The sequence below is a fragment of the Oncorhynchus gorbuscha genome, unplaced genomic scaffold, assembly GCF_021184085.1.
Source record: "Oncorhynchus gorbuscha isolate QuinsamMale2020 ecotype Even-year unplaced genomic scaffold, OgorEven_v1.0 Un_scaffold_10:::fragment_2:::debris, whole genome shotgun sequence".
NCBI classification, from domain to species: Eukaryota; Metazoa; Chordata; class Actinopteri; order Salmoniformes; family Salmonidae; genus Oncorhynchus; species Oncorhynchus gorbuscha.
In genome coordinates this window covers 104,715-176,803 of record NW_025744371.1, presented here as the reverse complement: position 1 = coordinate 176,803, position 72,089 = coordinate 104,715, and positions in this window count along the sequence as shown.

Genomic DNA, 72,089 nt, shown 5'->3' with positions numbered 1-72,089 from the left:
AAATGAGGATGTGTTCAGGCTTTAACATCGAGAAAGTCCTGTGCCTTCTTTTAATCTTCGTCATATTTTTTCATCATCATATAAACGCTTGGCCAGAATAATTCAGGGATTAAGTAGTCAACAACAAAAATAATTTGGCTCTGGGATGTTTGGATTAGTCTTGTGTCTGTCCGAGCTTCAGACTGTCAGCTGTGAAACAAGATTTGTTTTTCCTATTCTTTGCCAGAGTTGATCTACAACCTACTAATCACAACTGAACTCTTAAATCCCCTTTTTCAATCACATCACTGGGAAAATAAAATATTAGATAATTTTTGGGGGCATATGCATTTTCCATTTAAATTGCTCACTCAAAGAATAACAAACTGCTTAATTTAGGCTGATGTGGATCATCGGTATTAAGATAAGAATCAATGCAGTAATTACAATATTACCTCATGTCCCCAGTGGGAGTGGTGTGTCATTGACTTTCGGTCCTCTTAGGATCGGATGGGTTGATGAGTGCATCCAGACAAATGAATGCTTGGCCTTGCATTTCAACGGTTAGTTGGTTTAGTAATGACAACACAAAATGACCATATGATGACCTGTAGTCCTCAGAAAGGCCAGAAGTATCCCTACCCTCTAGCTTATGTCCACACTCTCAAGTTCAGCTGCATGTTTCTGTTAAATTAATTTCAAAATGTCAATATTTAAAATCCTGTGAATCCTGTGAAAGTCCTGAATTCTTAGTCCCGATGCAATAGTCCTGCAGTAAATAGTTGACGTGCACACAAACCTTTCCTACATTAATGAAGTGTGGCAAATAGCAGTACGGTGCGAAATAATGAACAAAAAACACGTCACACACGCGAGCAGCACTTATGGCAGAGCAGTAGGGTACATTCGAGTCAGGTTCTGCTCTCAGAGGACAGAGAGGCTGTTATAAACTGATGAGGTGGAGGAGAGCTGTATGGAAATGATTCCTGGGTCTTTTTTAAAGCATTAATTAGTGGCTCTGTCACTGACGACCATTCTGTAGAGATGACTAATGCTCCCTCCCTCCCTCCCTCCCTCCCTCCCTCCCTCCCTCCCTCCCTCCCTCCCTCCCTCCCTCCCTCCCTCCCTCCCTCCCTCCCTCCCTCCCTCCCTCCCTCCCTCCCTCCCTTCCTTCCACGGGTCCTCATGACCAGTTGGCACAGGGATGTCAAAGTTACATTCACATAGAATGCTCTAAGTGCAAAGGAGTCTCATTGCACCAGAGGAGGCTGGTGGGAGGAGCAATAGGATGAGGGGTTCCTTGTAATTGTTGGAATGGAATCACTGGAAAGGAGTCAAACATGTGGTTTCCATATATTTAATGTGCTTGATAAACTTCCATTGATTCCATTTCAGCCATTACAATGAGTCAATCCTCCTATATGTCCTCCCACCAGCCTCCTCTGCACTGCACATACAGTAGAACATACCCTGGCAGGTATGCAATGTGTCAAGTGCTGTTACAGTACCACTATATGCCTTGTCACAAAGTCTTCCATTGTTGAAATCAAAGGACATACTATGGATATAATTGCTTTTTCTGGTCAGTTTTGGGTTGACTAGATAGGACACGTCTCATTCAATCTCAAAATAAAATAAAATCACATTTTATTGGTTGCATACACATATTTAGGAGATGTTAATGCATGTGTAGCTAAATGCTTGTGTTCATAGCCCCAACAGTGCAGTAATATCTTGCAATCTGCAGGCAGGAGAGCATCCTACATCCCAATCTAAAATAAGAGGCTCGAACATAGACCCAAAGTGGCACTCTATAGGGACTTAGAAATGACTAACATTCATCTTAACATGTTTCCATCTAACCATGTCTTTCTACAGAGTAAATCTAAAAGAACAGCAGAGCAGCTGGCAGGCTTCGTGAAGGGTCAGAGTTCAGAGAGGACATGCAGATTGTAGGACAGAAGCAGGTCAGCATGGTCAGCCAGGCCGCATCCCATTCCCTATGCCCTACTTTTGAACAGGGCCCATAGTGTGCTGGTAAAACGTAGTGCACTAAATAGGGAATTAGCCAGTCAGTCCACGCTCGACATCCAGTCCAGGCATGGGCTGTTTCTGCAGCATGCTGAGTACAGACCCACGTCTGCCCAGCCACAATCCACCAGCCCACCTCTAACCCCCAGTCGGTCAGGGGTTTGATCCAGCCGTCACCCTGCAGCTGCCCAGCTGTTGCCAGGAGACCCAGAACCTCCTCCGGACCCAATTATGCCCAGCCAGGTCTCTCTCCTCTGGGGCCTCTCCCCCAGCTGGCCCCCTCCACAGGGTGTATTCCTCCGAGGAGAGGGGAGAGGAGAGAGAGAGGGCGAGGATAAGGAGAAGAGGCAGAGCCAGGCATGACACTGATGTGGGCGTACAAATGCTGAAGGGGAGGGCAACGGGAAGTGCAACCTTTGAGGCGATGCCAATAAGTGTTTTCAAATGAATGCCACTCTTGTCAAACGCTCGCTTTTTTTTATAGCTACACTGCCATAGCCACAATGTCCAGGGTTAGTGCCCGAGGCTATTACACAATCACAGTCACTTTTGTTTTTGTAGTCTCTCATTGGCTGCGTTTAGACAAGGAGTCCAATTCTGATCTTTTTCCACTAATTCGTGTTTTGACCAATCACAGCAGAACTTTTCACATCAGATCTTTTTCAGAGCTGATCTGATTGGTCAAAAGACCAATTAGTTAAAAAAAAGATCAGAATTGGGCTCTGTCTAAATGCAGCCATTTTGTCTTTCTTTACCTCTCCATATTACTGTCTGTTTCCCTCGTGCTCTCTTTGTCTGCTCAAAATGTTTTCCTTTTGACATTGTTGGTTTTGTCCATTAAGAATATTTCTCTATTAAGAGTATGAGAATGGTTCCGTATGAAGACAGAACACATCTAACTTATGTTAATGAGGTCTCCCAGAGCGACTAGCTGGCCAACTGCCCTAGAATGTGAGACAGTGACAATCTATTCTGTCAATTAGCCTGTTCTACAACCAGAGTGTTGGGGACAGCTGGTCACTGTGATCCGACGCCAGCCAAAATATCACAGATTTAATATTCAGTCACTGCAGAGACCAGCACCTCCCTCTCTCCAGCTATTATTTTACATTTCTTTCCAGGACTTAAACAGATGACTATGTTCTATATTGTAGAATAATAGTGAAGATATCAAAACTATGAAATAACACATATGGAATCATGTACTTAACCAAAAAAGTGTTAAACAAATCAAATATATTTTAGATTTTAGATTCTTCAAAGTAGCCATCCTTTGTCTTGATGACAGCTTTGCACACTCTTGGCATTCTCTCAGTCTTGAAAGAGATACCACATAACACTGAGCACATGTTGGCTGCTTTTCCTTCACTCTGCTGTCCAACTCATCCCAAACCATCTCAATTGGGTTGAGGTCGGATGATTGTGGAGGCCAGGTATTCTGATGCAGCACTCCATCATTCTCCTTCTTGGTCAAATTGCCCTTACACAGCCTGGAGGTGTGTTGTGTCATTATCCTGTTGAAAAGCACATGATAGTCCCACTAAACGTAAACCAGATGAGATGGGGTATTGCTGCAGAATCCTGTGGTAGCCATGCTTAGTTAAGTGTGCCTTGAATTCTAAATAAATAACAGACAGTGTCACCAGCAAAGCACCCCCACACCATCACACCTCCTCCTCCATGCTTCACAGTGGGAACCACACGTGGAGATAATCCGTTCAATTACTCTGCGTCTCACAAAGATACGCTGGTTGGAACCAACAATCTCACATTTTGACTCATCAGACCAAAGCACAGATTTCCATCGGTCGAATGTCCATTGCTCGTATTTCTTGGCCCAAGCAAGTCTCTTCTTCTTATTGGTGTCCGATAGTAGTGGTTTCTTTGCATTAATTCGACCATGAAGGCCTGATTCACGCAATCTCCTCTAAACAGTTGATGTTGAGAGGTGTCTGTATCCTAAACTCTGTGAAGCATTTATTTATGCTGCAATTTCTGAGGCTGGTAACTCTAATGAACTTACCCTCTGCAGCAGAGGTCATTCTGGGTCTTCCTTTCCTGTGGCGGTCCTCATGAGAGCCAATTTCATCATAGATCTTCATGGTTTTTGTGACTGCACTTCCACTTTCAAAGTTATTGAATTTTCCATATTGACTGACCTTCATGTCTTAAAATAATGATGGACTGTCATTTCTCTTTGTTTATTTGAGCTGTTCTTGCCATAATATGGACTTGGTCTTTTATCAAAAAGGGCTATCTTCTATATACCACCCTACCTCGTCACAACAGAACTGATTGGCTAAAACGCATTAAGAAGGAAAGAAATTCCACAAATTAACAAGGCCCACCTGTTAATTGAAATGCATTCCAGGTGACTACCACATGAGCTGGTTGAGAGAATGCCAAGAGTGTGCAAAGCTGTCATCAAGGCAAAGGGTGGATACTTTGAAGAATCAAAAATATGACAAATATTTAGATTTGTTTAACACTTTTTTGCTTACTACACGATTCCTTATGTGTTATTTTATAGTTATATTGTCTTCACTATTATTCTACATTGTATAAAATAGTAAAAAATAAAGAAAAACCCTTGAATAAGTAGGTGAGTCCAAACTTTTGACTGGTACTGTACATAATGAACCATGTGACAGAATCAGACATTTTATTAGCTTAAATTTGCGAATTGAGACGTTCGCTATCCCAGAAGTTAATTGGGAGGATTTGGGTCTAGAAAAAAAATATGTATTGACTATTTCTGTACTATATTCTCTCACTTTATTTGCGTGAAGCACATGACTGGGACAATGGTTTCATTGGATTCAGCATATGGTCATGCTACTCTTATCAACCACCACCAGACCCACGACAGCTATTCAGCCAGGATACAGAACTCAGAACTACTCCCACAGGGTTCAACCAGCACCAGTATTCCCTATACTTTTGCTATTTTTGTTACATTTAATTGTATTTCAAAAAAAGTTCTGACATTAAAATGATTGCATATTTAGACAATCAAAATCGCCAGGATTTTGTGTGTGTGTGTGTGTGTGTGTGTGTGTGTGTGTGTGTGTGTGTGTGTGTGTGTGTGTGTGTGTGTGTGTGTGTGTGTGTGTGTGTGTGTGTGTGTGTGTGTGTGTGTGTGTGTGTGTGTGTGTGTGTGTGTGTGTGTGTAAAGAGCTCCACAACAGACAAATGAGATCCTCCTCAATGAGCTAAACACAGTGTGACACATGGGTCAACGCTGGTCTGATTGTAATAACACAAACTATTCCGTTTTTTAGAATATTGTGAGTAAGCATCTCATGGTTCGGTAGACACATTTTTTTGCAAACGTGCACAATTAAACTGCATTCCTTTCAGTGCACAGACCATCAATATCATCAAAGATCGGTTCAGCTTCAGAAAGAACACACACGATGGGTCGTATTTGACCGTAGAGACATGAGAAAAGGGAATCATTTTTACTACTTCTAGACATCAATTTAGTTTGTCTTCATGGGACAAATTGATTAGTTGAAGATGGCATCCTATTCCGTATATAGTGCAGTACTTTTTTTATGGGCCCTGGTCATAAGTAGTGCCTCTTTATAAGGAATAGGGCACCATTTGGGATGTAGTCCTGGTAGTGACCCTGCTAAAGTCCAGGCCAGGAAGGATTCTAGTCTGAGTGTTATAGTGAGGAGGGTTGGGGCAGGGAGGCTGGAAAGGGAGGTGGATTGGGGGATGGAGGCTGGAAAGGGAGGTGGATTGGGGGAGGGAGGCTGGAAAGGGAGTTGGATTGGGGGAGGGAGGCTGGAAAGGGAGGTGGATTGGGGGAGGGAGGCTGGAAAGGGAGGTGGATTGGGGGAGGGAGGCTGGAAAGGGAGGTGGATTGGGGGAGGGAGGCTGGAAAGGGAGGTGGATTGGGGGAGGGAGGCTGGAATGGGAGGTGGATTGGGGGAGGGAGGCTGGAATGGGAGGTGGATTGGGGGAGGGAGGCTGGAATGGGAGGTGGATTGGGGGAGGGAGGCTGGAATGGGAGGTGGATTGGGGGAGGGAGGCTGGAATGGGAGGTGGATTGGGGGAGGGAGGCTGGAAAGGGAGGTGGATTGGGGGAGGGAGGCTGGAAAGGGAGGTGGATTGGGGGAGGGAGGCTGGAAAGGGAGGTGGATTGGAGGAGGGAGGCTGGAATGGGAGGTGGATTGGGGGACGGAGGCTGGAATGGGAGGTGGATTGGGGGAGGGAGGCTGGAATGGGAGGTGGATTGGGGGAGGGAGGCTGGAATGGGAGGTGGATTGGGGGAGGGAGGCTGGAAAGGGAGGTGGATTGGGGGAGGGAGGCTGAAATGGGAGGTGGATTGGGGGAGGGAGGCTGGAAAGGGAGGTGGATTGGGGGAGGGAGGCTGGAAAGGGAGGTGGATTGGGGGAGGGAGGCTGGAATGGGAGGTGGATTGGGGGAGGGAGGCTGGAATGGGAGATGGATTGGGGGAGGGAGGCTGGAAAGGGAGGTGGATTGGGGGAGGGAGGCTGGAAAGGGAGGTGGATTGGGGGAGGGAGGCTGGAATGGGAGGTGGATTGGGGGAGGGAGGCTGGAAAGGGAGGTGGATTGGGGGAGGGAGGCTGGAAAGGGAGGTGGATTGGGGGAGGGAGGCTGGAATGGGAGGTGGATTGGGGGAGGGAGGCTGGAATGGGAGGTGGATTGGGGGAGGGAGGCTGGAAAGGGAGGTGGATTGGGGGAGGGAGGCTGGAATGGGAGGTGGATTGGGGAGGGAGGCTGGAAAGGGAGGTGGATTGGGGGAGGGAGGCTGGAAAGGGAGGTGGATTGGGGGAGGGAGGCTGGAATGGGAGGTGGATTGGGGGAGGGAGGCTGGAAAGGGAGGTGGATTGGGGGAGGGAGGCTGGAAAGGGAGGTGGATTGCCTTGTGACAAATGAACATATAAATGGCCCTGTGGTTCACACAAGCTCTATGAGAAACCTCTCCCTCTACTGATATATTAATCTGTGGTCTCACCCACCGTTAGAGAGAGCTGTGATCTGATACCTTTCCGCAGCCCTGGACCACTCTCATTCACATAAAACTGAAGCAATTTAATTCAAAACAAGGGCTCTGTCCCTAACGGCACCCTATTACCTATATAGAGCGCTACAGGGCTCTGGTTAAAAGTATAGGGAACAGGGTGTCATTTGGGACGCAGGCAAGAACTTTATCACCTCCTCCCTATTCACCCGTAATGTAAACCTGGGGAATATCACAGTGATTTTCTACTGCTGACGTGCAGGCTAGGTGGGATTTCATTGGCTCTAGGTGCATAAAGATGATCGTTAAGGTGAGGACGACAGAGAACAAGGTTTCTTTTAGTGCAATTAGTTTCATCCTATAAAATACTGTACCTTCTCTGTAATTACCAATCTAAATGTTATTCATCCACACTAGACTCTGAAGGTTTTATCTTCATTGTACAAAATATTTATTTTCATTTGACCTCCCCACCTTAAAAAAGCTCTCAACCTTAAAACGATGAATACATTGTCTGTAGGGCTTGTCACACCCTGATCTGGTTCACTTGTCCTTGTGATTGTCTCCACCCCCTCCAGGTATTGCTTATTATCCCCGAGGTATATATCCCTGTGTTTCCTGTCTCTCTGTGCCAGTCTGTCTTGCTTACCAAGTCAACCAGTGGTTTTTCCTTGCTCCTATTTTTCCCGACTCTGTTTGTTTCTAGTCCTCCTGGTTTCGACCCCTGCCTGTCCTGACTCCGAACCCGCCTGCCTGACCACTCTGCCTGTCCTGACTCCGAACCCACCTGCCTGACCACTCTGCCTGTCCTGACTCCGAACCCGCCTGCCTGACCACTCTGCCTGTCCTGACTCCGAACCCGCCTGCCTGACCACTCTGCCTGTCCTGACTCCGAACCCGCCTGCCTGACCACTCTGCTTGTTCTGACTACCAGCCTGCCTATCCCTTTGTACTGTTCTGGTTTCTGACCCCTGCCTGGCCTAACCTCGAGACTGCCTATCGTCTGTTACTGTTTGGACTCTGACCTAGTTTATGAGCTCTCGCCTGTCCCCGACCTGCCTTTGCCTACTCCCTTTGTTATAATTAAAATCGGAGCTTTACCGTTTGCCTCCTGTGTCTGCATTTGGGTCTCACCTTGTGCCCTTATAGAAAGTTAGTGTAGGTCTTTGGTAAGCCTTTGCAGGGATAAACCATATGAGGAAACTTAAATAATCAGCATGACTGTCACGCCCTGAACTGTTTCACCTGTCATGTGATTGTCTCCAACACCCACCAGGTCTCCCGTTACCTCGTGTATTTATACCTGCGTTTTCTTTTTGTCTGTTGCCAGTCTGTCTTGTCCCGTCAAGTCCTACCAGCATGTGCCCGTGTTTCCTGTGATTTTTCCTAGTCTTCCCAGTTGTGACCTTCCTGCCTGTCCTGACCCTGATCCTACCTGCCGTCCTGTACCTGCCTGACTCTGATTTGGATTACGACTTTTTGCCTGCCTTGGCCTACCAATTGCCTGCCCCTTGTATATTAAACCTCTTAGGGCTAGGGAGCAGTGATTGGAAGTTTCGGATGACTGACATGCCCAAGGTAAACAGCCTGTTGCTCAGGCCCAGAAGCTAGGATCTGCATATAATTGGTAGCATTGGATAGAACACACTCTGAAGTTTCTAAAACTGTTAACATAATGTCTGTGAGTATAACGGAACAGATATGGCAGGTGAAAATCCATCCGGAAATTTTATTTTTATTTTTGAGGTCACAGGCCATTTCATAGTCTACGGGATATACAAATAAAAAGGACCCAGATTGCAGTTCCTATCGCTTCCACTAGATGTCAACAGTTTTTTAGAAAGGGTTGTTTCAGGCTTGTTTTTTGAAAAATGAACAAGCAGTTGTAGTTTTTCCCAAGGCATCTCTCGTTAAGTAGTCTTGTGGCGCGCATGAATGAGGTGCCTGCTCTTCATTATATATCTTACCTATTGAACATACTATTCTCCGTCTTAAATTGTATTGTTTATTTAGATATTAGAGTAGCTGAGGATTAATTAGAAAAATCGTTTGACTTGTTTGGATGAACTTTACTTTAAACCTTTTGGGATTTCTTTGTATGCATTGTATCCCTCCCTTACCCACGTCACTGTCCATTTATTGTTTTTAAAGGATGATAGAAGTGCTACACCTGGTGGAGAGAGATTGTAAGACAGAAATAGTTGCTTTATGCATGCTGTACGTTACGACATGACAAGTCAAAATGAAACAGAGGGTCAGTTTTTTCTCCAATACTTTTCTCCAATTCTATAGAGCCATTACCATGTCGATCAACGCTTGAATAGAAACCTAGTTCACACCCCTGATATTGACGTAAACACAGTCGCTACAGTCCCATTAGTTTTCTTTGTAGCCTCGTTTGAATGTTGTGTTTGCACACATTTGTACGGAATGGGGTGAGTTTACGTTAACATTAAACCTTTAGTAATGTTTTCTCAGAATGCCATTTCACATTTTTAGTTATAGCCTAATGTTAGCTAGCTAATGAGCTAACATTGAACCTAATTGGTTACCTTTATTTAGCTGTGACAATCGTTTGTATTACTAGTACTCTGGATTGGGATTAGAGGTAATTGTTTAGCTGGCTAGCTACATGCCTAAACAATAGACAAGTTAAAGCTTGCTGTTAGCTTGCTAGCTAACATTACGTGTATGAATCAAATAAATCTTTATTTGTCACATGTGTTTGTGGGTACAAGTGTCAGTGTGTGTGGGTACAGGTTAATTGAGGTCATTTCTACATGTAGGTAGAGGTGAAGTGACTATGCATATATAATAAACATCGAATAGCAGCAGTGTACGAAACAAATGGAGGGGTGTCAATGTAAATAGGCCGGTGGCCATTTGATTAATTGTTCAGCAGTCTTATGACTTGGGGGGTAGAAGCTGTTTTGGTCCTAGACTTGTTGCTCCAGTACAGCTTGCCCTGTGATTGCAGAGAAAACAGTCTATGACTTGGGTGACTGGAGTCTCTGGCAATTTTATGGGCTTTCCTCTGACACCACCTCTGAACTGTGTGTAATGATGTTATCTCAGAATGAAAATACTTGTATCTGGAATTTTGTATCTGGAATCTTTCAGCATCAGTTGACCAGTCATAAAAAGAGAATGGTCTAATGCCTCCCATCAAAAAGAGAGCTAGCCCAAGCAAGCACAGTTTACACCTGAAGCATTAGGACTTGCAGTGAGTGGTAAACTTCATCAACTACGCAGATGATAATGCAATAGTATTACCGGGAAGCCACCCAGGGCACAAATACCTTGGTGGAAAGCTGCTGCCATCTCATGTGTCAAAAGCAGCAGTGTTGAGTCTATACAAGGAATCGATGACAACACTTGGTATGTAAAGCATCAACACGTTTTGATTATTTAATTGACCTCCAAATGATTTGCACTACTTTTTTGATCTCACATTATTTCTGTATTTTCCAGAAGCTGTTAAGTCAGCCAAGCTGAAGAAGCAATAGCAGCATCTAATGCTTGTTCAGAATGAATGGTCTGTCAACCAGAAGATGTATACTGACTGCAAGACCAACCGTCAAGACCTGCAGTTGTCTATGGGACCCTACTGAACCAGCAAGCAAGACATCAGGATGCATTACAGCTTTGATTTTGCTCAACAAGTAAGCAACATTTCCTCCTTTATACTGATTAAGCAGCGCTTGATGAGATTGCTGGTGTTGTGAAGGACAGCACAGTGACAGGGGTCAACATCCCACAGCTGGTTAGACTGGAGGATGATACGGTGCTGGTGGAAAGCTATGGCTGGCAACAGCACCTGACTCCATACATCAGCCCGCTGCCACAGATCAAGCAGTGAAAATCACTGCTTGATCACTTCAGGTGAAAATAATTTTCATTGCATTGTATGTGGTTATTCTTCTTACAGTGAGGGAAAAAAAGTATTTGATCCCCTGCTGATTTTCTATGTTTGCCCACTGACAAAGAAATGATCAGTCTACAATTTTAATGGTAGGTTTATTTGAACAGTGAGAGACAGAATAACAACAACAAAAAATCCAGAAAAACGCCTGTCGAAAATGGTATAAATTGATTTGCATTTTAATGAGGGAAATAAGTATTTGACCCCTCTGCAAAACATGACTTAGTACTTGGTGGCAAAACCCTTGTTGGCAATCACAGAGGTCAATCACAAGAGGAGAGGGATTTGTCCCACTCCTCTTTTTGCAGATCTTCTCTAAGTCATTAAGGTTTCGTGGCTGATGTTTGGCAACTCGAACCTTCAGCTCCCTCCACAGATTTTCTATGGGATTAAGGTCTGGAGACATGGTACGGGACCAGGTTTCAACTGCTGTGCAATGCTGACATCCTTCCTCCCGTCTTGCGACGAAAAGGCTATGGGCATCACATGCTCTGCACCAAAGTCTGCAGTGCCTCTATTCAAATGACTCTCTCCTAACGCTTCATTTTTTTGGTATCCTGCTGGTCAGCCACTTTACCCCTGATTGTATGCATATAACTACCTCTTATATCAATGATATTGTTAATGATATTGTTCTTGTACATACTGTAGATTATTTTATTTATATTGACACTATCTATTTCTGATATTGCTCCCCCTCCCTGGTGCTCGAAGGCACCAGGCTCCCCAGCATTACGCACTCCTGCCACCATCATTACGCACACCTGCCTTCCCTCCGTCATTCACATCAGTGTATTATTGGACTCACCTGGACTCTATCACCTCTGTAATTACCTCCCCTATATCTGTCTGGTTCCCCGTTCTGGTCCTGGCGTCAGCATTAATTGTTGTTTGTCGTTGTTTACCCGTGTGCTGACGCTGTTCCTGTTTTGTTACCTGTCTGTTCCTGAATAAATGTTGACTCCCCGTACCTGCTTCTCATCTCCAGCATCGGTCATTACAATAAAGCATGCTAATGTACTGGTGTGAAGGCATTTGAGGTCCTTCTGTAGCTCAGTTGGTAGAGCATGGTGCTTGTAACGCCAGGGTAGTGGGTTTGATCCCTGGGACCTCCCATAAGTAGAATGTATGCACACATGACTGTAAGTCGCTTTGGATAAAAGCGTCTGCTAAATGGCATATATATTATTATTACATATATTATTTGGGCAGTGGTGTAAAGTACTTCAGTAAAAATACTTTGAAGTATTTTGGGGGGATACCTGTAGATTACTATTTATATTTTTGGCAACTTTAACTTTTACTTCACCACATTCCGAGATAAAATAATGTACTTTTTTACTCCATACATTTTCCCTGACACCCAAAAGTATTTGTTACATTTTGACAGGAATATTGTACAATTCAAACACTTCAAGAGAACATCTCTGTTCATCCCTACTGCATCTGATCTGGCAGACTAACTAAACACAAATGCTTTGTTTGTATATTATGTCTGAGTGTTGGAGTGTGCCCCTGGCTATCCGTCAATAAAAAATAAAAAATAAATTGCCATTTGGTTTAACGTAAGGAATTTTAAATGATTTATACTTTTACTCAAGTATGACAATTGAGTACTTTTTCCACCACTAGATGTGGCTGGGGGTTATAGCATTTCTTTCACATGACCAATCAATTTAGAGAAGTGTGTCTTGGTAAGCATCATCTAATATTTATAAAATATTTTGACACTTTCTGTTTACCTGGAAATGTTTTGTTATTGTAGGTTACTACCACTTTTACTCTTAATCTGTACTACACTACTAACTGTTTATCACATGACCTCACATGTGAATCCTTAAAGAGATGAGTGGGGCTGGTTTAAGAGGGTGTGAACAATGTTGAATGGGTGTAGACAAGGGAGAGCTCTCCAGTAGGTACCAAAAATATTCAAAGTCACTTTTCTCAAAACTGAGCAGAATTAATTTCCCATTGTTCCTCAAAAATTTAGTTTATGGTATACCATTTTGTAGTTTCTCCAGTCTTTACTAATTACCAATGTAAAAAAAACAATTTCAATTTTTGCTACATAAGACCGAATACAGGTGTTGAGTAACATTTGTGGTTGCCTACCTCGACGACATCCTCATTTATTGCCTGTCAGCTCAAGAGCACGTCTTCCATGTCCGACAGGTCCTCCAGCTTTTCGTGAAGGCGGAGAAATGTGAGTTCCATCGCTCCACCATCTCCTTCCTAAGATAAGTCATCGCTGCAGGGAATATTCAGATGCACCCTGACAAGGTGAGAGCGGTGGTGGATTGGCTTCCACCCATATCCAGAGTGCAGCTGCAACTTTTCCTGGGGAGTGCTAATTCCTACCGTTGTTTTATCCGGGGTTACAGCACCCTTGCTTCCCCCTTCTCTGCACTCACATCTCCCAAGGTTCCGTTCATATGGTCTCCAACAGCTCCCATCTTAATCCGTGGTGGAGGTTGATGCCTCGGACTTCGGAGTGAGGGCTGTCCTGTCCCAGCGTTCTGCACCCTCATTGGGTCATCGGCCAGCCTATCCTAGGGTTTCATCCATCTGTCTAACAGCCCGTCGGAGCGAGCCAATCAGGACCTGGGGAAGACTCTTTGCTGCATCGTGTTCGCCAATCGCACCACCTGGAGCCAACAACTTGTGTGGGTGGAATATGCCCACAACAACCTTCCCTGTTCTGCTCCTGTTCTCACCTTTTGAGTTTTCCCTGGGATACCAGCCCCCACTTTTCCCAGAGCAAGAGGTCAGTATTATCTTCTGCCCAGATGTTCATTCGCTCTTCTCAAGTCCACCTCCAGCTATCGACGACAGGCGGACCTCCACCAGACCCTTGCTCCCCGCTACCATCTTGGGCAAAGGGTATGGCTTTCCACTTGGGATCTGCCCCTCCGGTGGAGACCTGAAAAATGTCCCTCCCCCATTTTATCGGTCCTTTCCCAATCTCTAAGGTCCTTAGCACCTCTGCTGTTAGCCTTCTGTTGCCCCACAACCTCCGTAATTATCCCACTTTCCTTATCTAGAAATAAACCCCTGTCTCACAGCCCTTTGTCTGCTGTTTCCAGAATGTGTTTTTTTTATACACTTTCTAATTATGGCATGGGGTTGTTCAATGACAAATATTCATGTTATATATTCGCCTCACTCTCAGAGAAATACAGTTGAAGTCGGAAGTTTACATACAATTAGGTTGAAGTCTTTAAAACTCGTTTTCAACCACTCCACAAATTTCTTGTTAACAAACTATAGTTTGGGAAGTCGGTTACTTTGTACATGACACAAGTACTTTTTCCAACAATTGTTTACAGACGGATTATTTCACTTATAATTCACTGTTTCACAATTCCAGTGGGTCAGAAGTTTACATACACTCAGCTGACTGTGCCTTTAAACAGCTTGGAAAATTCCAGAAAATGATGTCATGGCTTTAAAAGCTTCTGATTGGCTAATTTACATAATTTGAGTCGATTGGAGGTGTACCTGTGGATTTTTTTCAAGGCCTACCTTCAAACTCAGTGCCTCTTTGCTTAACATCATTTGGAAAATCAAAATAAATCAGCCAAACCCTCATAAAAATAATTGTAGCCTTCCACAAGTCTGAATCATCCTAGGGAGCAATTTCCAAGTGCCTGAAGGTACCATGTTCATCTGTACAAACAATAGTATGCAAGTATAAACACCATGGGATCACGCAGCCGTCATACCGCTCAGGAAGGAGGCGCGTTCTGTCTCCTAGAGATGAATGTACTTTGGTGCGAAAAGTGCAAATCAATCCCAGATCAACAGCAAAGGATCTTCTGAAGATGCTGGAGGAAATAGGTACAAAGTATTTATATCCACAGTAAAACGAGTCCTATATCCACAAAACCTGAAAGGCCGCTCAGCAAGGAAGAAGCCACTTATCCAAAACCTGCCAAAAAAATGCCAGACTACCGTTTTCAACTGCACATAGGGACAAAGATCGTACTTTTTGGCGAAATGTCCTCTGGTCTGATGAAACAGAAATAGAACTGTTTGGCCATAATGACCATCATTGTGTTTGGAGGGAAAAGGGGGAGGCTTGCAAGCCGAAAAACACGAGGATGGCAGCATCATGTTGTGGGGGTGCTTTGCTGCAGGAGAGACGGGTCCACTTTACAAAATAGATGGCATCATGAGGACGGACAATTATGTGGATATATTGAAGCAACATCTCAAGACATCAGTCAGTTAAAGCTTGGTCACAAATGGGTCTTCCAAATGGACAATGACTCCAAGCATACTTCCAAAGTTGTGGCAAATAGCATAAGGGCAACACAGTTAAGGTATTCGAGTGGCCATCACAAAGCCCTGACCTCAATCCTATAGAAAATGTGTTGGCAGAACTGGAAATTTAAAGGCAATGATACCAAATACTAATTGAGTATATGTAAACTTCTGACCCACTGGGAATGTGATGAAAGAAATCAAAGCTGAAATAAATCATTCTCTCTACTATTATTCTGACATTTCACATTCTTAAATTAAAGTGGTGATCCTAACTGACCTAAAACAGGGAATTTTTACAAGGATTAAATGTCAGGAATTGTGAAAAACTGAGTTTAAATGTATTTGGCTCAGGTGTATGTCAACTTCCGACTTCAACTGTATGTAGTAACACAGGCACATATAACAAATACGTCGCTACATTTTTATAAAGAACTGTGCAAATGCTATATTTGTGACATCACTATTAAAAATTATAAGAATAATTCAATAAAGTAATATGAGATATGTATGCAAAACATTTACATTCTACATTTTAGTAATTTAACATATGCTCTTATCAAGAGCAACTTACGGTAAGTGTATTTATCTTAAGATATTTAGATGAGACAACCACATATCACAGTCAAATATACAGGATTCAAACATTCCATTCTAGCTAAACAATGAATATTTAAAGTGTTGTAACAACAGCAACAAATCCTACACATCTAAAAATCTATAAATAAAATGTCCGAGCAACAGTAATATTTTACACAAACATATGAAAGTTCCCATAAGCAATCATTTCTGGATAGAAACTTTTCACATGATCATAGATCTGTAGTCGTTTCATTTCTGTCCTCTGAAAGTCATTGTGTAACCATCTCTCTCTCTGAGAGGCTTTTCATTACCTGGATCGCACTGTATTACAGCCTCTCCATGCTCAACCAGAACCTATCTGAACAGCACTTCTAACCCTCGATTGGATATTGATCCTGTTTTCTTTAAGCATATTGCTGGAAGCACAATTTCTCCCCCTCGACCCCCCCCCCCATGATAGCATCGGCTTGTTGCATGAAGACAAATGCTTAACATACTATGACTGTGTCCCATGGCATCTGCCGGACAGGTCCTTCAGAAAAACTAGAATGTTAGTCTTCCAACTGAGCATGCAGTATGATATTTTCAAAAGCATTTATGTTTTTCAATTCAATAGATCCTCGTATTTCATTACCTGAAGTAACACTAGACAGTCAAGTTCTGAAGCTGTTTCATACTGGCATTATATGCTATTAATAAATCTCGCGATTGATGTGTGTTCTCATAACCCCATTCAATCAACGCACCACGGTAACAACATCTGACATTGGCTGTTATTCGATTGAAGGCGAGTTGTCGGCAAGCACACACCGCTTGATATTAAAAAGTAATTTCCGTTTGAGACTACTTCTAGAGCATTTACCATGAATGCGATCTCCGCGAACATTGGGTAAATTGCCTTTAACCCATAAGATTCTAAGCCCTGTCTAACCCGGGGGAGGGGTTCTACTAAGCGATATGGAATTGTTTTAAGAAGATCATACCAGGATCATTTTGCTATTTGATTTAGAATTTTAAGACCGCATGAACAATCAAAAAATATATAAAAATATAATTTAATTAAACCTTTTATTTGACCCATACAAACGCATTGAATCACAGATTCACTACATGGAATGAGACAGTCCCCCCCCCAAAACATGGAAAGGAAGTTTGTTCTGAAGTGTCTATCCTCTATCTGAGAGATATAAGAAAGATTAGGAAGCAATATATTTTTTTTACATGTATTCAACCCCTTATGTATTTTATCACTAAACAGTCTCCATACACAGTATACTCCCCCCTCAAAAATGCAACTTCTGATAAAAGCTTATTCAGTTATGTATACATGCTGTGTGTTTATATGTGGAAGATCAGTTATGCTTATTATAAAATTGAACAGCGATAATCAGATGTCATTGTGATCTATAAGCAGTAATTGTCTCACACAGAGAGCTAAGAACTAAATGTTCAGGCTGCGTTTACACAGGCAGCCCTATTCTGATATATTTTCCACTAATCGCTCTTTTGACTAATCACATCAGATCTTCTCACATCAGATTTTTTTTTCAGAACTGATGTGATTGGTCAAAAGACTAATTAGTAAAAAAAATCTGATTTGGGTTTTCTGGCTGAATGCAGCATAAGATATGAAGTGAAGCTCTATGTGTGTGGGATGAATCCTTCATCTCAAAATCACTCTGCACCACTGTAGCCATGGCATTCATTAAGACATGCATGCAGGCACACACACACACACACAAACACACACACACACACACACACACACACACACACACACACACACACACACACACACACACACACACACACACACACACACACACACACACACACACACACACACACACACACACACACACACACACACACACACACACACACACACACACACACACACACACACACACACACACACACACAATCTCTCTCCCCCTCTCTCTCTCTGTAGCAATGGCAGTCATTACAGTGAATTACAAGAACATATTGGCCAGTCTTAACAAGGGAAGGGATTGGCATTAGATATTCTGTCACTGTTCTGAATACTGATATTTATCTCCCTTGGTATCTCACGTTGCATCCCAACTGGCATCCTATTCCCTTCATAGTGCACTACTTCTAGGCAATGCCCATGGGGATCTCGTCGTATATAGGAAATAGAGTGCCATTTGGGATGCAGACTCTGACTTGTTCTGAGACAGGTGGTTACCAACACTTGGTTAACTCAATGCCGTAACTAATGGTTCAGATTCTTAAAGAAGTATTGCAATAAGGAGGTCTACTTAATCAATATTTGCTGATGACATATGTGATGCCCTGTAGAGAGAAGAGTCTTCTTTGATCAAAGGAATACTTAGATCAATGGAAAAGTATGTTTTTAATCATACAAACCTTTGTCAGAGCATCATCCTGAGCACTGAACATGGAAATACAAAGTGGGTCTGTGTCTGACACTGTTAGGTCCCTCGCCGTAAATAGTATGCATGGATACCGAGAAGTATGCATGGATAACGAGTAGTATGCACTAATATTGAGCCCACCCATTTGTCCCAAATGGCACCATATTCCCTGTATAGTGCACAATGTTTAACCAGAGCTATTGCATTATATTGGGAATAGGTTGCCATTTGGGATATACCCTAAGATTTAAAAGATGTAAATGATGCAATGCTCAATTGGGATTGTTAGTCCAGTTGCCACTGTGTTGTGGCGGGCGGACTGGCACACACACACACGGTCTTGTATAGCTAAGCTTGTGAGGACACACAATTCAGTCCCATTAAAAATCCTATTTGCACACACACACACACACACACACACACACACACACACACACACACACACACACACACACACACACACACACACACACACACGCACGCACGCACACACGCACGCACGCACGCACGCACGCACGCACGCACGCACGCACGCACGCACGCACGCACGCACGCACACACACACACACACACACACACACACACACACACACACACACACACACACACACACACACACACACACACACACACACAACCTGGGTTCGACAATGTTCTGGAGAGTATTCAGTCCCCTTGAATTTATCCACACTTTGTTACGTTACAGGCTTATTCTAAAATCAAATCAAATGTATTTCTATAGCCCTTCTTACATCAGCTGATATCTCAAAGATATCTCAAAGAAACCCAGCCTAAAACCCCAAACAGCAAGCAATACAGGAGTAGAAGCACGGTGGCTAGGAAAAACTCCCTAGAAAGGCCAAAACCTAGGAAGAAACCTAGAGAAGAACCAGGCTATGAGGGGTGGCCAGTCCTCTTCTGGCTGTGCCGGCCAAGATGTTCAAATTTTCATAAATGACCAGCATGGTCAAATAATAGTAATAACAGTGGTTGTCGAGGGTGCAACGGCCAGGTGGAGTGGGGACAGCAAGGAGTCATCATGCCAGGTAGTCCTATGGCTCAGGTCCTCCGAGAGAGAGAAAGAAAGAGAGAATTAGAGAGAGCATACTTACCATGCATACCACCAACTTACCATCCTGAGACAAGGCCAAGTAAAGCCCACAGACAACCCAAGGGGGAGCTCCAACCCAGACAGGAAAACCGCATCAATGACTCAACCCACTCAAGTGACACACCCCTCCTAGGGATGGCATGGAGGAGCCAGTGACTCAGCCCCTGTAATAGGGTTAGAGGTAGAGAATCCCAGTGGAGAGAGGGGAACCGGCCAGGCAGAGACAGCAAGGGTGGTTTGTTGCTCCAGTGTGTTTCCGTTCACCTTCACACTCCTGGGCCAGACTACACTCAATCATAGGACCTACTGAAGAGTTGAGTCTTCAATAAAGGCTTAAAAGGTTGAGATCGAGTCTGCGTCTCTCACATCGGTAGACAGACCATACCATAAAAATGGAGCTCTATAGGAGAAAGCCCTGCCTCTAGCTGTTTGCTTAGAAATTCTAGGGACAATTAGGAGGCCTGCGTCTTGTGACCGTAGTGTACGTGTAGGTATGTACGGCAGCACCAAATCGGAAAGATAGGTAGGAGCAAGCCCATGTAATGCTTTGTATGCTAGCAGTAAAACCTTGAAATCAGCCCTTGCCATAACAGGAAGCCAGGAGGCTAGCACTGGAGTAATATGATATTTTTGGGGGGTTCTAGTCAGGATTCTAGCAGCTGTATTTAGCACTAACTGAAGTTTATTTAGTGCTTTATCCGGGTAGCTGGAAAGTAGAACATTGCAGTAGTCTAACCTAGAAGTGACAAAAGAATGGATACATTTTCTGCATCATTTTTTAACAGAAAATGTCAGATTTTTGCAATTTAACATAGATGGAAAACAGTCTTGATATGTTCGTCAAAAGAGAGATCATGGTCCAGAGTAACGCCGAGGTCCTTCACAGTTTTATTTGAGACTACCATACAACCATCAAGATTCATTGTCAACAGAAGATCTCTTTGTTTCTTGTGACCTAGAACAAGCATCTATGTTTTGTCCGAGTTTAAATGTAGAAAGCTTGCAGCCATCCACTTCCTTACGTCTGAAACACAGGTTTCTAGTGAGGGCAATTATGGGGCTTCACCATGTTTCATTGAAATGTACAGCAGTGTGTCATCCGCAAAGCAGTGAAAGTAACATTATGTTTCCGAATAACATCCCCAAGAGTTGTGAAAACTATAGTGGTCCAAAAACGGAACCTTGAGGAACACCGAAATTTACAGATGATTTGTCAGAGGACAAACTATCCACAGAGACAAACTGATATCTTTCCAACAAATAAGATCTAAACCAGGCCAGAAATTGTCCGTGTAGATCAATTTGGGTTTACAATCTCTCCAAAAGAATGTGGTGATCAATGGTATCAAAAGCAGCACTAAGGTCATTTACCACCTGCACTGATGCCATTATATGGTCATTTACCAGCTTCAAAAGTGCAGTCTCAGTGCTATGATGGGGTCTAAAACCAGACTGAAGCATTTCATATACATTGTTTGTCTTCAGAAAGGCAGTTGCTGCGCAACAGCTTTTTCCAACATTTTTTGAGAGGAATGGGAGATTCGATATAGGCCAATAGATTTTTATATTTTCTGGGTCAAGGTTTGGTTTTTTCAAGAGAGGCTTTATTACTGCCACTTTGAGTGAGTTTGGTACAGCAACAAAAACATGCGGACTCTCCTTCACTGCAGCCGAGGTGAGTAAGACATTTAAACGTGTTAACCCTCGCAAGGCTGCAGGCCCAGACGGCATCCCCAGCCGCGCCCCCAGAGCATGCGCAGACCAGCTGGCCGGTGTGTTTACGGACATATTCAATCAATCCCTATACCAGTCTGCTGTTCCCACATGCTTCAAGAGGGCCACCATTGTTCCTGTTCCCAAGAAAGCTCAGGTAACTGAGCTAAACGACTACCGCCCCGTAGCACTCACTTCCGTCATCATGAAGTGCTTTGAGAGACTAGTCAAGGACCATATCACCTCCACCCTACCTGACACCCTAGACCCACTCCAATTTGCTTACCGCCCAAATAGGTCCACAGACGATGCAATCTCAACCACACTGCACACTGCCCTAACACATCTGGACAAGAGGAATACCTATGTGAGAATGCTGTTCGACTACAGTACTGGACTTCCTGACGGGCCGCCCCCAGGTGTTGAGGGTAGGCAACAACATCTCCACCCCGCTGATCCTCAACACCGGGGCCCCACAAGGGTGCGTTCTGAGCCCTCTCCTGTACTCCCTGTTCACCCACGACTGTGTGGCCACGCACGCCTCCAACTCAATCATCAAGTTTGCGGACGACACAACAGTGGTAGGCTTGATTACCAACAACGAGACGAGACGGCCTACAGGGAGGAGGTGAGGGCCCTCGGAGTGTGGTGTCAGGAAAATAACCTCACACTCAACGTCAACAAAACTAAGGAGATGATTGTGGACTTCAGGAAACAGCAGAGGGAACACCCCCCTATCCACATTGATGGAACAGTAGTGGAGAGGGTAGTAAGTTTTAAGTTCCTCTGCATACACATCACAGACAAACTGAATTGGTCCACTCACACAGACAGCATCGTGAAGAAGGCGCAGCAGCGCCTCTTCAACCTCAGGAGGCTGAAGAAATTTGTCTTGTCACCAAAAGCACTCACAAACTTCTACAGATGCACAATCGAGAGCATCCTGGCGGGCTGTATCACCGCCTGGTACGGCAACTGCTCCGCCCACAACCGTAAGGCTCTCCAGAGGGTAGTGAGGTCTGCACAACGCATCACTGAGGGCAAACTACCTGCCCTCCAGGACACCTACACCACCCGATGTTACAGGAAGGCCATAAAGATCATCGAGGATAACAACCACCCGAGCCACTGCCTGTTCACCCCGCTATCATCCAGAAGGTGAGGTCTGTACAGGTGCATCAAAGCTGGGACCGAGAGACTGAAAAACAGTTTCTATCTCAAGGCCATCAGACTGTTAAACAGCCACCACTAACATTGAGTGGCTGCTGCCAACACACTGACACTGACTCAACTCCAGCCACTTTAATAATGGGAATTGATGGGAAATGATGTAAATATATCACTAGCCACTTTAAACAATGCTACCTAATATAATGTTACATACCCTACATTATTCATCTCATATGCATACGTATATACTGTACTCTATATCATCTACTGCATCCTTATGTAATACATGTATCACTAGCCACTTTAACTATGCCACTTTGTTTACATACTCAGCTCATATGTATATACTGTACTCGATACCATCTACTGTATCTTGCCAATGCTGCTCTGTACCATCACTCATTCATATATCTTTATGTACATATTCTTTATCCCCTTACACTGTGTATAAGACAGTAGTTTTGGAAATGTTAGTTAGATTACTTGTTGGTTATTACTGCATTGTCGGAACTAGAAGCGCAAGCATTTCGCTACACTCGCATTAACATCTGCTAACCATGTGTATGTGACAAATACAATTTGATTTCATTTGATTTTGATTTGATTTGGTACACATCCGGTGGATAGAGAGCCGTATATTATGTTCAACATAGGAGGGCCAAGCACAGGAAGCAGTTCTTTCAGTAGTTTAGTTGGAATAGGGTCCAGTATGCAGCTTGAAGGTTAAGAGGCCATGATTATTTTCATCATTGTGTCAAGAGATATAGTACTAAAACACTTGAGTGTCTCCCTTGATCCTAGGTCCTGGCAGAGTTGTTCAGACTCAGGACAACTGAGCTTTGGAGGAATACTCAAATCTAAAGAAGAGTCCGTAATTTGCTTTCTAATGATCATGATCTTTTCCTGAAAGAAGTTCATGAATTTATTACTGCTGAAGTGAAAGCCATCCTCTCTTGGGAATGCTGCTTTTTAGGTAGCTTTGCGACAGTATCAAAATTAAATGTTGGATTGTTCTTATTAAGTTGGAAAAACAGGATGATCGAGCAGCAGTGAGGGCTCTTCGATACTGCACGGTACTGTCTTTCGGAAGACTTCCAGTTTGGTGTGTCCCCGTTTCCGTTCCAATTTTCTGGAAGCTTGCTTCAGAGCTTGGATATTATCTGTATACCAGGGAGCTAGTTTCTTATGACAAATGTTTTTAGTTTTTAGGGGTGCTGTCACGAATATTACCAAAGGTGACTCCCCTTCTTGTTCGGGTGGCGCTCGGCGGTCGTCGTCGCCGGTCTACTAGCTATCGCCGATCCGTTGTTCTGTGTTCGTTTAGTTTTGTCTAATTGGTAGCACCTGTTTCTAGTTTGGTTGTTAGGATAGGGTTATATATAGTCTGTTCAGCCCGCTTCTGTTTCGTGCGTGCTTGTTCTCCTGTTTCCTTGTTTGAGTGTATTTTTGTTGGCATTTTGGGTTTCACGCTGTCCGTTTATATTTCTGTTAATTTGTGTTTCCACTTTTGTTCATGTTATGTTTCCAGGACATTAAAGCGTGTTGTTTTTCCCACATCCTTTGCTCTCTGCGCCTGACTCCACACCTCTTCACTCATTTACTCTTAACAGGTGCGACTGCATCTAGGGTATTACGCAAGGTTAAATTGAGTTCCTCAGTTAGGTGGTTAACTGATTTTTGTCCTCTGACGTCCTTGGGTAGGCAGAGGGAGTCTGGAAGGGCATCAAGGAATCTCTGGGTTGTCTGAGGATTTATAGCACAACTTTAGATGATCCTTGGTCGGGGTTTGAGCAGATTATTTGTTGCGATTGCAAACGTAATAAAATGGTGGTCCGATAGTACAGGATTATGAGGAAAAATATTAAGATCCACAACATTTATTCCATGGTTCCAAATTTCTTTCAATTAAGAATGATGGAAACCACTGTGTTCTTGGGGACATTCAATGGGATTAGGGTAGCATTCGGCACACAGGCATTGTGTGTTTTGTTGCTGATGTACAAAATCAATTATTCATAAAGAAGGTTTAGTGACTCAGAACACTTCAGACAAATCTTGGTGTCATGAAGGTATCCTAGCAAGAAATGGAGCAGAGCCCACTCCCACACAGTCAAATGGACAACTCAATATAGTAAAATGTATTTTAACTACCCTCAATACACTTGTACACAGTTCGATGGACAAATATTCAACCGAGAACATTAACATATTCTTCCTCTAACATGCTAGCGTGTACACACACACACACACACACACACACACACACACACACACACACACACACACACACACACACACACACACACACACACACACACACACACACACACACACACACACACACACACACACACACACACACATTCTCCCACACACACACACACACACACACACACACACACACACACATTCTCCCACACACTTTGAAACACAGACAGTTGCACACACACACATGCAGGCTTGCACACACACATTCAGGGGCGCACACACACGCAGGTGCGCACACACACATGCAGGTGCGCACTCACAGACACACACACATGCATGTAATGATTTTCATTGGTGGAATAAGGAGTAGACCAAAGCGCAACGTGGTACGTGGTCATGATACCTTTAATAGACGAAACACTGAATACAAACAAACAAGAGAATAAAGGAAAACTGAAACAGTCCCGTATAGTGAAAACACTGAAACGAAAAATAACCACCCACAAACAAAAGTGGGAAAACAGGCTACCTGTCACGCCTTGGTCAATGTATTTTGTGTTTTTGTTATATGTTTGGGTAGGCCAGGGTGTGACATGGGTTTATATGTTTTGTTTCGTATTGGGGTTTGTATTATTTGGGATCGCGGCTGATTAGGGGTGTGGTATAGGCTTGGCTGCCTGATGTGATTCTCAATTAGAGTCAGGTGCTTATCGTTGTCTCTGATTGGGAACCGTATTTAGGTAGCCTGAGTTCGCTTTGTATTTCGTGGGTGTTTGTATATGCCACACACACACACACACAGCCTGGAGGAGCAGAGAGGGGTCTGGTGCATAGTGGTGGACAAAGTATCCTATTGTCATACTTGAGTAAAGTTAAATATACCTTAATAGAAAATGGTATGGTTTTAAATATACTTAGGTAACAAAAGTAAATGTAATTGTTAAAATATACCTAACTATCAAAAGTAAAAAGCATAAAATAATTTAAAATTGCTTATATTACAGTTTTTTTGCGATTGCTTACACACTTGTTGCGGAATTTGTCTCATTGTGTCAAAACTCTCCCCACAAGCCAAATAAGACACAACACTTGGAGATAAGCATCTCACTTCTATGTCAACATGAATCTCTGCAATCAAAACCTTACAATCCTTTTTCTAAATGGCATGTTTGCAACAAAATGATACCCACATGCACTGTTTGAATGACTCTTTCAAAACAGCAACAACACACTGATGTACTTTATACAAAACACTGCTGTCTTTAGTACTTTGTATACCTTTTGTTCTCATACAGGCTTCTGTGAAAGATTGTTCCAGTACAGTACATTTACTCACATTACAATCAACACAAAAATAGAAAGGCTTCCGAAAAAAAAATGTTCAGTTTATTTTTTTGCCATTGCAGGTTTGTACAACAAAAAAACACAAAGAAAAGTAGAATTACAGTACAGTCGTCAATACAATATGTTACTGTAAACTCAAGGAAACAAAAATAGTAAAATTACAGTGCGATAAACCCAAAATAGTATTGTATGGGATTATATGGGATTGTAAGGGATGGTGTGGATGGTTTATGGATCCCGCCTTCTATTAGGGTCTGGCCACATCACCTCATCCACATGAAGCAATGTCATCCCTAGCTAGGCAACGGGGAAAATGTCGCCAACCCTGGGCTGACCCCAACTCAATGTCTCCTCATGCCTCTACAATTGCTTGCAGAAGAGGCAGGCGGGCATGTGGTTGGCGTTCAAACGCTTTCCAACGCCAAGCAAAAAAAATTACTCAATCAAATTGAGAAATGTGGAGTAAGGGAGCAAGTACACAACTATGAAATTTTATTGTGGTTGGTGAACCAGTCCCTGACCAGAGCAGCCTGGTGGAAACTAACATTATCCCAGATGATAACAAACCTGGGCTGCTCTGGTCCGTCCTATACAACTGCATTATGTAGTGCATCCAGAAATATGATTATGTGTGCAGTATTGTAGGGACCGAGGGTGGCATGGTAATGGAGAACTCCTTGCAGACTAATGGGGGCACACAAGGTGACATTTCCCCCCTGCTGCCCAGGGACATTCACAACAGCTCTTTGTCCTATAACATTTCGGCACCGACGCCTGGTTTTAGCTAGATTGAATCCAGCTTCATCAATGAAAATGAACTCATGAGGCTGTACAGTTGCATCAAAGTCCTGGACTCTCTGTAACAGAAAATGCACACACTGTATCGTGAATGTGGTGTACCTCAAAACACAGGACTACAATGTCTACATTTTCACACAAGGATGGGAGTGGGGGGTAGGTTGGGTCAGACACATTCAGTCAAAACTACATGCTACAGGCAAGGCAGGTGCCCCACCAGACAGCCCCCCACCCCCAGAATGAGGGCACCTGCCTAGGTCACATAATGCTTTGTCTGAATGCATCTATATAGTGCCAAATGGACACAATCTACTGCCATTACTGTATTACAGTATAGCACAGTGACACTTACTAGCACATCGTCACAGCGAAGGTCTTTGACTCTAACACTGTTCCTCTCAAATGGAACCCTGGACAGCTGCTTCATCGTCAATTGGTGTTGACGCAAGACGCCGAAGAGTGTCGACATACTGACATGGTTGATCTTATGGAATGTTGTGTGATCTGAGATGATTTGCTCTCGTAGTTGATGTAGGCGGATGGTGTTGTTTGCCAACACTAGATTGACAACGGCAAGTTCCTGTTCATGGTGAACAGACGTGGCCTTTCACCCTCAGGAGGTCGTCTGGCAGTTCTCTAGAAAATACAACAGTATGATGTCATTGGTTAGGTTCTTTTTTTACATATTGCACTGTCGTACCTCGCCTCCCTACCACTGAGGAAGTACAGTTCCCGCTCAGCCCAGTCAAAACTGTTCGCTGCTCTGGCCCCCCAATGGTGGAACAAACTCCCTCACGACACCAGGACAGTGGAGTCAATCACCACCTTCCGGAGACACCTGAAACCCCACCTCTTTAAGGAATACCTAGGGTAGGATAAGTAATCCTTCTCACCCCCCCCTTTAAGATTTAGATGCACTATTGTAAAGTGACTGTTCCACTGGATGTCATAAGGTGAATGCACCAATTTGTAAGTCGCTCTGGATAAGAGCGTCTGCTAAATGACTTAAATGTATGTAAAATGTATACTGTACACAGTAACATCACAACTGCATTACATGTACTTCACAGCACTATACCTGATTTTTTTATCCACTGAGGATATATTGTAGGACTACATTGTACTGTGATGCAGAATGACAATTACATACGTACAGTCTAGTGTAGAAAGTTGAAGACATACCTGTTCTCCAGTCTAAATGTCCGTATTATGGATGCTACCGTGTAGCGACTAAGATTGGGCTGGACTCCCTCATCGTCAGGCCATGATTTATGACATGGTCCATCATAGTGATCCTAATGTCGTCGGAAATATGTCTCCCTCTATTGCCTGTTCCCCTTCTTTGTTTTTGTCCTCGTCCTACTCCTCTCTCTCTTCCTCTTCCGCTACCTCTTCCTCTTCCCCTCGCTCTCACTGCACTCTTGATAAGTGGGGGGCAGGTAGCCTAGTGGTTAGAGCATTGGGCCAGTAACCAAAAGGTTGCTGGATTGAGTCCATGAACAAGGCAGTTAACCAGCTCTTCCCTAGTAGGCCATCATTGTAAATAAGAATTTGTTCTTAACTGACTTGCCTAGTTAAATAAAGGTTATATATAAGTGTGTGAATTGGACCATTTCCCTGTCCCGCTAAGCATTGAAAATGTAATGTGTACTTTTGGGTGTCAGGGAAAATGTATGGAGTAAAAAGTACATAATTTAATTAGGAATGTAGTGAAGTAAAAGTAAAAGTTGTCAAAAATATGAATAGTAATGTCCAGATACCACAAAAAAATATTAAGTACTGCTTTACACCACTGCTGATGCACACTGTACAATGTAGAAAGGGATTAGAGTGTGTTAGTGCTCTAGCTAGCAGCTTCTTCTTGTTAGTGGTGTGTGTGTTTGTGTGTGTATTGCTTGTATTGTTGCCTTCTTCCCCTGGCTGTCCTAATGGGCTGCAGAGGCTCCGAGTACACGTTGCTTTTAAGGTCAGGGATGCGTTCGAATGGCACCCTATTCCCATATAGTGCAATACTTTTGACCAGGACCATAGGTCTCTAGGAAAAAGCAGTGAACTGTGTTGGGAATAGGGTGCCACTTTGGATGTACCTCAGCATAGTATCTCCCGGTCACAGCATTCTTATGCTGCCGTACTGTTGTTGTCGTTGTATTTGCCATGTCTTGACAATATACAATTTCTCTCTCTTATCTGGCATTTTGTTTGTTGAGAACGCGACTTTGATCTATTATTACCACAGTATGGTCTGAAAAATGAGGTCTTTTACAGCCTCTATAATATCAAACATTGAGTTGTTCTGATTGACCAGCAACACAGTATTCTGTACAAAACGCAGCGTAATGATGTCAGGCTGACGACTGACAGACCATATGTTTAGGTTAGAGATTGATTGAAAGCGGAGGTCATGACGCTGACCTCCAGACAATCTCCATTACAACCTCCACAAGGACCTCAAAACGTTGCACCCAGTTTTCAACCAGACAAAAACGTCATAACACTGCGTACCAAATCTGGTCACACACCTGTAGGCACCCTGCAAGCAGCCAAATTTAAAACAATTGATCTTGAATCTCGACCCAGATGGCCTGACCTGTGTCTGAATCTGATTTTAACATACGTTGCGAAGATGAACCACCAATGCCTCTATCCTGCTTTTTGATCACAACCCTGCAGTTTCATTCCTGGTCCCTCTGTCCCTGTGTCTTCAGTCTGCAGTCTACATGGAGGTTGTAGAGTCAGGTTCAAAATGATTGGCACCTTTGATAAAGATGAGAATAAAAAGACTGCATATAATCAAATATTATGAGATTGGAGAACACATTGGACCGATCTCTTCAATTCAAACCACAGGTTTTCAATGGGATTCATGTCCGGAGACTGAGATGGCCATTGCAAAATGTTGATTTAGAGGTCAATTAACCATTTCTTTGTGGATTTTGATCAGCGCCTGGGGTTATTGTTGTGCTGGAAGCTCCACTTGCGGCCAAGTGTCAGCTTCCTGCCAGAGGCATCCAGGTTCTGCACTAAAATGTCCTGGTGTTTTATAAAGTTCATGATGTCGTTGACCTTAACAAGGACCCAAGGACCAGTGGAAGCAAAATAGCCCCATAACATTAAAGATCCAGCACCATATTTTACCGTAGATATGAGATACTTTTCTGCATATGCTTATGTTTTCATGTCATCTGACCATAGCACCGGTTGCAATCCAAGTGCCAATGCCGTTTATCAAACTCCAGGCGGTGCTATGTTTACATGACATGAAAACAGAGCTCTTTGGCAACGCACATCACCGGCAATTTTGGACCTGACTGTATGTATGACTAGCATGCTTTCAACGGTACAGCAACAGCCCAGACCCCATTCTCATTCATTTCATCATTCATTGTTCTCATTTTCCACCACATATTAATTTCTTTCAGCAGGAAGTCATCTATAAAACATTAAATAGCCGTCTAGTACCGACCACTGAGAAACAGGCCAGGATTGATATCCAGCAAATAGAACTGACAAAAAAATATGGTTCTGTGCAAATTGCCTGAGTTTTCCCTGGATGGGAATCACCATGTGTTTTTTTGTCAGCCATGGCGATTGTTTATTTATACATGCAAAAGATATGCATTCACTCTGATATCTGACTGATCTGGGAGGTTTTCTTAACATTCCCCCTTGAAATGTGTCCCATTTTTTATTCATGAAATACACAATAGTACATGGTGTGGTTAAGTATGCTCATATTGGGACTTCCCTAAAATAGCTGAATTGTGAAAAAGCTTTTTGCTAAATGGTATATGCGGTTCTGTACAGGCTCACTCCTCTCAGACACCCCTGTATACAGTAAGCCTTATGCAACGTGAGGTCATGCAAGTTAGCTGAGAGCGCTGTGGAAGTTCCAAACAGAGAAGGCAACAGTACACAACAGTGGGAGTAATGTTAAACTGGCACAACGGAAATATTCAAATATTTTGTAAAAATGGTCATGCATTATGAACAATAGCTTAAAAAGACTCCTATTTCTAACTAACTCAATAAGAAATTACTTTATCTTAGTCGTCAAAGTAGTACTTATGTATTCAAACACCTTGGATGGGGTGAAAATAATATGTATCACTTTGATGGAGAGGTAAAAAGGACAATTCTCGTAAAACATTTTGGACAAAATCACAACAGATATCTGTTGTGTACTGTAGCTCAGTTGGTAGAGCATGGCGCTTGTAACGCCAGGGTAGTGGGTTCAATTCCCAGGACCACCCATACGTAGAATGTATGCACACATGACTGTAAGTCGCTTTGGATAAAAGCGTCTGCTAAATGGCATATATTATTATTATTACAGTCCATTTCCCATCCATTTCCTTTCACACCCAACATTGGGCCACACGTAGGCTGGGATTCATTCAAAGAGCCGTTGGACTAGCAAATGCGTCGTTTCCACAACTTTCCCGGATATTACATTCATAGTAAATGCTGCGGAAGTCTGCTCAAGCTAGCAAGCTTTAACATGCTAGACATGGGGCTATCTTCAACATGCTATAGGTGGGGCTAGCAGCTAGCTTTAAGATGATAGAGGTGGGGCTAGCAAAAAAATGCTAGATGGGTGCTAGCCCTAACACGCTTGAGCGGTGTTAGCTTAAACACGTGAAAGGGGTGCTAGCCCTAACATGCTAGAGGTGGGGTTAGCTTCAACATGCTAGAGGTGGGCAAACATCAACATGCTAGAGGTGGGGATAGCTTCAACATGCTAGAGGTGGGGCCAGCTTCAACATGTGAGAGGGGTGCTAGCCCTAACATGCTAGCGGTTGGGCTAGCTTCAACATGACAGAGGCGGGGCTAATTTCAACATCCTAGAGGTGGGGCCAGCTTCAACATGCTACAGGTGGGGCCAGCTTCAACATGCTAAATGTGGGGCAAACTTCAACATGCTAGAAGTGGGGCTAACTTCAACCTGTTAGAGGTGGGGCTAGCTTCAACATGCTAGAGGTGGGGTGAACTTCAACATGCTATAGGTGGGGCTAGGTTCAACATTCTAGAAGTGGAGCTAACTTCAACATGCTAGAGTTGGTGCTAAGTTCAATATGCTAGAGGTGGGGTTAACTTCAACATGCTAGATGTGAGGCTAACATCAACATTCTAGAGGTGGGAATAGCTTCAACATGCTAGAGGTGAGGCTAACATCAACATGCTAGAGGTGGGAATAGCTTCAACATGCTAGAGGTGAGGCTAACATCAACATGCTAGAGGTGGGGCCAGCGTCAACATGGGAGAGGGGTGCTAGCCCTAACATGCTAGTGGTTGGGCAAGCTTCAACATGCTAGAGGCGGGGCTAACTTCAACATGCTAGAGGTGGGGAAAACTTCAACATGCTTGACCTGGGGATAAGTAGAGCATGCTAGAGGTGGGGCTAGCTTCAACATGGTAGAGGTGGGGCTAACTTCAACATTCTCGAGGTGGGGATAGCTTCAACATGCTAGAGGTGAGGCTAACTTCAACATGCTATAGGTGAGACTAACTTCAACATGCTAGATGTGGGGACAGCCTTAACATGCAAGAGGTGGGGCAAACTTCAACATGCTAGAGGTGGGGCAAACTTCAACATGCTAAATGTGTGGCTAGCTTCAACATGCTAGAGGTGGGGCTAACTTCAACATGCTAGAGGTGGGGCTAACTTCAACATGCTAGAGGTGGGTCAAGGTGCTTGCTTATGTGTGCAAGACAAACAACAAAAGATCAGTTTGAAGAAGTAAATGTCAGCTATGAATTCATCCTCCCTGAGGTGGTACCTGCCTGTTCTAGTCATCACCTCAGAAGCTTATGTTTCTCACCTCTTTGGTTAATTATTTCCTCCCAAAACATAGATGAAAGGACCCTGTTTAACCTTTATGGCAGTGGTTCCCAAACTTTTTATAGTCCCGTACCCCTTCAAACGTTCAACCTCCAGCTGTGTACACCCTCTAGCACCGGGGTCAGCTTAATCTCAAATGTTGTATTTTGCCATCATTGTAAGTCAGCCACACACACACTATACAATATAATGGTCCTTCTGTAGCTCAGTTGGTAGCGCATGGCGCTTGTAAAGCCAGGGTAGTGGGTTCGATCCCCGGGACCACCCATACGTAGAATGTATGCACACATGACTGTAAGTCGCTTTGGATAAAAGCGTCTGCTAAATGGCATATTTCTTTCTTTCTTTCTATAATTACTAAAACAGAGGAATGAGTGAGTTTTTGTTACAACCCAGCTCGTGGTTATAGGACCAGGGTACAAATAATAATACAATAATAATAAATCATTTAGGTCTTTATTTAGCGATTTTACATTTAAAACCTTATTTGTTCATCAGAAATTGTGAATAACTCTCCACAGATTAATGAGAAGGGTGTGCTTGAAAGGATGCCCATAACTCTGCAATGTTGGGTTGTAATCTTAACAGTGTCTTAACAGCGTGATTTGCCAAGGCAGGATACTCTGACTGCAGCCCAATCCAGAAATCTGGCAGTGGCTTCTGATTAAATTCAATTTTCACACAACCGCTTATTGCAATTTTGATGAGGCTCTCTTGTTCAGATATTGGTAAGTGGACTGGAGGCAGGCCATGAAAGGGATACCGAATCTATTTGTTTGTGTCGTCCATTTTGGGAAAGTACCTGCGTAATTGCACACCCAGCTCACTCAGGTGGTCCGCTATATCAAATTTGACATTGTCCGTGAGCTTGAGTTCATTTGCACACAAAAAAATCATACAATGATCAAATCAAATCAAATTTTATTTGTCACATACACATGGTTAGCAGATGTTAATGCGAGTGTAGCGAAATGCTTGTAGAAATAACACGTAAAAAAAACAAAAAACTGCATAGTTTCCTAGGAACGCGAAGCGAGGCGGCCATCTCTGTCGGCGCCGGACGTTGAGGGTGCGTGATGGAAAGACCTGTGTGTTGTCCTTGTTAATGCAGACAGAGAAGGGCAGAGAAGAACTTCTTACTCATAGCCTTAATTTGGTCCCGCGCATTGAATATAGTTGTGGAGAGTCCCTGTAAGCCTAGATTCAGATCATTCAGGTGAGAAAAAACATCACCCAGATAAGGCAAATCCTGCGAAAAACTCATCATTTATTTAATTTAATTTTACCTTTATTCAACCAGGCAAGTCAGTTAAGAACAAATTCTTATTTTCAAAGACGGCCTGGGAACAGTGGGTTAACTGCCTGTTCAGGGGCCGAATGACAGATTTGTACCTTGTCAGTTCGGGGGTTTGAACTTGCAACCTTCCGGTTACTAGTCCAACGCTCTAACCACTAGGCTACCCTGCTGCCCTGGTGCCACATCATCATGCAAGCGGTCAGACAAGTGAAAATTATGGTCAGTAAAGAAAACTTTAAGCTTGTCTCTCTTCAAGAAAACGTGTCAATACTTTGCTCCTTGGTAACCAGCGCACTTCTGTATGTTGTAAAAGCGTTACATGGTCGCTGCCGATATCATTGCATAACGCAGAAAATACACGGGCCTTGCTTTAACAAAGTTCATCATTTTCACTGTACTGTCCAAAACGTCTTTCAAGCTGTCAGACATTCCCTTGGCAGCAAGAGCCCCTCGGTGGATGCTGCAGTGTGCCCAAGTGGCGTCGGGAGCAACTGCTTGAACGTGCGTTACCACTCCACTATGTCTCCCTGTCATGGCTTTGCGCCATCAGTACAGATAACAACACATCTTGACCACCAAAGTCCATTTTATGTCACAAAGCTGTCCAGTACTTAAAAAATATCCTCTCCTGTTGTCCTGGCTTACAGTTGTTTGCAGAAGAGAATGTCTTCCTTGACACCTCATAAATGTAAAGAACATGCCAGGCTCTCCACGTCTGTTGACTCATCTAGCTGTAATGCATAGAATTCACTGTCTTGTATGTGAAGCAGTAATAGTTTCAAAACATCTCCTGCCATGTCACTGATGCGTCGTGAAACAGTGTTGTTTGATGAAGTCATTGTCTGTATAGTTTTTCTGGCCTTTTCCACCAGCATTGTCCCATCCATAACTGCGTCAGCAGGAATAATTAAGTCCTCCAAAATTGTATGGGGCTTGCCTGTTCTAGCCACTCGGTAGATCACCATATAAGACGCTTTTAGCCCCTTCTTATTAATGGTATCTGTTGATTTTATCCATGTCTTACTACTCTATTGTCATCTTAATTCTCGCTCAAAAAACCCCTGTGGCTTATTGTTCAAATTCGCATGTTTAGTTTCTAAATGTCTGTGCAAGAGTGAAGGTTTCATCGAGATGTGAGATAGTACTTTTGCACATTTAACACACTCTGGCTGAGGAAAGGCACTACTCCCAATATAAATGAACCCCAAATCAATGTAGTTCTCATCATATTTGCTCCTCTTCGTCCAATGTCCCTCTCTGTTGTTCAGTACTTTCACAGGTAAGGGTCTACCTGTTGTTTTCGGCGCACGTGACAAATAAACTTTGATTTGATTTGATTTGAAAGGGGCATTAGTTCATTGGCTGCATCAGATTCTCAACTGTCAGTGTCCATGCTAGCTAGCTGGGCTAGCAACAAATGTAGAATTACTGATGGTAGCATTGGATGTGCTCGTGGAAGCAGAACAACTTGTGTCATCGACGGGTGCAGGTGTAGTACTGATGGTATTGGGACATGCTTAACACCCCAGCCATCCTACAATCTAAGCTTGAAGCCCTCAATCTCACACAAATGATTAATTAACCTACCAGGTTCAACCTTGAATCCGTAAATATGGGCACCCTCATAGATATCATCCTAACCAAACTGCCCTTCTAATACACCTCTGCTGTTTTCAACCAGGATCTCAGCGATCACTGCCTCATTGCCTGCGTCAGTAATGGGTCTGCGGTCAAACGACCACCCCTCATCACTGTCAAACGCTCCCTAAAACACTTCAGTGAGCAGGCCTTTCTAATCGACCTGGCCTGGATATCCTGGAAGGATATTAACCTCATTCCGTCAGTAGAGGATGCCTGGTTATTCTTTAAAAGTGCTTTCCTCACCATCTTAAATAAGCATGCACCAATCAGAAAATGTACAACCAGGAACACATATAGCCCCTGGATCACTCTAGACCTGACTGCCCTTGACCAGCACAAAAACATCCTGTGGTGTACTGCATTAGCATCGAATAGACCCTGCGATATGCAACTTTTCAGGGAAGTTAGGAACCAATATACACAGGCAGTTAGGAAAGCTAAGGCTAGCTTTTTTAAACAGAAATGTGTATCCTGTAGCACAAACTCCAAAAAGTTCTGGGACACTGTTACGACGAATCTGCGATAATTGAGAATTTCAACAACCATTTTTCTACGGCTGGCCATGCTTTCCACCTGGCTACCCTTACCCTGGTCAACAGCCTTGCACCCCCCACAGCAACTTGCCCAAGCCTCCCCCATTTTTCATTCACCTAAATTCAGATAGCTAATGTTCTGAAATAGCTGCAAAATCTGGATCCCTACAAATCAGCAGGGCTAGACAATCTGGACCCTCTCTTTCTAAAATTATCTGCCGAAATTGTTGTAACCCCTATTACTGGCCTGTTCAACCTCTCTTTCGTATCGTCTGAGATCCCCAAAGATTGGAAAGCTGCCTCGGTCACCCCCCTCTTCAAAGCGGGATACACTCTATACCCAAACTGCTACACACCTATATCTATCCTACCCTTCCCTTCTAAGATCTTCAAAAGCCAAGTTAACAAGCAGATCACCAACCATTTCAAATCCCACCATACCGTCTCCGCAACGCAATCTGGTTTCCGAGCTGGTCACGGGTGCACCTCAGCCACGCTCAAGGTCCAAAATGATATCATAACCTCAATCGATAAGAGACAATAGTGTGCAGCTGTATTCATCAACCTGGCCAAGGCTTTCGACTCTGTCAATCACCACACTCTTATTGGCAGACTCAACAGCCTTGGTTTCTCAAATGACTGCCTCGCCTGGTTCACCAACTACTTCTCAGACAGAGTTCAGTTTGTCAAATTGGAGGGCTTGTTGTCCGGACCTCTGGCAGTCTCTATGGGGGTGCCACAGGGTTCAATCCTCGGGTCGACTCTTTTCTCTGTACACATCAATGATGTCGCTCTTGCTGCTGGTGACTCTCTGATCCACCTCTACGCAGATGACACCATTCTGTATACTTCTGGTCCTTCTTTGGACACTGTGTTATCTAACCTCCAGACGAGCTTTAATGCCATACAACACTCCTTCTGTGGCCTCCAACTGCTCTTAAATGCAACTAACACTACATGCATGCTCTTCAACTGATCGCTGCCCACACTTGGCCGCCCGCCCAGCATCACTGCTCTGGACGGTTCTGACATAGAATATGTGGACAAATACAAATACATAGGTGTCTGTTTTTTTTATTTGATTTATTTCACCTTTTTTTAACCAGGTAAGCTAGTTGAGAACAAGTTCTCATTTACAACTGCCACCTGGCATAGATAAAGCAAAGCAGTGAAATAACAAAATAAAAAATATAATGGTTGTAGCAGTACTACCAGTAGAGCTGGTCGTATGTACCTCTATGGACACAGGCCTTACTTTTTTAACCATTTATAAATTTCCGAGCAAACGGAATGAGCAGCAGATACGTTTGGCTACATACGGATCATTAGTAGAATTCCCGCGAGAGAGTAATAGTTCATGTGATTGGATGTTAATTATTTGTCTAGACTACCTGTATTTGACATTGTGTTGATATTTCACTGAACACCAGACTAGGTTTCATTTTATTTTTGGCAGTGAAAAGGAGCTACTCAGGCAAGAAAAAAACCTCACACAAATGTTTAGCTCTGTTGTAAAATCTAAATGGAGTGTTTGAAACGGCATACCCTTGGGGGTACGTGCACCCCAGTTTGGGAATAGCCGCTCTACGGGATCGGTGTCCCTGTACCGGGACGGTTGTTGCTCAATATGCGCTAACTTTCCGGGACATAGGCGTTTCTTATATGGGCAAAAAGCTTATATTCTTGTTAATCTACTTGCAGTGTCCAATTTACAGTGGCTGTTACTGAAAAAAAATACCAGGCTATAGTTTGAGGATAGTGCACAACAACATAACACAGCAACTGGTTTGATACATTCACCTCTGAAGGTAAATAATGTACTTACATTCATTAATCTGGTTCTGATTTGTCATCCTGAGGGTCGCTGAGATAAAGTGTAGTTTTGTTTGAAAAAAAATAATTTTTGTATTCCAATGTAGGAACTGGGTTCTACAGTTACACCCACCCAGCCCGGTCATCTAGATGCGTCTTTCCTGTAGGGAAGCAACTAATCCATCATACATGACATTTCTGGGAGTGTGTAAACTAAAAAAAAATACAACCATAGAATATTTGTATGTTCTCTATACTTATGTACTTGAAAATGTACAAATTGACAAATTTGGGACATTTGGGCCAACTCCTGGCAGACCTGATACAAAGTGTAGTATTGTAATTATACACTGGATCAGTCTAAAACTTTCATCACACACTGTGACCATCTTGTGGACAACATCTAAATTACACCTAAATTCCTAAATTGACAGCCTTTTTCTTGCGTTTCAAAGATGATGGAATGTTTGTACTATCTTTTACCAGATCTAATGTGTTATATTCTCCTATGTTAATTTCACATTTCCACAAACTTCAAAGTATTTCCTTTCAAATAGTATCAAGAATATGCACATCCTTGCTTCAGGTCCTGAGCTACAGGCAGTTAGATTTGGGTATGTCATTTTAGGCGAATATTGAAAGAAATTTGAAGAAAGTCCCCAGAGCAATGTTCCAACATCTAGAGGAAAGCCTTCCCAGAAGAAGGGAGGCTGTTATAGCCACAAAGAGGGGACCAACTCCATATTAATGTCCATGATTTTGAAATGAGATGTTCGTTGAGCAGGTGTCCACATACTTTTGGTTGGGTAGTGTAAGCCCCATAAGTAGATTTTTCATCACATTTTTCAGGAGGCTAAATATAATACCAAGGAGCTGTATGGTGTACGTGAGCAATGAAAGGAAAAGTGTTGTTATGAACACTTTTCACTGTGTGTGTGTGTGTGTGTGTGTGTGTGTGTGTGTGTGTGTGTGTGTGTGTGTGTGTGTGTGTGTGTGTGTGTGTGTGTGTGTGTGTGTGTGTGTGTGTGTGTGTGTGTGTGTGTGTGTGTGTGTGTGTGTGTGTGTGTGACCGCTGGCTACGTCCCTTCCGTCTTCAAGAGAGCGAGAGTTGCACCCCTTCTGAAAAAACCTACACTCGATCCCTCCGATGTCAACAACTACAGACCAGTATCCCTTCTTTCTTTTCTCTCCAAAACTCTTGAACGTGCCGTCCTTGGCCAGCTCTCCCGCTATCTCTCTCAGAATGACCTTCTTGATCCAAATCAGTCAGGTTTCAAGACTAGTCATTCAACTGAGACTGCTCTTCTCTGTATCACGGAGGCGCTCCGCACTGCTAAAGCTAACTCTCTCTCCTCTGCTCTCATCCTTCTAGACCTGTCGGCTGCCTTCGATACTGTGAACCATCAGATCCTCCTCTCCACCCTCTCCGAGTTGGGCATCTCCGGCGCGGCCCACGCTTGGATTGCGTCCTACCTGACAGGTCGCTCCTACCAGGTGGCGTGGCGAGAATCTGTCTCCTCACCACGCGCTCTCACCACTGGTGTCCCCCAGGGCTCTGTTCTAGGCCCTCTCCTATTCTCGCTATACACCAAGTCACTTGGCTCTGTCATAACCTCACATGGTCTCTCCTATCATTGCTATGCAGACGACACACAATTAATCTTCTCCTTTCCCCCTTCTGATGACCAGGTGGCGAATCACATCTCTGCATGCCTGGCAGACATATCAGTATGGATGACGGATCACCACCTCAAGCTGAACCTCGGCAAGACGGAGCTGCTCTTCCTCCCGGGGAAGGACTGCCCGTTCCATGATCTCGCCATCACGGTTGACAACTCCATTGTGTCCTCCTCCCAGAGCGCTAAGAACCTTGGCGTGATCCTGGACAACACCCTGTCGTTCTCAACTAACATCAAGGCGGTGGCCGGTTCCTGTAGGTTCATGCTCTACAACATCCGCAGAGTACGACCCTGCCTCACACAGGAAGCGGCGCAGGTCCTAATCCAGACACTTGTCATCTCCCGTCTGGATTACTGCAACTCGCTGTTGGCTGGGCTCTCTGCCTGTGCCATTAAACCCCTACAACTCATCCAGAACGCCGCAGCCCGTCTGGTTTTCAACCTTCCCAAGTTCTCCCACGTCACCCGCTCCTCCGCTCTCTCCACTGGCTTCCAGTTGAAGCTCGCATCCGCTACAAGACCATGGTGCTTGCCTACGGAGCTGTGAGGGGAATGGCACCTCAGTACCTCCAGGCTCTGATCAGGCCCTACACCCAAACAAGGGCACTGCGTTCATCCACCTCTGGCCTGCTCGCCTCCCTACCACTGAGGAAGTACAGTTCCCGCTCAGCCCAGTCAAAACTGTTCGCTGCTCTGGCCCCCCAATGGTGGAACAAACTCCCTCACGACGCCAGGACAGCGGAGTCAATCACCACCTTCCGGAGACACCTGAAACCTCACCTCTTTAAGGAATACCTAGGATAGGATAAAGTAATCCTTCTCACCCCCCCCCTTAAAAGATTTAGATGCACTATTGTAAAGTGGCTGCTCCACTGGATGTCATAAGGTGAACGCACCAATTTGTAAGTCGCCCTGGATAAGAGCGTCTGCTAAATGACTTAAATGTAAATGTGTGTGTGTGTGTGTGTGTGTGTGTGTGTGTGTGTGTGTGTGTGTGTGTGTGTGTGTGTGTGTGTGTGTGTGTGTGTGTGTGTGTGTGTGTGTGTGTGTGTGTGTGTGTGTGTGTGTGTGTGTGTGTGTGTGTGTGTGTGTGTGTGTGTGTGTGCGTGCGTGCGTGCGTGCGTGCGTGCATTCGTGTGCTTGTTTGTGTGCGTGTGTGTGTGTGTCTGTGCACCTGCGTGTGTACCATTATGACAATGTCAGTGTCTGTTGACATCACCCAGTAAGCAAACACACGTACATTGGCACCTATGGAAAGACCCCAAAGACCTGTAGATCCACATGTGATCCTTCTATATTGCACATTAAAGGTGTTAAACAATCCTGTCAATTTATCTAGTCAGTGTAACATGCAGGCAATCAGTTGATGGCAGATACACTCTCCAGTCATATCCAAGGAAGCCCTGGTACGGAGAAAAATCAGAGGCCTGCTTTTAAAAGCATCCATTAACTGTCTCTAATAGTAGTTCTGTACATATTGTAAAAGACAGGCTACCTTGATTGATATCATTGTCGTGGGACATATTCATTAATCGGCTGTGGCAGCCTATTGGGTAAGCAGGGTAGAAGGGGTCATGGATAGGGTTGAGGGGGCAGCGGGATTGGGTTTGAGGGGTGGAATTTAGATTAGATTAGTTGATTTGACAATGCTCCTGGAGTCCAGTTGAAATAGGATGCTGAAGGTATATGTGCTGTATATATACTGTAAATATATTTATTTTTATAATTTCCACCAGGTCCTCCAACCAGCGGAGGAGATTGCAGGATGGGGCTTGAGGGGGCCAAATAATTTGGTTTTATTCACTGCAGCTTTCTCTCTCCGGGCGGATGGCACCTAAACGACCGGAGCGCCTTAATGACCAAATCAAGTTAGGTAAATCACCACCTGTGCCTTAGTGAACAGGATAATAATAGTTCAGCTAGCTGGGGACTGGCGAGCAGAGAGCTGGGGGCCAGGCCACAGAATGAGCAAGTTTGTCTTCTCGCTCTCGCTCTCTCACTCGGGATGACTGTACTCTAATGGGACATTTTGTATAATTCTTTATACAACGTACCCAGACGTACCCCCAGACCCGGTCATTAAATAATGGTTATTTTGTCACTTATCGCCTTATTTATTTCTTCTAATATCGAGATATTATACACATTTATTCTCACATTAAGATGAAAGGATTTTAAATGATGTGCACCAGAACAAAAGGTTTCTATGGATGCAGACCATACCAAAGTTCCTTTCAGCCCACACCCCGGGTCATTGTAAACAACCAAAAATATCACTAAGAATCATCAAAATGTTCATTTTCAAAAATCTTCTTACATTCTTATTTTGCTAAACCGTACTCACCATAATCCAGGTGAAGGAATGTACACAGACTACTGTCAGTCCTGAACAATACTAGGTGATATTAAACTGTTGGGAGGAAGGTATACTGTAGGTTTCTATAGCAACTATACTAGATGGTATTGAACTGTTGGGAGGCAGGTATACTGTAAGGTTCTATAGCAACAATTCTAGATGGTATTGAACTGTTGGGAGGAAGGTATACCATAGATTTCTATAGCAACAATATTAGATGGTATTGAACTGTTGGGGTGAAGGTATACTGTAGGTTTCTATAGCAACTATACTAGATGGTATTGAACTGTTGGGAGGAAGGTATACTGTAGGTTTCTATAGCAACTATACTAGATGGTATTGAACTGTTGGGAGGAATGTAAACTGTAGGTTTCTATAGCAACAATACTAGATGGTATTGAACTGTTGGGGTGGTAAACTGTAGGTTTCTAAAACAATACTAGATGGTATTGAACTGTTGGGGTGAAGGTAAACTATTTCTAGCAACAATACTAGATGGTATTGAACTGTTGGGGTGAAGGTAAACTGTAGGTTTCTATAGCAACAATACTAGATGGTATTGAACTGTTGGGAGGAAGGTAAACTGTAGGTTTCTATAGCAACAATACTAGATGATATTGAACTGTTGGGGTGAAGGTAAACTGTAGGTTTCTATAGCAACAATACTAGATGGTATTGAACTGTTGGGGTGAAGGTAAACTGTAGGTTTCTATAGCAACAATACTAGATGGTATTGAACTGTTGGGGTGAAGGTATACTGTAGGTTTCTATAGCAACAATAATATATGGTATTGAACTGTTGGGGTGAAGGTATACTGTAGGTTTCTATACCAACAATACTAGATGGTATTGAACTGTTGGGGTGAAGGTAAACTGTAGGTTTCTATAGCAACAATACTAGATGGTATTGAACTGTTGGGGTGAAGGTATACTGTAGCTTTCTACAGCAACAATACTAGATGGTATTGAACTGTTGGGGTGAAGGTATACTGTAGCTTTCTACAGCAACAATACTAGATGGTATTGAACTGTTGGGGTGAAGGTATACTGTAGCTTTCTACAGCAACAATACTAGATGGTATTGAACTGTTGGGGTGAAGGTATACTGAAACAATACTAGATGGTATTGAACTGTTGGGGTGAAGGTATACTGTAGCTTTCTACAGCAACAATACTAGATGGTATTGAACTGTTGGGGTGAAGGTATACTGTAGCTTTCTACAGCAACAATACTAGATGGTATTGAACTGTTGGGGTGAAGGTATACTGTAGCTTTCTACAGCAACAATACTAGATGGTATTGAACTGTTGGGGTGAAGGTATACTGTAGCTTTCTACAGCAGCATGAGAAGAGCCGTTTGACAACTAATTACTGTCGGCAGCTGTCAGATCTGTAATGGCGTCGCTTTGAAAGTTTGATACTATGGTTCTATTTTTATTTTTACAGCTCTTACAGCTCTCCCAGGGATGATCGGGTAGCTAGTTATGAATATGCTTCAGAGAGAGGAGCAAAGAAGAGAGAGAGAAAGAAAGAAAGATAGAGTAAGAGTGAGAGAGAGAGAGAGAGAGAGAGAGAGAGAGAGAGAGAGAGAGAGAGAGAGAGAGAGAGAGAGAGAGAGAGAGAGAGAGAGAGAGAGAGAGAGAGAGAAAAAAAAAATCTGAATTCCCTCCTGCTGTAAATGTGACCACATTAATTATAGAACGGCAGTGCAGTACTTATATCAGTTAGATTCTTGCCACATATTTTTGCAATATGAAGGGCTGATTTCTTTCTTTAATGGAGACGACAGGTGTCAGCTCAGCTCCAAAAAAATTACTGAAATGTACCTAAAGTTGTCAGACGGTGACATTCTGAGGAGGTTGAGGTGTGAGGTGTCTATTCCTGTATCCTTAGCAAGGGGGGAAAGGGGATGGGGGTATGGAGGAGGCTGGGGCCTGCAGAGTGGAGTGGAGGGTGGGGGATTAGTGGGGGAGCTTTGAGAGGGAGCAGGTTGTTGGGTTGGTGGAGGAGCTTTGAGAGGGAGCAGGTTGTTAGGTTGGTGGAGGAGCTTTGAGAGGGATCAGGGTGGGGGATTAGTGGGGGAGCTTTGAGAGGGATCAGAGTGGGGGGTTGTTGGGAATGTTGCGTATCCAATTATTCCAACCTGTAACCTATTTAATGTTCTGGAAACCACATCCCTGTACTGTACATGACCAGCAACACACACGCACACAGACACACAGACGCACACAGACGCACACACACACACACACACACACACACACACACACACACACACACACACACACACACACACACACACACACACACACACACACACACACACACACACACACACACACACACACACACACACACACACACTATGCACTTCACTTTATTTTCTTCAGAGGGCTGTTCTGTAGCTGCTCAAATAATTGTTCTTTCAAAGGCTTTGACGTCAACACAGTAACCCACTGGGTTGCAACTGCAGATTTGATTATAGCAGCCCAGTTATCAAATATAATATCCGTCATCAACATCTTTGGGATCTTACACACAAACAAACAAGCAGGTTCCAACAACACGTATCTGTTAGCTATAATTATCCATTAGGTAGAGTAGAGTTTGCTGCTGCATGACTAATGGAATAAGAAAGCCATTAGTGTCTCTCCAACTTGTCCTAAGAGCCACTGTTGTTAAGGGACCAAGTTCTTCTCAGATGACTGGAAGAAGAAGCTATCATGTCATTACACTTTGGCAGGATACACGCAACGCATCCCTCCCGAAGCAATTTGCTTACTACATCAATTAAATTAAAGATGTCTTTGAGGTAATTTGAAATGCACAAGATGAATTTGTCCATAAGAGTGCTTCCCATTTCTCCTGAGTCTCTTTTGGAAGGTTCACCTTGGGTTGAGGTTTGTTCCCCCATCTGGTGCAGAAGGATCAATACCCAGACTAGCAGAAAAGGGCAGGTGACATGGATGGCTGTGAAGGAGAGAAGTGATAATGGACCCACGGCTTGTCTGATAGCAGCAAGTCTCAACCTCTCCCTCATCCTGTTACATATCAGGTGACTGTTTCCAAGGTGACTGTATTACGGTTCAGGGGCAAGATGCTTCTGGCGCTGTGTTGCAGTTGTAGGATCCTGTGTGGCTCAGTTGGTTGCCAAAAGGGTGTTTAGCATCCCCAGTGGCTCTGCAAGTGTGGAGACAATATTCTCCACTGCTGACCTGCTCTCCAGGCACCATCGCATGACAGACTCTGGTTAAACTTCAAAGGCACTACTAAGTGTTTTTTTTTGTTTAATTTGTATTTAATTCTAAGTAAGTCACAGCCTATATGCTCAATGTATAGATTGTAATGATTTAATACAATGAAAGGTTGTTTAAATGCTGAGTGCTTTATGTCCCTACCGGCCTATTGTGTCGCACTTACAAATGCTTCACAATATAGGCTTTAGCCTTGAAATAATTGTAATAATATAGCCTAAATAATGTATTTTTGTTCCTTCTTAGGCTCCCTGTCTGGGTCATGACCTATTTAGAGTGTTTATATGTCGTTTAATATGACATGAAGCCTATGAAGCCCTGATGTCCACATCAACAACAAACTAGAATGGTCCAAACACACCAAGACAGTTGTGAAGAGGGCACGACAAAGCCTATTCCCCCTCAGGAAACTAAAAAGATTTGCCATGGGTTCTGAGATCATCCAAAGGTCCTACAGCTGCAACATTGAGAGCATCCTGGCTGGTTGCATCACTGCCTGGTACAGCAACTGTTCGGCCTCTGACCCCAAGGCACTACAGAGGGTAGTGCGTTCAGCCCAGTACATCACTGGGGCTAAGCTGCTTGACATCCAGGACCTCTACACCAGGCGATGTCAGAGGAAGGCCCTAAAAATGGTCAAAGACCCCAGCCACCCCAGTTATAGACTGTTCTCTCTACTATCGCATGGCAAGTGGTACCGGAGTGCCAAGTCTAGGACAAAAACCCTTCTCAACAGTATTTACCCCCAAGCCATAGGACTTCTGAACAAATGGCTACGCGGACTATTTGCATTGTGTGCCCCCACCCCCACCCCTCTTTTTACGCTGCTGCTACTCTCTGTTTATCATATATGCATTAGTCCCTTTAACTATACATTCATGTACATACTACCTCAATTGGGCCGACCAACCAGTGTCTGTATTGGCATTGTGTCCCACCCACCACTCGCTAACCCCTCTTTTACTCTACTGCTCTGTTCATCATATATGCATAGTCACTTTAACCATATCTACATGTACATACTACCTCAATCAGCCTGACTAACCGGTGTCTGTATGTAGCCTCACTACTATTATAGCCTCGCTACTGTATATAGCCTGCCTTTTTACTGTTGTTTTATTTCTTTACCAACCTATTGTTCACCTAATACATTTTTTGCACTATTGGTTAGAGCCTGTAAGCATTTCACTGTAAGGTTGTATTCGGCACATGTGACAAATAACGTTTGATTTGATTTGATTTGAAATGGTGTGCTTCTTAAGTTTACCTTTTCATGTGTATTTAAATATGTTTTTATTCAAATTCAACAGCTCAACTCCACCCACATGGCTCTGGTCAGAACACTGATTTAATTCACTTACATTTCCTCATGTCTGAATTACATGGGAATAAAAGCGCTCAGGGTTCCTGTGACAACCATACAATAACTATATAGGTTAATAAAAGGAAAAACGCACCATGCCACTCACAGGAACTGCATATAGCCACAATGGGAAGAAAGAAAAGCTTTGGGTCAAAACGATTATGATGTCGAGACACGCCCGCTGCTGTCACTTAGTCACTAAGTTTAACTCTTACTTTTGTTCAGAAAGACAAACACTTCGGATGAAAGGAGTCGTGCACTGACAACGTAAACGCCATGACCATCTCCAAGTTGTAATGCTTCCGCAGTGACAGTCAACGTTGAGTTGTACTGTGTATTTAACCATGTGATTTTCTACAAGTAGTGCATGTGGTATTGATGTTAGAGCAGAGGAAGGTGTGGCCTCTATTGATGTTGAACTGGGCCATTTTTGGTCAGCAGCTAAGGCAAGGCAGTCCTCAGGCATTATGTTTTGTTTTCCATGACAACTGATTCATTATTGATCAAATGTATTTCCTGTACCAGTATTATGACAAGCAGCTTTTTAACGTTTTTTTTTTATTTTTAACTCCCGAGTGGCGCAGCGATTTAAGGCACTGCATCTCAGTGCAAGAGGCGTCACTACAGTGCCTGGTTCGAATCTGGCCGTGACTGGGAGTCCCATAGGGCGGCGCACAATTGGCCCAGCATTGTCCGAGTTTGGCCTCGGTAGGCTATCATTGTAAGTAAGAATTTGTTCTTAACTGACTTGCCTAGTTAAATAAAGGTCAACGAATTCGAAGCTCATGCCACCGTCATGCATTTAGGAACAGTAACCTGCAACATACCCCATTCTGGGGTTTCAAGTTGAGAACCTGCAGCATCTGGGACTACTGACCTTTCCTGCTCAGAGATAAATGGTGAAGTTTACAACTACATTTTGGCCTGTGGTGAATCACACTTAAATGCTCTGCTTATTATCTAAAATAATGCAGCAACTGTTTTTAGACTCATTTTTCTCAAGATTCTGAATGGTTATTTTCATATAAGTAATTGATTGCCCTTTAACAGAGCTTGTGTAAGAGAGTATAGGTCACATCATTAAGGTGTGTCTCTCTTCCCCCTCTCCTCCAGATCTGTAGACCATGGAGACATTAGCATAATGTTTCTCCAGCCAATCTGGGTCTAAATTGCAGTCCTAAATGGCACCCTATTCCTTATGGGCCCTGGTCTAAAGTTGTGCATTATATAAGGAATAGGGTGCCATTTGGGAAGCAACCTGAGATGAGATGAGTCGTGAGCTCCGCTTCATCAGGAAATTAAGTGTAAAATAAAGCGAGAGATGAGACCTTTTTGTTTTACTGTGATGGACAGATCAAAATAGAGAGAGATGGAGACAAAAAGAGATGGAGATAGAGAGATGGAGACAAAGAGAGATGGAGACAAAGAGAGATGGAGACAAAGAGAGATGGAGATAGAGAGATGGAGACAAAGATATATTGAGATAAAGAGAGATGGAGACAAAGAGAGATGGAGACAAAGAGAGATGGAGACAAAGAGAGATGGAGATAAAGAGAGATGGAGACAAAGAGAGATGGAGACAAAGAGAGATGGAGATAGAGAGATGGAAAAGAGATATTGAGATAAAGAGAGATGGAGACAAAGAGAAATGGAGATAAAGAGAGATGGAGACAAATAGAGATGGAGACAAAGAGAGATGGAGATAGAGAGATGGAGACAAAGAGAGATGGAGACAAAGTGATATGGAGCTAAAGAGAGATGGAGATAAAGAGAGATGGAGACAAAGAGAGATGGAGATAGAGAGATGGAGACAAAGAGATATTGAGATAAAGAGAGATGGAGACAAAGAGAGATGGAGATAAAGAGAGATGGAGACAAAGAAAGATGGAGATAAAGAGAGGTGGAGATAAAGAGAGATGAGACAAAGAGAGATGGCAATAAAGAGAGATGGAGATAAAGAGAGATGGGCAGATGGAGATAAAGAGAGATGGAGATAAAGAGAGATGGAAACTAAGAAAGATGGAGACAAAGAGAGATGGAGATAAAGAGAGATGGAGATAAAGAGAGATGGATAGATGGAGATAAAGAGAGATGGAGATAAATACAGATGAAGCTAAAAAAAGATGGAGACAAAGAGAGATGGAGATAAAGAGAGATGGAGACAAAGAGAGATGGAGATAAAGAGAGATGGACAGATGGAGATAAAGAGAAGTGGAGACAAAGAGAGATGGAGATAAAGAGAGATGGACAGATGGAGATAAATAGAGATGGAGATATGGACAGATGTAGATAAAGAGAGATGGAGATAAAGAGAGATGGACAGATGGAGACAAAGAGAGATGGAGACAAAGAGAGATGGAGACAAAGAGAGATGGAGACAAAGAGAGATGGAGATAAAGAGAGATGGACAGATGGAGATAAATAGAGATGGAGATATGGACAGATGTAGATAAAGAGAGATGGAGATAAAGAGAGATGGACAGATGGAGACAAAGAGAGATGGAGATAAAGAGAGATGGACAGATGGAGATAAAGAGATGGACAGATGGAGATAAAGAGAGATGGAGACAACGAGAGATGGAGATAAAGAGAGATGGAGACAAGGAGAGATGGAAACAAAGAGATATGGAGATAAAGAGAGGTGGAGATAAAGAGAGATGGACAGGTGGAAATAAAGAGAAATGGAGATAAAGAGAGATGGAGAGATGGAGATAAAGAGAGATAGAGATAAAGAGAGATGGACAGATGGAGATAAAGAGAGATAGAGATAAAGAGAGATGGACAGGGGGAGATAAAGAGAGATGGAGATAAAGAGAGATGGACAGATGGAGATAAAGAGAGATAGAGGTAAAGAGAGATGGACAGATGGAGATAAAGAGAGATAGAGGTAAAGAGAGAGGGACAGATGGAGATCACCTCAAATAAGAAGAGTGAGGTTTATGACACTGATTGTCATTATTAATATCCTTCCTTCATATTCACAAAACAACAGCAGCAGATGGTCTGATACAGTACATGGCTTAAATCATGTGTATAATTATGTTTGTTGTGTTATCACTGTAAAGCATGACTTACTTACTGAGATGTATTTGCTCAGCAAATAACACTACGGACAGTTACAAGAGAGATTATTACTGTCGTAGTACTCTATACAGGCAATAGGGTGTAATTTGGGAAGCGGACTATATCTGTCATAACATGACTTCAGCTGAAATACGAAAGTCCTCAAGTGCAAATAATGACATTTAGTAATTATATGAACTACACAGTGGTGGAGAAATCAATAATTTGTACCTACAGTCCATGAGGCTCATATATATTTCCCTATTCTTGTAGATGAGTGAGGACCTTCCTCCTAAGGCTCAGCTTTGTATAGCACCCAAATAGTCCCCTATTACCTATATAGTGATCTACTGTTGACCAGGGCCCATAGGAATTAGGGAAGAATGTGCCATTTCGTCCCCTATTACCTATATAGTGATCTACTGTTGACCAGGGCCCATAGGAATTAGGGAAGAAGGTGCCATTTCAGACACAGCTTCGATCTGTAATTAGCGAGCCACTGGTTTCCACCCTTCTGCTGCCACTGCCGCATTCTTATCCTCAATTACCTTTAAACATTTTGGACGCGGATCAGACGAGACCCGTCTCCGAGACGTTGCTCTCTCGCTGCCGAGCGCAGAGCAGAGCTGTCATTGAGTTGACGCTAATGGAATTTTAAATCTCCCCTCACAGCGGAGTAGTTCTACGTAAGTGCGAGTCCCAATTAAGAGGAGGGTAATTTAGCCTGATCTCCAAGGGGGCGACGATAGGCCGTAATCAATATCTAAATGCAGGGCTTAGCCGCTTAGCAAACGAGCTATTTCCTCTGGTGGTGACACAAGCCAGGTTGGCTACTTCTCCTGCTGCATTCAGAGCAAGAGCACAGGGCAACTTCTACCCACTTCTTTCCCAACCTGGACTCAGGGGTAGACATAACATATTAAATGTAAATCATACTATGTTATGACTAGACTTTAAGACCAGGCTGTGGCTTCAGAAATATTCAGAGATCATCTCTAAAGTGGTTGTACGTAACGTGAAACAATACAACGTCTTCAAGAACTAAGAGCTGCTTTTTTAATCAAAACATGAGATTTTAGAGCGTACAACTCAGAAGAAACCCAAACAATTTCAGTCTACAAACACTCTTATGTACAATATACAATCTGCACACACATAAAAAAACATTAGCATCATGTACAGATGTAGGATCTTAATTTGAGCTAGGTTAATAATGCTGCAGCAACAGAAAATGTGAATTATTATGTGGATTATTAATCATGGACATTGTTTGTAAGGGAAAATAAAAAGATGAAATTACAGTCTTCAGGAGCCTTTTTAAACATCAAATACACCACATGTTCAAAATGTCGTGCAAAAGTTATACTGCAACAGAGTGATCAAATTAAGATCTGTAGCACATCATGGGGTGAATTCTTAACTCACATAGACTATAATACACCTCATTCCCATAGTAAATACCCAATATGACTGGTTAGATATATTAGCTGTATTCTATGAATAGGGAGGGTATTATCATTCAGCTCTATTTCCACTCACCTCTTCAGTTTTACATTACATTCTTTTGATTTTCATCTCGGAATAATTTCCCCTGGCCGACAGGAGATGGATCGTCTTAATCAATAACTTCAGACAACACAATGAATTATAAATACTATGCGTGTCCCATTTGGTACCTTATTCTCTAAATAGTGCACTACTTTGACAAGAGCCCTATTGGCCCTGGTCAAAAGTAGTGCACTAGAAAGGTAATAGAGTGCCATTTGGGACACAGGCCATATCCCTCCATATCCCTGCCTAACTTTTATTCAATGACTCCCAGCACCATTATTAGTATCTATCTCCCTGTGCCATACACACACTATAACCAGCTTGGTGATGTTAAAACCTTGTCCTAAATAGATTAGCCTCTATTAAAACTACTTCAGCGTGACATGGCTCTTCAAGGTGCGTACGCACTCACTGTCAAGGACAGCGCGGTAATGAGTCTGGACTTTATTTTCCCATTTTAATGCAGTCTGTGGAGGATACGGCAGGATAAGGCTGGGTACAGGAATACGCCCTTCGCTCAGTGAAATGCCATTTACTGCCAGAGTAGGATCACTGTTCTGCATCACAAATGGCATCGTATTCCCTAAATAGTGTAATACTTTTGACGGGAGCCCTACGGGCCCTGGTCAACAGTAATGCATTATATAGGGAATAGGGTGCCATTTGGGATGCATTCTGTGTCAGTTGGGTCTCCTAACAGAATGTATCCACTTGAGATGCCTGCTGGTGGGGGAGAATGATTTGTGTTGCAGTCTCCTCCTTCACCGGGACTGATTCTGCTAGGATGTATTACATACAAAGCATTTCTTTGTAATACACTTCAGCTTCTAACCACAAAGTCAACACATAGGCTATCCATTTGGACACACACACGCACACAGTGAGAATTCCTGATAACAATACTTTTCATTTCATTTCTCTTACACCTGTATATATCCACTCGTATAATAGCAAATACAAAACACCACTGTTACATTCTATTTCCCCTTCATTTCAGTGCCGGTCACTCATTTAACAAGTTTCACTTTAGTAAAGGTCATCAAGATCATAACAGTTAACATGTTGTTTTAATTTAATCAACGAACCAAGACAACCATTTATCTTCCTCATTCAAGATTCTTCTCTCTAATTTCTAATTCTGCTGTAGAATGTGCAAAGCATTTGCCACAATGGTTGTGATAGAAGTTATATTTTTTAGGGTGACAAAACGGAGAGTTTGCCTCACCCCAAAAAATGTTTACCCAACCATTGTGCGGTGTTTCGCTCTCCACAACGCTTATGTAATTACTTTTGCGCAGAAAAACTCTCTGTCGTATCACAACGGTTGTATGCCAAATGTGTTGTACATGGGTTGTACAACTTCAGTGTGTATAGGGCCAGATAAATCTGTTTGTGTTAGTTCATTGGTCTGGATTCATGCAATGTGTTTGTGTCTATTCCAGGGTGTGAATACATGGCAGCAGAAAAGTGGTGGTTTCTCCTCCGAGGTCAGTAGAGTCAATGAGCATATCATATCACATCAATAGTTATCATGTCACATTCATTTTAAGGGGAAGCCTGAGCGCTCTCCTCTCACTCACACACACACACACACACACACACACACACACACACACACACACACACACACACACACACACACACACACACACACACACACACACACACACACACACACACACACACACACACACACACACACACACACACACACACACACACACACACACACACACACACACACAACTAGTGTACACACTTGCGAGCGCACACATGCACAGAAACACACACCAGACCACTGTGTGTAAGTGCATAATTTAGAAGAGCCTCAAGACATGAATTAAACCTGGATATCCTGGTCCTGGGTATTGCTGAAATCCCACTTCCATCTACGGGAGGTGGGGAGAGAGCGAGGCAGAGATATCGTCACAGTATCCTCTCCACTGCGCTGAGTATGGCTGAGTATTAGGTTATCAGTTGCATTATTAATTCTCACATAAGGCCTGCTGCAGAATGCCAAAATATTAATTCCAGTTGTCTGCAAATATTGGTGCCCATAGGGTGCTGGTCAAAAGTAGTGCACTATAAAGGGAACAGAGTGCCATTTGGGATGCAGCCTTAGACTGACTCCAGAATAAAATGTCAGCACAGCCAACGCACACCCACCCTGTGACCCCTGCTGAATGTCAATTAATGCGATATTTAGTAGTGTTTTTTTTTCTTCTCTGTGCCCTCGAGGCTGTTTGATTATCCTGAGCAGAGGGGTACGTACAGTACCAGTGTCTATTAATGTTCATCAGACTGTAAATAGGCAGTGGTGGAAAAAGTACCCAATTGTCATACTTGAGTAAAAGTAACCTTAATTGAAAATGACTCAAGTAAAAGTGAATATTATTAATATTTCCTTTCCTTGGTGCAGATGGTGCAGGCTATCAGATAATAGCTTCTTATGCTTTCGCCGAAAAGCATTTAAAAAATCTGACATGTTGGCTGGATTCACAACGAGTGTAGCTTTAATTGAGTATCTTACATGTGTGATTTAATGAAAGTTTGAATTTCATGATATTTTATTTGAATCTGGCGCTCTGCATTTCCCCTGGCAATTGGCCAGTTGAGACATTTGCGTCCCGCCTATCCCTAACTAGTTTTAAACAAACCAGACGGCACCATTTTCTTTGATTTTTACATTTACCAATAGCCAACACTCAGACATAATTTACAAAACAAAGCCAGATCAGAGGCTGTAGGGAAGGACAGGGATGCTCTCTTGATAAGTGTATGAATTAGACCATTTTTCTGTTCTGCTAACCATTAAAAATGTAACGAGTACTTTTGAGTGTCAGGGAAACTGTATGGAGTAAAAAGTACATACTTTTCTTTAGGATTGTCATGAAGTAAAAGGAAATGTAATCAAAAATATAAGTAGTAAAGTCAAGTACAGATAAGTATTTCTACTTAAGTACTTTACACCAATGTACGTAGGCATGTATTTAGCCAGCATTCCGACCACATTCACACACACACAGGCACACACACACACACACACACACACACACACACACACACACACACACACACACACACACACACACACACACACACACACACACACACACACACACACACACACACACACACACACACACACACACACACACACACACACAACCTGGGTTCGACAATGTTCTGGGTTCATCAGTGTTCTGGGTTCAACAGTGTTCTAGCTGAAACAGTGTTCTGGCTTCAATAGTGTTTATTCTCACAGACAAATGGCCACTATGACATTTAAATTCTCTGGGTAAAACAGTCATTATATAATACTGGAGAGCTGGTGGCATAATGGAACTGTACCCATAATTGGTCATGTTTCATAATCATTTTCTGAATAGAAATCTATTAATTGATTGATTTTCACTGTATTCATGTTTTCCCCATATCCTCATACAATGAGACTCCGTTCCAGCTCCTTCCTCCCAATTTAACCACAGATTACGTGTTCCTCACATACTTTACGAATGTACTTTCTTGTTTTTTAGTCCATGTGTTTAGACTATTTGCACTTAAATCATTTGCTTTTCCAAGTTATAGAATTGCAAGAGCCTGCCTGTACGAACCACGTTCAACAGATGTAGATGGCCCTATAGCGTACCTCAAAAGCAAGGGGTGCTTAACCACAATGGTTAAGGTTTATTTAAGGTCATATTATGACTTCCTGTATATTATAGTAAGTGCTCAAGAAAGTTCATTTTCAACCCAGTTGGAGAAATATATGTAAAAGCATCATCCCTTTTGGGCTAAATTGAACCAAAGGGTTAAATGAGCCATCACTAGTTTCTAGGAAACCATACAGAAAATGAATCATGTGACCAAATATTTAGGTAGAGGTCATCATTTCATGGAGTCTGTGAAGGAAGAAACCAAATAGAAAAAGTCGTAAGCAAGTTAGGTCCAAAAAATTGATTTTCACAAAGTCAAATTAATCTATTGTGTTTGAGGTTTCATTATGCTTGTTTTAAAACAGACTTCGATAGTTTAAAGATTGTTCTGTCCATCAGTTGGGGTTTATATCATCTACAATATGAGGATTTAAACCTAGCATGAAAGTGTATCCTCATATCTGTGTGGACTAATATAGTCAAAATGTTTGCCTTGGAGTAAGTTGAGCCAATGGCCACCCAAAACAAGTGACGATTACATTTTGTCCGTTTTATGCACAACATATGCATAGTATTTTTGCAATGTGTCATTCATACTGTATGAACTCAATATTGATATGGTTACAGAGGAGACATCATCATGTATACAAACCAGTGGTCTACCCCCCTTGAGGTTCTTGAGAGAGCAAACATGGAAGTGAAAGATACACAACATCCTGAAATATATTTCGATATCTTTGTTAGAGAAAGAATGCTATATTTCCCTTGACGTAGTGACGCTGAATGGAAAACATGACTCAACATACACCACTCTCCACCTTCAGCTTTACTCAGAAAATCGGATAAACCAATAATGACGTCGTGTTCTCAGTGTCAACGAACCCAGAGGTGGCCATGGATCTCTGTCTCTGTCACTTCCCCTGCTAGAGCAGACACCCCAAACCAACTGGCACATGACGATGTGTTATTCATACCAGCACATGAATGAGTGACATCATAAATTTGTCCCTTTAATGAGAAAACATCATCATACACCTCTTTATTTGTTTCTGGAGCCAGTGGGCAAAACTGGTCGAAAAGACATCTGCCTGATGATTTTTGTCATGGTCCGTTCGTATAGTTATTGAAAACATTTTTACCTGGTTGTAATTTGGTGAGCTGACGTTTCTTTTAACAAGAAAAGCAGATTGCAACTCGAAAACGATACCATGACTTCCCATATAATTCTGCTGTAAAGCTGGCGAAACTAAATGTATTCTAAGTAACTGAACACATGTCCACTGATTGCCTGTGTCGATATAATGGAGTGATTTGTCACATAGAGGATCTCATTTCAGAAAGAATGTCCTACATTTTCCTGGGCCAATGTCTGAAATGGGTTATTGACACATATATACACACATATTGAGAACAGATGATGATAAGTTTGTCTGAGTCAGCGTTTACTCTTCCGTATGCCCACGTAGTAAAGGCACGGAATACGTCTGGTCCGGGAAGAGCTGTGAATAGGCCTGCATGCATACAACCATTATTCATTAAATTACCATTTAGGCACAAAATACAGTAGATACTGTATGTCTGGTTTGTGGAGCTACAGTATATGAATAGAAACACACTAACACAGTGTACAACAGTATACAACAGAGTTCCTCTCCTCTACAATACCACAGTTGCTATAACAGAGCTTTATCGTCTCTACAGTATGCTCTGAGACAGCCAGATGATCCCTGTGTCACGGAAAACGCTGCAATTGATCAGTTTCTGAGGACTTAGAGCTTTATCACCAGGGTGTTTTGTGCTGACTGTGCTTGCCTATTGGGAAGTCACAGACAGGCACAGTAATAGCTGTACAAAAAATAATGTATCCTATTGGTCCTGGTCAAAATGAGTACACTAAATAGGGAATAGGGATATTATCTAAACGTTTTTAAGGAACCAAAAGTTGTCAGTGTAAACATGCATTGTTCCTGGTACTACAGACTTCCCTGCACCAACATAAATGTTCCTTTGGGGAGATAGTTAGACACCAAACTTATATTAAAGTCTTTATTAGTCAGTGTCTCGGCAGACGTTGAGTCGATCCAGGGACGACCAAATCCCTTTCAAACACAGTGACATGTCTCCCCACCATCCTCCACAACAGGAGTGATACCCTTCTATTCTCTCCCTGACAGTACAACACAGAGGCCACCATGTTCTGTCTTCATCCCCTTTAATACAGCTTTTAAATTTCATGAAAGGTAAACGAGAAGAGAGAAAATATAAGAGCCTCTAAAGCCACCAGCAGCAGGTAATTTGATTAACCTCCAGAGGTTGAACCATTGGCATTTATAGCGGCTGGGAGAAGGAGAGGGCACAGAGGGTACAACCAATCCCATCACTAAACACAGCTGTGACAAATAGCTCTGACAATCCTGTCAGTGTGGTTAGGCAGGCGGCTGGGGGGGGGGTCAGGCAGTGGCGTCGTCTGTGAGGCGTCTCATTCTGAATGGAGACACGCCAGGTCCTCTGTGACAAATCACCTCACGACGACAATCTGTTTCTGAGCAGAACTTTCAGCTGTCAACGGGTCTGGAGCCTTTGAGATGACTAAAACTCTGCTTAGCTTTCTTTCTGTGTGTGGAGGGGGAGGGGTTGCTTTTTTATTTCCCTTCTTTCTTTCTTGAACTTCTAAGTTATTACTTGACTAATACCTGCGTTATTTAGAGCTTTCTGTGAAAAGTCCCATTTCCAATGTACTCATTATAAAGAGCACTTACTTCTCAGTTGAAACAGTTTGCATGAGACACAAGGCTATTTAGTTGAAAATGCCAAGTACATTAACTTTCCATATGGCCACACTGGTCCTTGAAATCTGTTGACAAAGCTTTTTACATGCTCTTTTTTTTCTACCACAGCAAAATCTCAAAAGGCTATCAACCATTTCCCTGTTTCCAAAACAATTGTCCCATAGAGAGATGTTCGCTATTAGGCATGGCATATTAAAGGTATGAGGAGCTATCAAATGACGCAATGCTGAGGAAGTTGTTGACCACAAATGTTTAGATTTTGACATTGACCGTCATCTGATGTCCTAAAATAAAAAATCTAAACATTCCGTTCTATGATGACTTAATGATTTTTTCCCTAATTCAGGTATAAAGTCATATTGCTGTGGATGGGAAAGATTATCCCCACTCCTATGGGCCCTGGTCAAAAGTAGTGCACTTGAAAGTGAATAAAGGTACCATTTGGAACACATCCCCAGCCACATTCAGCCAGATGAGACATTAGGCTTACAGCATCTCTGTCTCAGATCACTCTAATGTCTAATGGCCTCTCGCACGCACGCACGCACACACGCACGCACGCACGCACGCACGCACGCACGCACACGCACACACACACACACACACACACACACACACACACACAGTAATTCCCAGTGGCATTTAGGGGAGGTGATTTATCTGATTGGGACTTCCCTCCATGTTCCCTCCAGCGGGGCCGTCTACACTAGGTGAGGGTTTCTCATTGTGCTAAACAGATGGAGGCTCATGCTGCGCTGCTCCTGATGGAGTTTCATGCGAGCGTAATCTCCCATCGCTGGGCAGTACCTGTACGAGAAGGGGGGAGGCAGAGGTCTCCTAATACTGTTTGGTTACTAGCTTAGATGTTGTTCTGCTATAGCAGCTACATCAATACAATGTATACATTTGATAGATTTGCATGTTTTGAGAGATTTCAATTTGTTTGTGGTATGTATCCATTCGTTCAAAAACTGAAATCCTTTCCTGGCATTTGGTTTATTGCTTTGCATGAGCAAATAGGTCATTTAATGTAACCTTACACCCCTTCCCTTATTATACATGATGAGGCCTGGGTTCTTCTCTTCCACGTCAGGTTCAATGTTACTTAGGTTACCGAAGAGGAGGAAGGCTCCCTTTCCATCTCACATAACCATTCATCTTGTCATAGTACCATCCTCCTCCATATCTTTAAATATGCATTTAAAGGAATGAAGTCATTCCGTATATTTGGCATATAAAAGATACGGGCTCATCATTAAAAATCCATGTAAACCCTTTAAGCGGAAGAGAGGTGATTTCACACATGACTGCGTTGTTTGGCGGGGTGCTGTTACCCCATCCCGCACCCCCCAGATGCTGACAATGTCCTTGGTTCTACCTCTTCCCCCGTGCCATGCCAGACGAGGCGAGGAGCGTTGCAGTGGCGGCGGAGTGGCGGGATGGATATGTTGTCGGGACTAATGAAGCACATAGAACAGAAGCTGAGAGAGGAGAAGGAAGGAAGGAAGGAAGGAAGGAAGGAAGGAAGGAAGGAAGGAAGGAAGGAAGGAAGGATCAGGGGAAGGAATGGGAAGGGATGGGACGAGAGGCTCTCTTTCTGGAAGGGCATCACTCAAGAGATGTTGTAGAGCCTGTTCCTAAAGGACAGCTACTGTAGGGTTCCATACAGAAAGAGCAGAATTCTCCCTCTTCACCATTTTAACTATGTAGTGTAGTAAAAGGCCTCTGAGATACACATGTTTGTTATATCTAGGATCACCACAGTGTACTCATTTCTGGAAATATTCTGTATTGTGTGAGTCTTAAAGTACCATGCTCGTAATGACAGAAATGCTACCAAATATCCCATAAAGCATCCTATCCCATCTGGGTTTCCATAATCATAAAAACATGATTTGGCTTTCTGATTAATTCAGTATTCTCAGGCTCCGGTCTCTCCTTAGCAGCCCAGCAGACCTAATGTTACATCTACTATGCACGACTTGGTCTTAATGGACTTCTCACAGGGAGGCTGGTAAGAAGGCTGGCCCGGACTGGGCTTGGTTATTAGGAGGCAAACTCATGTGGAACGAACTTTGTCCTCTGGGGAGAGAATTATACAAGTTCAGAGGAAACACACATTACTGGGAGTGAAAGACAGGGGGAAAGATATACAAAAGAAAGCTTGTGTTTTCGTCTTGGCAGCGTATACAATTTACAATGAGGATAGGATTCCCTACAGGCCAGGGAAAACTCTGGGCCCTATTTATGGGCTCTAATAGGGCCTCGTGTTTTTCCTGGTCAGGCACATAGACAGATACTGCTATGTGAATCACGAAAAATACTTAATTTTACACTGAGAGTGTCAAAATAACACTTGAGTAAACATGCAGATTCACACCAAAATGCTAAATGTCTGAAAAAACTATTGAATTAGCTATATTCCTTTATCACTGCACATATTTAACAGGCAGTGAAAGCTATTTGCATGGCGACCAATAGGGCACCCATGAGGATCTGGTAAAAAGTAGTGCACTACACAGGGAATTGATTGCAATTTGTATCCTGTTCCATGGACTCAGGTTGGCAAATAAACAGTCTGAAGGGCCCAGTGTAAATAAAAGAGCCAGTCACAGTGTTGAATTAATCACCTCCTCCAGCTGTGTACTCTAATTGGAATAATCAGCTGAAAGGCTATCAACACTCTAGGAGACAATATTAACCAACCGCTTACCTGAGACAAACGTACACACAGGCACACACACAGGCACGCAAGCACGCACACACACACAGTCTAAGATGCAATATTAATCAACCACTTACTGTACCTAACTCTCCTTACCTACTCACACCAATCAATCAATCTGTCAAATGTATTTATATAGCCCTTTTTACATCAGCCGATGTCACAAAGTGCTTTACAGGAACCCGGCCTAAAACCCTAAACAGCAAGCATATCAGGAGCACAGTGGCTAGGAAAAACTCCCTAGAAAGGTAGGAACCTAGGAAGAAACCTAGAGAGTAACAAGGCCCTGAGGGTTGGCCAGTCCTCTTCTGGCTGTGCCAGGTGAAGATTATAACAGAACATGGCCAAGATGTTCAACCGTTCATAGATGAGCAGCAGGGTCAAATAATAATAATCACAGTGGTTGTAGAGGTTGCAACAGGTCAGCACCTCAGGAGTAAATGTAAGTTGGCTTTTCATAGCCGAACATTCAGAGCTAGAGACACAGGTGCTTTAGAGAGAGTCAAAAACAGCAGGTCCAGGACAAGGTAGCACATCCGGCGAACGGGCCAGAGATCCACAGCCGCAGGCAGGACAGTTGAAACCGGAGCAGCAGCACGACCCGGTGGACTGGGGACAGCAAGGAGTCATCGGGCCAGGTAGTCCTGAGGCATGGAGGGGAGAGAGAGGAAGAGAGAGAGAATTAGAGGGACCATACTTCAATTCAAACAGGACACCGGATAAGACAGGAGAAATACTCCAGATACAACAGACTGACCCTAGACCCCAACACAAAACTACTGCAGCATAACTACTGGAGGCTGAGACAGGAGGAGTCAGGAGACACAATGGATCCCCATCCGACAATACTACCGGACAGGGCAAACCAGGGAGGATATAACCCCATCCACTTTGCAAAAGCACAGCCTCCACACCACTAGAGGGATAACTTCAAACCACCAACTTACTACACTGAGACAAGGCTGAGTATAGCCCACAAAGATCTCCCCCACGGCACAAACCCGAGGGGGGGGCGCCAACCCGGACAGGAAGATCACGTCAGTGACTCAACCCCCTCAGGTGATGCACCCCTCCTAGGGACGGCATGGAAGAGCACCAGTAAGCCAGTGACTCCGCCCCCATAATAGGGTTAGAGGCAGAGAATCCCAGTGGAGAGAGGGGAACCGGCCAGGCAGAGACAGCAAGGGCGGTTCATCGCTCCAGTGCCTTTCCGTTCACCTTCACACCCCTGGGCCAGTCAACACTCAATCATAGGACCTACTGAAGAGATGAGTCTTCAATAAAGACTTAAAGGTTGAGTCAGAGTCTGCTTTTCTCACATAGGTAGGCAGACCATTCCATAAAAATTTAGCTCTATAGGAGAAAGCCCTGACTCCAGCTGTTTGCTTAGAAATTCTAGGGGCAATAAGGAGGTCGGTGTCATGTGACAATAGCGTACGAGTAGGTATGTACGGCAGGACCAAATTGGAGAGATATTGTAGGTAGGAGCAAGCCCATGTAATTCTTTGTAGGTTAGCAGTAAAACCATGAAATCAGCCCTAGTCTTACCAGGATGTAAGTGTAGAGAGGCTGGCACCAGATTAATGTGATCACAATCTGTTGGTTTTTGGCTGACAAATTCTTGGTGATCTCCTTTCAGAAACCTATGAGGGTGCATTGGTAAATATCAGAAATGTTAACAATAGTGTTTTAATAGTGTTGTGAACCAAAGCCTTCTATTCACCGTGTCCTGTGAATCACCTTCGATAGACACATCCACCACACAAAGAGATTGAAATATGATAATAGAGTCCACACAATATGGAAACATCAGTTCTGAAAGGACATGGTTTGAGCTCAATGTTATTACATGATATAAAGTGGGAGCTTACAGACCTCCCTTGCCCACTGTAATTATGCATCTGAATGGTGCCAATGCATTTCAAGCAGCCACATTATTACAGCTGCCAGACAGTCGCTTCCTCTCCCGATCTCTTCAGCACACACGCACACACGCACACACCTCAACTCTATTTAACTATTCAACGTGAGGCCATTTTCCTACGGATCCCCAGATGGTTGTCAATTTGATACAAAGTGGAAAAAGGGATTCCGGCTCAAATGAATACATCCCAGTCATACAGGCCAGACTGAGAGCTGAAGTGAAGCATGGGAGGTACTGGCTGTGTCTGAAATGGCACCCTATTCCCTATACAGTGCACTGCTTTTGATCGGGGCCCATATGGAATAGTGTGCTATTTCGGATGCACAAAAACACCTTACTGTGGTACTTGTCTTTCAAACTAGCACTGATTTTGCTGATAGCTGCTTTTGTAGGAGGTTTGACTTGCAATGACTGTCAAATGTGGTCATCTTACTCACCTGACCTTAAATGCACTGCTTGTAAGTAGTTCTGGGTAGGAACGTCTGCAAAATGACGAAAATATACTATAAATGTAAAATGTTTCATGTCTCTCCGACACAACAGATGTTAGCAGTGGTTAGTGGGTACTAGGTCTCTGAGAGAGGGGGGAGTTTGGTATGTTTTAAAAAGTTGACATGCTTCACTGTCACAGGACACTTTGACAGAACAGCCAGGCTTTCACTAAGCCATTTATTCTCATTAAAAACTCCCTCTATACAGTGGTCTGCTTTCAACAGACCATTAGCACAACTCTCACAGAGACAGGACCCTGTCTTTACCCAGCTCATACTGTCACAACACTTGACATGGGATGTGCCTAAAATGGCACCCTATTCGCTTTACACTGTAAACACCAATGTGCTGTTATTACTCAAACTTTGGTGGAAACCTATTGTGCTACCATATCAGAGTACAGTTACTTGAAGTGATGTTGTAGTCCTTGCTCAAACCAATAGAGTTACTCTGACCCTGTAGTGGGTAGGGCTGTGGTGGTCATGAACTTTTGTCAGCCGGTTATTGTTAATATTGTTGATTGAGCTTAGAACACAGACATTTTATAAATGAATATATTTTTGTAACAAAGATGACATAATCAATATTTTCAAGCTGTTGCTACTGAAACTTATTTCCAAGCTTTTTGGGTGCAATAAGCATATTTCTTTGTTTTTCCCTACTACAAAGAAAGTATTTGATCCAGTTTGTAACACAACATGTGAGCACTATACAATATTAAAACGTTTAATAAAAAATGTGCAATAGCATAACAGAGAATTCAGGAGGGAACATTAATGTTCCCCTCTGCCTCTAACACTTCTGTAAGCATTTTCAATAGCTTTAGAATTTACTACTGCCAAACCAACAGACCACATTACTTCAACAACATTCTCAGTAACGATTACAGAAGCGTTTTAGTTTTTAGTTTTTTTTTTTTTTGCATGTTGTCATGACGTTGGCCTGGGGGTAGGTTTATGACAGTCATAAATATCTCTTTCCCCCTTTTTCCTCTCTCTACCCTACAGATGTTACATTTGAAAACCCTTGGTTAACATAGAGATTCTGGGAACATCAGAAGGTGGTGGGAAATGAACAATATTCTGGTAATCCGACCAATTGAACATATGTGGTGGTACTTAATGAATATGATGTCAGTTCGGTCGTCATCTGAGACATTCTCATGAATGATAAGATGACATAAACTCTACAGTGGAAAGTCTACACATCAGAGTTATTGGATTCACATGGAATTGTTGTTCAATTAAATGTTTGAATATGAAATTATTCGTGATGGGATGAAATGTGATTTTAGCTTCTAAAATGTGAGATTTGGGTTTCATAAGATAGGGCTCTGCTCAATCAGTGGCCCGCCCCTGTGAAGGGACAGGGGCTATAAAACTTTTCAAACACGCCCTCCTCTCCCTTCCTATATAAGCCCTTGACGACAATATAACCTCCTGTTCCGAGGACGTGAGGACGACGGTCCGATGTCAGAATGGTTCAGATAATAACTACAGAACGAAGCCAACGTCGGCGTGAGCTTTGGTTGCGAATGGTATGGTAATTTAGAATGCATAAGATACTGTATTTACGATAGCACAGCTTCACCGTTTGTTCCTCAGTCTTCGCGCTCTTTCACTTTCACCCTGCCCCTTTTCTTTTGTGTAACAAGCTGTCATATCTGTTCCGCCTGCTAGGGACGTTTTCCTTTATGACGTAATTTGTAATCAAGTTATGATTTAATTATGTGTATATGTAAATCTGTGTGATTAGTTAGGTATTTAGTAAATAAATAATTAAACCCAATTTTGTATTGCTGATTCAATTTGTTAGCCAGGGTTCATGCAGATAACCAAGAATTTACAACTTTCAGATGAGACTGAATTAAGATGACCATTAATATTGACGATTAATATTGACTCTTTAAGAGTTTATTCGGAAGATAACAGCTCTATAAATATTATTTTGTGATGCCCGACTCTCTAGTTAATTACATTTACACGATTAGCTCAATCAGGTATTAATTACGGAGAAATGATTTCATAGAATAGCATGTCATATCACTTAATCCGGCATAGCCAAAGACACGATAATGTGGTTGTTTATCTACCTTAGTTGAATGCACTTACTGAGGTAGTTCTGCTAAACATCTGATAAATGACCAAAATGTAAATGTACATTTGCAAAGCCTGCAGGGTATTATTCTAATAAGCTCCGCCCCAAACAAGACTAACTCTTTGATCGAAAAAAGTAAACTAGTCAATTTCAAATAAATGGAACTTAAATCGCTTATTTAAAAAAAAACATAATACGTTTAATAATACAGATTACAGTTTTGACCAGAAACTAGTGTACTGTCTCTCAAGACTGTTATTTGAACCCCCTCTCACGTTAGAAACAGCGGTGGGCCACCCAATAGCGTGTCAGGGGTGGCGACCCAATTGTGATTGGTCCAAAAACAATACTGTATATCAGTATTTTTTTTACATATATAAAGTGCCTTTATAAAGTATTAATACCCCTTGACATAGTTCACCTTAGGCGATAATTAAAGCTTTGAGTCTTTTGGGGTAAGTCTCTAAGCACTTTGCACACCTGGATTGTATGATATTTGCCCACTATATATTTTTTAATTCTTCAAGCACTGTCAAGTAGATTGTTGATCATTGCTACACAGGCATTTTCAATTCTTGCAATAGATTTTTAAGCCAATTTATGTCAAAACTGAAACTAGGCCACTCAGGAACATTCAATGTCGACTTGGTAAGCAATACCAGCATAGATTTGGCTTGTGTTTTAGGTTATTGTCCTGCTGAAAGATGAATTAGTCTCCCTGTGTCTGTTGGAAAGCAGACTGAACCAAGTTTTCCTCTAGGATTTTGTCTGTGCTTATAGCTGTATTCTGTTTCTTCATATTTTAAAAAACTCCTTAGTCCTTACCGATGACAAGCATACCCATAACATGATGCAGCCACCACCATGCTTGAAAATATGAAGCATGGTACTCAGTGAAGTGTTGTGTTGGATTTGCCCCAAACAGAATGCTTTGTATTCAGGACAAAAAGTACATTTCTTTTCCACATATTTTGCAGTATTATTTAAGTGCCTTGTTGCAAACAGGATGCATGTTTTGGAATATTTTTATTCTGTACAGGCTTCCTTCTTTTCAATCTGACATTTACATTACTATTGTGGAGTAACTACAATGCTCTTGATCAATCCTCACTTTTCTCATCTCACAACCATTGAAACTCCGTAACTGTTTTAAAATCACCATTGACTTCATGGTGAAATCCCTGAGCGGTTTCATTCCTCTATAGCAACTGATTTTGGAAGAATGCTTGTGTCTTTGCAGTGACTGGGTGTATTGATACACCATCCAAAGCCTAATTAATAAATTCATCAGGCTCAAAGAGATATTCAGCGCCTGCGTTTTTATTTTTTACACATCTACCAATAGTTGCCCTTCTGTGCGAGTCATTGTAAAACCACTCTTGTATGTGTGGGTTACAGAGATAGGGTAGCTATAAAAAAAGTATGTTAACCACTATTATGGAACACGGAATGAGTCCATGCAACTTTTTTGCGATTTGTTAAGCACATTTTTACTCATTTAGGGTTGCCATAACAACGGGGTTAAATAATTATTGACTAAAAAACATTTCAGCTTTAAAAAATTAAAAAAGAAACATTATGGGGTATTGTGTCATAAAACCTCAATATAATCCATTTAAAATTCAGGCTGTAGGTCAACAAAATGTGAAAAAAGTAAACAGGGTGTGAATACTTTCTGAAGGCACTGTATATTATATAATTTGTGGATTATGTTTTAAATGCTAATAAAAGTGTGGTAAATGTGTACATTTTCCTGTTTCAAAAATATATTGTTCAAACAAGATGTTCAGTTACTTACAACTCTGCCCCTCAGTGACTGCTAGCAACAGAAGCTCTGCCTCTGTGGACACATAGGCCTTGCAAAAATTGCTTGGATTGTTTTGCCATCTATTTGCTATGAGGGGGAACGGACCCGCATATATGATAAAAACACAAAGTGAATGGACCATCCTGGGGCCCGTTCAGTCAAAACTTCAGTCAGAACGTCTGTCAAAACTTCAGTCAAACCTTCAGTCAGAACTTCAGTCAAAACCTCAGTCAGAACTTCTGGGTCTGCTCGTCTACCTCGACTAGGTCTGATCAATCAAGTACAGATGGCACTAAAGCAAAAAAGCTAATTGTAATTAACTTGTAAATAAATAATCATAACAGTATTTGGAGCCTGGGACCTGATAAACCAGACAACTACATCCAACAACAGTTGAAGGACAGAGGGACACTCTGCCCCTCGTGGATCTGATAGGACAAAAATGCACGATCCATGTTGTTCATCATGTTCTGCTGTAGGTGACAGGGCGACAAGTTGTGTGAACTAAAACAACATAAAACTGGTGTATCACAAAGAATCATCACATTAATTAGCCAGCTACAGTAATTTTGACAAACATTGAGAGATAGTTGGGTTATATGAACTCGTTTTCTACCTTTGATAAGCAGCTTAAGACTAGTTAGCTCCCATCCCAATATCTAGTCTTTCGAAACTAATATCTGACTAACTCGGAAATATGAAGTTCTTTCAGAATCAACTTTAACTGGTTAGCGCATTATACTTTGTGACATTATACTTTGTGACATTATACTTTGTGACATTATACTTTGTGACACAAGTTAGCTAGCTATCTCCAGTTTGATAGTATGTTTTCACTTATTGCATCCGCATGATTGTTGTGTTCTCCCTGGTGCACTCATTTGTTTGTGACGTGAGCTGGCTGCTCACGTCAGTGGCTATTTGTTTTTTTCATGCAAAAGGTGAAATAGGTGTTTTCATGTTGTTGTTCAAATGCACAGATCACTTTGTTTATCTTTCCAAAGAAACTACTGGTAGTTCGAAAAATTGGCAGCATATTTCTGTTTTGTTGACAACTCCAACCACTTCATGCCCCGGGTATTCACCCAATCAGCGGCCATCGTTGGTTAGAAGTTTAGAAGAAGAAAGTATAAGCTATATAGAAATAATGACACTCAAATTGAAAAATCATTGAACAAAATAATAAGGACCAAGGTGTGGATCACAACACATTCCACATTCCAAATCACCTAAATAAAAAGAATGAAACTACTATGCAGTTCTCAGTTATCGTGGGTTAAGGCGGAACTGATTATATCTAGCCCTGGCACACCAGATCTTTTTTTTCTGGATCCTTATCAACTCATCATGGGACTATTTAATTGAAGGGTAGCCAGGTTTTATTATATTGTCATCATGGCACTACATGCATATTCCAGAGAATGAAACCACAGCCTATTTGGTAATAAAATCATCTTTTGTATAATATCTTTAGAAATAGCCTACAATAATTAATTCAGAGGAATTACAGTACAACAACGAGCTACAAGGAAGAGCTACCGTAGTGATGGCACATTGAAATTTGAGTACAGAGGCGTGTGTGGTGTGTGCTCGTGCAGGTGACTAGATACAACAACTATCAAAAATTGTCATAGCTTTTGTTTTAGCCACATCAGAAAGGCAGGCCTACATATTCGTTGTACCCCGACATCGATCCTTCTGCAGTTAAGTGGATGGCTTTGTTTAGCCCTGATAAAGTGACCAATTTTACCACGACAAAAACCCAATGTTTAATAGTCTCAAATCTATATTTCATTAAACTGATGACACAGCATTCCCCTCTCTCTACTCTCTCTCTCTCTCTTTACTCCTGGTTTATTGATCTGCTGTGTAGTGAATAATACATGGTTTTACTGCTGGTGGTAGGGCTGGTGTTACTCTGTTAAAAACTTCACCTTTCATTACTTATCTGATGAACCACAGTGATTCCACCATGATACTGCTTAGTGTGAGTCCCCAATGACACCTTATGAGCCCTGAGAAAAAGTAGTGCACTATATATTGTATGCAATAAGGTCCAATTTCAGACTCAGACATAGGGGACCACACCCATTAAAGTATTATTTCTCCAGATTTAAGGTTGATTTATTTTCATCGTTTTGGCTGGCTGCCAAATAAAGTGCTGGACCAGGGAAGAGCAGGGAACAGCTTGGATTGCCCCCGTATACTCACAACAGAGTTGTGTTGAAGTAGCAGGAGAATCTATCTCACTTAGCTGTTCATAAGGTTTCCATTTTCAGTTTTCAGAGGACAAGCGAACAACAAATACTACTATTGAATGTGGTCCTGTGAATATCAGACCTTTGTTGCAGTCTGGTTATCACTGGTGTTTCTAGCAGTGGTGTAAAGTACTAAGTCCTACTTAAGTCGTTTTTTGTGATATCTGTACTTTACTATGTATATTTTGGACAACATTTACCTTACTACATTCCTAAGGAAAATAGCATTGACATCTTGCCTCCAGACAAACTAAACATCTTCTAATACAGTGCAACCAATGCGGCCAGCTGACAAGGACTGCGGGCTCTCCTTCTCCGTGGCTGACGTGAGTAAGACATTTAAACGTGTTAACCCTCGCCTCTCAAGGCATCCCTAGCCACATCCACAGAGCATGCGCAAACCAGCTGGCTGGTGTGTTTACGGACATATTCAATCTCTCCCAATACCAGTCTGCTGTCCCCACATGCTTCAAGATGGCCACCATTGTTCCTGTACCCAATAATGTCATGTTTGTCATTTATTATCATGTCTTGTCCCTGTGCTCCCCATGCTATTCGTTTCCCTCTGCTGGTCTTATTTGGTTCTTTCCCTCCTTCTATCCCTCTCTCTCCCCCTCCCTCTCTCACTCTCTCGCTCTCTCTTCTCTCTATCGTTCCGTTCCTGCTCCCAGCTGTTCCTATTCCCCTAATCATCATTTAGTCTTCCCACACCTGTTCCCGATCCTTTCCCCTGATTAGAGTCCCTATTTATTCCTTTGTGATCCGTTCCTGTCCCGTCGGTTCCTTGTATTGTATTCACCATGCTGTGATTGCGTTTCGCCCTGTCCTGTCGTGTTTTTGCTGTGATTGTGTATCGCCCTGTCCTGTCGTGTTTTTTTGCCTTCATCAGATGCTGCGTGTGAGTAGGTGTCTCTGTCGACTACGGCCTGCGCCTACCCGGCGACCTGCAGTCTGTGGCCGCTTCTCCAGTTATTTCCCCTCTACAAGTCTAGAGGATTTCTGTTATTCCGTTTTGGACTTAAATAAACTCTGTTTCTGTTAAGTCGCTTTTGGGTCCTCTTTCACCTGCATGACAGAAGGAACCGACCAAGGAATGGACCCAGCGACTTCAGACGCTCGTTACACTGCCGTCGAGATCCAAGGAGCCATGCTCGGCAGACACGAGCAGGAATTGTCCGCTGCTCGCCATGCCGTGGAGAACCTGGCCGCTCAGGTTTCCGACCTCTCTGGACAGTTCCAGAGTCTACGTCTCGTGCCACCTGTTACTTCCTGGCCTGCCGAGCCTCCAGAACCTAGGGTTAATAACCCACCTTGCTACTCCGGGCAGCCCACTGAGTGCCGCTCCTTTCTCACGCAGTGTGAGATTGTGTTCTCTCTCCAACCCAACACATACTCTAGAGAGAGAGCTCGGGTTGCTTACGTCATTTCACTCCTTACTGGCCGGGCTCGAGAATGGGGCACAGCTATCTGGGAGGCAAGGGCTGATTGCTCTAACAAATTCCAGAACTTTAAAGAGGAGATGATTCGGGTTTTTGACCGTTCAGTTTTTGGTGGGGAGGCTTCTAGGGCCCTGGCTTCCTTATGCCAAGGTGAACGGTCCATAACGGATTATTCCATTGAGTTTCGCACTCTTGCTGCCTCTAGTGAGTGGAACGAGCCGGCGCTGCTCGCTCGTTTTCTGGAGGGACTCCACGCAGTGGTTAAGGATGAGATTCTCTCCCGGGAGGTTCCTTCAGATGTGGACTCTTTGATTGCTCTCGCCATCCGCATAGAACGACGGGTAGATCTTCGTCACCGGGCTCGTGGAAGAGAGCTCGCATCAACGGTGTTTCCCTGCTCCGCATCGCAACCATCTCCCTCCTCTGGCTTTGAGACTGAGCCCATGCAGCTGGGAGGGATTCGCATCTCGAATAAGGAGAGGGAACGGAGGATCACCAACCGCCTGTGCCTCTATTGCGGAGTTGCTGGACATTTTGTTAATTCATGTCCAGTAAAGCCAGAGCTCATCTGTAAGCGGAGGGCTACAGGTGAGCGCAACTACTCAAGTCTCTCCATCAAGGTCCTGTACTACTTTGTCGGTCCACCTACGCTGGACCGGTTCGGTGCTACATGTAGTGCCTTGATAGACTCTGGGGCTGAGGGTTGTTTCATGGACGAAGCATGGGTTCGGAAACATGACATTCCTTTCAGAGAGTTAGATAAGCCTACGCCCACTCCTCCTCGAGGTAGACTATACTCTCTGTCGGCTCCCGAACGTAAGGCTCTCGAGGATTATTTGTCTGTGTCTCTTGACGCCGGTACCATAGTGCCTTCTTCTTCTCCGGCCGGGGCGGGGTTCTTTTTGTTAAGAAGAAGGACGGTACTCTGCGCCCCTGCGTGGATTATCGAGGGCTGAATGACATAACGGTTAAGAATCGTTATCCGCTTCCCCTTATGTCATCAGCCTTCGAGATTCTGCAGGGAGCCAGGTGCTTTACTAAGTTGGACCTTCGTAACGCTTACCATCTCGTGCGCATCAGAGAGGGGGACGAGTGGAAAACGGCGTTTAACACTCCGTTAGGGCATTTTGAGTACCGGGTTCTGCCGTTCGGTCTCGCCAATGCGCCAGCTGTTTTTCAGGCATTAGTTAATGATGTTCTGAGAGACATGCTGAACATTTTTGTTTTTGTCTATCTTGACGATATCCTGATTTTTTCTCCGTCACTCGAGATTCATGTTCAGCACGTTCGACGTGTTCTACAGCGCCTTTTAGAGAATTGTCTCTACGTAAAGGCTGAGAAGTGCTCTTTTCATGTCTCCTCCGTTACTTTTCTCGGTTCCGTTATTTCCGCTGAAGGCATTCAGATGGATTCCGCTAAGGTCCAAGCTGTCAGTGATTGGCCCGTTCCAAGGTCACGTGTCGAGTTGCAGCGCTTTTTAGGTTTCGCTAATTTCTATCGGCGTTTCATTCGTAATTTCGGTCAAGTTGCTGCCCCTCTCACAGCTCTTACTTCTGTCAAGACGTGTTTTAAGTGGTCCGGTTCCGCCCAGGGAGCTTTTGATCTTCTAAAAGAACGTTTTACGTCCGCTCCTATCCTCGTTACTCCTGACGTCACTAGACAATTCATTGTCGAGGTTGACGCTTCAGAGGTAGGCGTGGGAGCCATTCTATCCCAGCGCTTCCAGTCTGACGATAAGGTTCATCCTTGCGCTTATTTTTCTCATCGCCTGTCGCCATCTGAGCGCAACTATGATGTGGGTAACCGTGAACTGCTCGCCATCCGCTTAGCCCTAGGCGAATGGCGACAGTGGTTGGAGGGGCGACCGTTCCTTTTGTCGTTTGGACAGACCATAAGAACCTTGAGTACATCCGTTCTGCCAAACGACTTAATGCCCGTCAAGCTCGTTGGGCGTTGTTTTTCGCTCGTTTCGAGTTTGTGATTTCTTACCGTCCGGG